Source organism: Setaria viridis, chromosome 5, assembly GCF_005286985.2.
Source record: "Setaria viridis chromosome 5, Setaria_viridis_v4.0, whole genome shotgun sequence".
Classification (NCBI taxonomy): domain Eukaryota; kingdom Viridiplantae; phylum Streptophyta; class Magnoliopsida; order Poales; family Poaceae; genus Setaria; species Setaria viridis.
This window is the reverse complement of record NC_048267.2, coordinates 12,327,954-12,388,901: the sequence shown is the minus strand read 5'-3', so window position 1 is coordinate 12,388,901 and position 60,948 is coordinate 12,327,954. Positions and strand designations below refer to the sequence as shown.

General features: G+C 46.8%; 9 protein-coding genes, 2 non-coding genes and 1 pseudogene across 16 annotated transcripts; 6 read left to right on the top strand and 6 right to left on the bottom strand.

Annotated features, from left to right (window-relative positions):
• The first annotated feature begins 5,152 nt into the window (after nucleotides 1-5,152).
• On the top strand, nucleotides 5,153-9,460 carry LOC117857739 (shaggy-related protein kinase GSK1). The gene is made up of 12 exons (XM_034740571.2): nucleotides 5,153-5,446; nucleotides 5,585-5,668; nucleotides 6,258-6,317; nucleotides 6,407-6,679; nucleotides 6,768-6,842; nucleotides 6,927-6,983; nucleotides 7,543-7,683; nucleotides 7,788-7,838; nucleotides 7,915-8,010; nucleotides 8,200-8,283; nucleotides 8,771-8,872; nucleotides 8,978-9,460. The coding sequence occupies exons 1-12, from the start codon at nucleotides 5,342-5,344 to the stop codon at nucleotides 9,068-9,070; spliced, it is 1,221 nt and encodes a 406-aa protein (XP_034596462.1). The 5' UTR covers nucleotides 5,153-5,341; the 3' UTR covers nucleotides 9,071-9,460.
• Nucleotides 9,461-9,659: 199 nt separating this feature from the next.
• On the bottom strand, nucleotides 9,660-10,761 carry LOC117857740 (enoyl-CoA delta isomerase 2, peroxisomal). The gene has a single exon (XM_034740573.2). The coding sequence runs from the start codon at nucleotides 10,511-10,513 to the stop codon at nucleotides 9,779-9,781; it is 735 nt and encodes a 244-aa protein (XP_034596464.1). The 5' UTR covers nucleotides 10,514-10,761; the 3' UTR covers nucleotides 9,660-9,778.
• A 2,843-nt stretch (nucleotides 10,762-13,604) lies between these two features.
• LOC117857071 (uncharacterized) lies at nucleotides 13,605-16,512 on the top strand. Of its 3 annotated transcripts, none has more exons than XM_034739550.2 (3): nucleotides 13,605-13,986; nucleotides 14,438-14,662; nucleotides 14,957-15,248. In XM_034739550.2, the coding sequence occupies exons 1-3, from the start codon at nucleotides 13,733-13,735 to the stop codon at nucleotides 15,057-15,059; spliced, it is 582 nt and encodes a 193-aa protein (XP_034595441.1). In that variant the 5' UTR covers nucleotides 13,605-13,732; the 3' UTR covers nucleotides 15,060-15,248. The 3 variants fall into 3 exon arrangements, with proteins under 3 accessions (XP_034595441.1, XP_034595442.1, XP_034595443.1); XM_034739551.2 differs by having other exon boundaries at nucleotides 13,607-13,986; nucleotides 15,001-15,248; XM_034739552.2 differs by lacking the exon at nucleotides 14,957-15,248 and adding an exon at nucleotides 16,050-16,512 and having other exon boundaries at nucleotides 13,608-13,986.
• Nucleotides 16,513-16,876: 364 nt separating this feature from the next.
• Nucleotides 16,877-17,980, bottom strand: LOC117857070 (enoyl-CoA delta isomerase 2, peroxisomal). Its single transcript, XM_034739549.1, has one exon. It carries the CDS (start codon nucleotides 17,822-17,824, stop codon nucleotides 17,114-17,116), a length of 711 nt encoding a protein of 236 aa, XP_034595440.1. The 5' UTR covers nucleotides 17,825-17,980; the 3' UTR covers nucleotides 16,877-17,113.
• Nucleotides 17,981-18,119: 139 nt separating this feature from the next.
• On the bottom strand, nucleotides 18,120-20,557 carry LOC117857072 (large ribosomal subunit protein uL5). Its single transcript, XM_034739554.2, has 5 exons — nucleotides 20,398-20,557; nucleotides 20,167-20,274; nucleotides 19,721-19,763; nucleotides 19,443-19,638; nucleotides 18,120-18,526 (listed from the first exon to the last, which is right to left on the bottom strand). The coding sequence occupies exons 1-5, from the start codon at nucleotides 20,398-20,400 to the stop codon at nucleotides 18,331-18,333; spliced, it is 546 nt and encodes a 181-aa protein (XP_034595445.1). The 5' UTR covers nucleotides 20,401-20,557; the 3' UTR covers nucleotides 18,120-18,330.
• Nucleotides 20,558-20,635: 78 nt separating this feature from the next.
• Nucleotides 20,636-20,708, bottom strand: TRNAE-CUC (transfer RNA glutamic acid (anticodon CUC)). The gene has a single exon. It is a non-coding gene; the product is annotated as a tRNA-Glu (tRNA).
• A 680-nt stretch (nucleotides 20,709-21,388) lies between these two features.
• On the bottom strand, nucleotides 21,389-22,649 carry LOC117856229 (uncharacterized). The gene is made up of 3 exons (XM_034738637.2): nucleotides 22,569-22,649; nucleotides 21,950-22,229; nucleotides 21,389-21,714 (listed from the first exon to the last, which is right to left on the bottom strand). Exons 1-3 carry the CDS (start codon nucleotides 22,647-22,649, stop codon nucleotides 21,539-21,541), a joined length of 537 nt encoding a protein of 178 aa, XP_034594528.1. The 3' UTR covers nucleotides 21,389-21,538.
• LOC117858632 (uncharacterized) lies at nucleotides 22,577-27,242 on the bottom strand. Of its 4 annotated transcripts, none has more exons than XM_034741742.2 (11): nucleotides 27,051-27,240; nucleotides 26,092-26,188; nucleotides 25,946-26,007; nucleotides 25,772-25,828; nucleotides 25,556-25,612; nucleotides 24,881-24,937; nucleotides 24,701-24,743; nucleotides 24,458-24,535; nucleotides 23,833-24,163; nucleotides 23,617-23,764; nucleotides 22,577-22,860 (listed from the first exon to the last, which is right to left on the bottom strand). In XM_034741742.2, exons 1-11 carry the CDS (start codon nucleotides 27,201-27,203, stop codon nucleotides 22,735-22,737), a joined length of 1,209 nt encoding a protein of 402 aa, XP_034597633.1. In that variant the 5' UTR covers nucleotides 27,204-27,240; the 3' UTR covers nucleotides 22,577-22,734. The 4 variants fall into 4 exon arrangements, 2 of the variants coding, with proteins under 2 accessions (XP_034597633.1, XP_034597635.1); XR_004641008.2 differs by having other exon boundaries at nucleotides 22,823-22,860; nucleotides 23,617-23,739; nucleotides 27,051-27,242; XR_004641007.2 differs by lacking the exon at nucleotides 22,577-22,860 and adding an exon at nucleotides 23,070-23,515 and having other exon boundaries at nucleotides 23,617-23,739.
• Nucleotides 27,243-27,831: 589 nt separating this feature from the next.
• Nucleotides 27,832-31,037, top strand: LOC140222790 (uncharacterized). The gene is made up of 5 exons (XM_072293924.1): nucleotides 27,832-27,848; nucleotides 27,923-28,841; nucleotides 28,935-30,484; nucleotides 30,555-30,797; nucleotides 30,875-31,037. The coding sequence occupies exons 1-5, from the start codon at nucleotides 27,832-27,834 to the stop codon at nucleotides 31,035-31,037; spliced, it is 2,892 nt and encodes a 963-aa protein (XP_072150025.1).
• A 21,567-nt stretch (nucleotides 31,038-52,604) lies between these two features.
• Nucleotides 52,605-52,677, top strand: TRNAE-CUC (transfer RNA glutamic acid (anticodon CUC)). Its single transcript has one exon. It is a non-coding gene; the product is annotated as a tRNA-Glu (tRNA).
• Nucleotides 52,678-53,126: 449 nt separating this feature from the next.
• LOC117855398 (uncharacterized) lies at nucleotides 53,127-55,217 on the top strand (annotated as a pseudogene).
• Nucleotides 55,202-56,339, top strand: LOC117855399 (fructose-bisphosphate aldolase, chloroplastic). Its single transcript, XM_072294259.1, has 2 exons — nucleotides 55,202-55,401; nucleotides 55,513-56,339. The coding sequence occupies exons 1-2, from the start codon at nucleotides 55,291-55,293 to the stop codon at nucleotides 55,756-55,758; spliced, it is 357 nt and encodes a 118-aa protein (XP_072150360.1). The 5' UTR covers nucleotides 55,202-55,290; the 3' UTR covers nucleotides 55,759-56,339.
• The last annotated feature ends 4,609 nt before the right edge of the window (nucleotides 56,340-60,948 follow it).

Genomic DNA, 60,948 nt, shown 5'->3' with positions numbered 1-60,948 from the left:
CGGCCTTGTCTCCTACCCGCGCCCCACGCCGGCGTCCTCCTTGCCCACCTCGACGGCGTCACGCTCCCCCACTCGGCGGCCTCGTCCCCCACCCGCGCCCCACGCCGGAGTCCTCCTCCCCACCTCGACGGCGTCGCGCTCTTCCACCCCGGCGCCCTCGTCCCCCGCCCCGGCGGCGCCCCTCCCCCCACTTCGACATCCTTAACCCACCGGGAGCGCCCAACACCCTCGGATCCAGTGGCCCTCTCCCCGACCCCGGTGAGATCCGAGCAAGCCCCTGACCCTCCCCTACCCTGGCCAGCGGTAGCCTCCTCAGATCCGACGGCATCTCCTCTACTTCGGCCGACAACGGGCAGGCTGGTTGTCGTGGATCTGAGTGTTGCAATAGTTATTTTTAGATGTTGCAACGGTGGCTTTTAATGTTTCATCTGTTTTGCAACAATCTGACTTACCAGCAATCGGGTGCTGCGACAACTTGTTCATGATGTTGCATATAGTTGTTTTCTTTGTTTCGGTCTCTTCTTCTTTACGTTGTTGCAATGCTGCAAGAGATGCTTTTTTTATTGCAATGTGTCTGTTTTGAATGTTGCACGAAGCGGTTTGTGATGTTTCATGCACGTAAAGGTGTTGCAATTTATTGTTGTTGCAAGTGTTGAGTTTTGATGTTTCGATAGTTATTTTTTAATATTGCGACGGAGCGGCCGATAAAAAAATCGGACCTCCGGCACTAGCACTTTCCAAATTACTATAGCAACTTTGACCACTCGTACACATGGTCAGAATAGTTACCGCACATTGTCAGTGACAACTACTAAACGGAAACGAAGGTCACAGCACTATATAATTTTGTTTGGGCTTAAAGAAAGCTCGTAGTATCATCTGCCTTTACATGATCGACGTTGTACACATCTTTTGTTCCGGTAATGAAATAGAAAGTTGTCGCGAATGAGATCCTGAGATACCTGCCTGAATTTGCAACATTTCACTTATGGGATGAGATTCCTCCATTTCCCAACAGGGACGGACGGCGCTCCAGCTCCCCTATCCTCTGCATCCTATACTGAAACATTTCTTCCCCTCTACGGCTGGGCTCTACCCAATTGCGTGCTAGCAGCCGGCATCCTGGTCACGGATTGGACGGCAAGCCCGATCCGGTCGACACATCGACGCCGACGCCAGGGCAAGGGCAGGCCCCTGTTCCGGTCAATGCGGGATGTGACACCATCTGTCCTGCATCTGCGTCTCCACGGCAATCATGGCCCACCACATGATCCCACCATCCCTGTTCCGCTGATAATGGCGTCCAGCTGACCAGTGACCAGCTTGCTTGCGAGTTGCGAGAGAGAGAGAGATGAACGAACCCTTACTTATGTTCTGTTCCCGATCATTTCCTATTTGGAGAAAGAATACCACCAGCGGCAGGAGGAATAAGGGCCGGGCAATCATTCGAGCGCACGGAAAACCGCAACGCAGGCGGCGCCACGGCACGGCAGCAGGAATAAATCGGGAGGAGAACGTGGTTGTTTATGTGACGCGAAATTTGTCCCCAGGTCGGCAAATATTTTTAGTTAGCCGGAAAACTTGGTTGGAATGGGGAAGCAGTTGCTCCAGTCAGAATTGCCCTTTGTTGGTAGTCAGCCATTGGAATCTTGATAATGGCCTCTAAAATTCCTTTTCTTTTCCGAAGCAAAAGCCTAAAATACTAATATCTTGATACTGCTAATGGCACGGCAAGAGAACAATTGGGGCTAGTCAATGCAGGGCACCCAAAATTCTACGTCTAGTCCTGTCTTCTCTCCTCCTCTATACTGGACTTCTGATGCCGGCAGCAGCTCGGCCGGCGCGGAGCTACAGGGGGGGTGGATGGCAATGGGCCAATGGCTGAATGGCGTGGCATTATAGGTCTATGGCAGGATGAGTCAAGGTCGGCAAGCGAGGAGGCTGCTCCCAGTCAGGCGTCGCTGTGAGCATTCACATCACCGAGTAGCCTTTGCTTGCATCTCGCGACTTGCAAGTACTCCCCTCCCAGTCACACTGTCACAGCAGCGGTTTCAGTTTCAGGCCTGTTTGGAACCGAGGAAAAACGCAGGAATTTTGGAGGTTTTCGTTCTAGAGAAAAGGAAAGCTACGAACGCGTTTGGAATGGAGGAAACGTGCCTTCAGCAGAGAACCAGCAGCAGTGTGGCACAAGGTAAAAGAATACGGCCGCTACGCGCGTCGCTCTGCACGGCACTGTACCGGACGCAGAGCAGAGGGAGACCATGCCCAACTGCCCTGCCCATGCATGTTTGAACGCGGTTGCAGCGCACTCAAGCCTACTCGGCGCCCGGTCATGGCGGTAGCCCGTAGCTGCGGCGAGCTGCCACTGGCACTGCGGCTACGACCGTACGACGGAGGAGGGATTGGACTGGAGGGTGACCGACGTGAGGACGCGAGATGAGTGACCATGACCGGTGTGCATCGCCGGAGGAGCAGGAAAGATGCGGCTCGATCGGCTCCGGGTCTTCCGAAAGGTCCAAGTTTTCGGCACGAGGCCGGCGCTTTTCATCGAAAGGTGCAACGACCTAGTAGCTCGTTTTAGCCACATGGAGGCTGGAGCTCTGGTGTAAACTTATAGCTGCAGGGCTCTAGGTTGGAATGGAGACGAGAAAATCCGATGAACATGTGACGCGAGTGCTACTACCTGCATTATGGATTACAGGGTCGCTTACTCGCCTGTGAGGAAGAGAGATTACTGGCCGGTAGCTGAAAGCCTGGAGCCTGAAACCTTGCAGTTGCAGATCTTTCTAGGCTCCAACAACCAAGTAGTACCTCGCAGCGTCCCGACGAGGAACAAATGGCAATTAACTAGGCCAGCAAAGATCGCTCGAAAGAAAAACCAGCTTTGACCGCATAATTGGGGGTAGGATTTGACTGCCAGCAGGGACGGGCAGTAGCGTCCAACCCCAACCCCGATCTCCAACCCCAGACCAGGCGCCCAGGCTCTCCCATCACCACCAGCTTTGACCACACACAACACAATCCAGATCGATCAAGTACAGTGGCAGGCAGTAACCGGGGAGAGACGCAACGCTACAACGAGCTCGCGATCGCCATGTGCGTGTGTGATCAGTGATCTGGAGAGCTCTGGACCAGTTCCCTTCGCTCGCTCTAGGCTCGTAACCAAACCGCACCACCGCCCTGTGATCTTAGCTGGACGCTGGTCCATCCCATTGCCGCCGCGTAGAAAACTACCCCTCCTCGGCTCGAGCTCGTGGTCCTCTTCCTCGCTTCATCCATCCAGGGCGTTGGATCGGGCCGGGTCAAGGCGTGCGTTGTCCTCCATGCGATGCGCTGCGCCACACCGCACCAACTGCAGCAGCATCGGTCACAGGAGGAGGAAGGGTAGCAGGGGGAGTAACGGTCGGTGGCGCTACAGCGAGGACGCATGTGACGTGAGAGGCGTCTCCGAGGCCCAATTATTAGGCGCGCTAATAATAATCGGATCGGGCCCCCGCCCCGGCTAAACAATGTCCCGGTGGGGCCGCGCTGCCTGCCGGGGGGCACGGCACCATCATGGTCGCCGGAGGCCCAGGGGCAGTCTCGGCACTCCCTCCCTCCCCCTCGGGCTTTCGTTCACTTTGACCGCCACCGTGTCACGCCTCGCGCGCTGTCAGGTTGGGTAGCTGCGGTTTCTCGCTTTCCCCCTCGGATCGCTGCCGGACGCCTGGGTCAGGTCAGGGTGGTGGTTGCTCCGCCGGTTCCTGGTCCGGGCTCGGCTCGTTCAACGGAAGAGGCGTTTGGTGTTTGCTTGTGGTGGAAGTGGTGGCAGTGATGGTGCCGGCCGTACGCTACGAGAGCAGGTGGCGTGTGAGGTTCCCGGGTGACACACTGGCGCAAGCTTTTGGAACGAACGAGACTGCCGTTTACCTTTCATGCATATATCGAGGGGCAGCCACTGTTTCGTCGTGGGATCTGTTTGTTCATTGGAAAAATCGTTCTCAAAGATTTGGCTGTGGAATTTTGGAGCGTGTTGAGATCGATTTTCTCCGTCTGCTTTTCAGTGGTGATATGTTTTCTTTCAGCGTGGTTGCTAGTAATAGGAGAATGCATACAAAGGAAAGGAAAGAAGTTTCGGGCCAACAGTAATTTTGGTCGCCATCGCAAAGAAGTTTCGGGCGAAACAGTAATTTTTATCACTGAGCAACACTCCTTAGCCAGGGTCTCACTTACTGTAAAAGATATTATGTAGGAGGAGGGAGAACTAAAAGCCAGCTAAAATAAGGTCATGTTTTTTTAGCAGCCAATAAATAGCAATGAGAAGTAACCAGCCAGCCAGGCACCACATCCTCATTGCTGACAGCAAAAAATAGAGGAATACGTACTGTAAAAGGGAGGGGAGAATTTAAAGGTAGCCAAAATTTGTTCACGCTCCTATAGTAGTCGGTAAATAGGAATGATTATTAGCCGGTCTTCCCACCCTCATTTTTGGCACACAAGCAATGCTCTCCTTAGCTAGAGTCTTATTTACTGTAAAAATACTATATAAAGTGAGAAAAATTTAAAAGCCACCCAAAACATTGTCATATTTTATAGCAGGAAGTAAATAGTAATGAGCAGTAACCAGTCTTCCCAATTTTATTTGACAGCAAAAAAGAAGAAGAAGAATATTTACTGTCAAAAGGGAGGAGAGAATTTAAAGGCAGCTAATTTTAGCAGGAAGCAAATAGCAATGATCAGTTGCCGCTCTTCCCAGTTCCCACCCTCATTTTTCGGCAGACAAACAATGCACTTGGCTAGGTCCTAATTTACTGTAAAATATCTGTGGAAAAAGAGAGAGAATCTAAGATCCAGCCAAAATCTGCTGATGCTGCTAGGGTACTCAGTAATTGCAATTGATTACTGCCACTACCCCCAACCCGCATTTTAGGCAAGCAAGCAATGCACTCCTATTCCATGGTCTCAAAATTTAGCAGGAGAAACTGTAAAAAAACAAAAGAGAGAAAAAAAATAGCTGCAGAAACGGCTCACTAACTGCCTGCTAAAAATACTGCCCACTCCCAACTACTAAAACGAGTCAGCACGCTTATCGCTAAGCAGCAGGCAAGCGGCTGTCCCGAGCTGTCCAAAGCAAAGCAAAGCAAAGGCAAGCGGCGGCAGTCCTCGCAGCCCGACCGGTCAAAAGCACTGCTGGTTGCTGCTCCACACCACCCTCCCCTCCCATTCCCCAACCCCCAACCCAAGCGAACTACCCCGCAGCCGCAGCCGCAGCCGCAGCCGCAAGCAAGCTGCAGTTCTGCCCCCCATAGGCCTCGGACGCGGCGTGTGAGCGCGTCGACCTCGCCTCCCACTCCCCGGACCCATGGAGGCGCCGCCGGGGCCGGAGCCCATGGCGCTGGACGCGCCCCCTGCCGCTGGTGACGCCACGGCGGCCGCGGCGGCGGTTGCCCCCGCCGGCGACGAGAAGGTGAGCGGGTGGCCCAGATCTGGGGCTGGGGTCGGATCTGCGATGGGGGTCGCGTCAGGGTGCTGCTCGATCTGCTGGCTTTGTGGGCGGTTTGGCTAATGGTGCTTGCTCTTTTTTTTTTTGGCTTTCGTGATGCAGAAGAAGGAAGGCGAAGGGGGGGACAAGATGCCGGGCCACATCATCTCCACCACCATCGGGGGGAAGAACGGCGAACCGAAGAGGGTGAGCTGCGATTCTCTGTCTTGTCTCTCTGTCTGTCCGTTGCGCGGATGTGTGGATGAATGTTGCTGCTGCTAGTGCGCGGAGGGGTGGTTTCGTTGCTTGTTTGGTACCCGCATCGCGGTCGGAATCCGTCGTGGTCTCTTGGTTTGCGCTGGGTTTCTTGTTATGTTTAGCTGCTAGTACTGCCTTTTCTCTGCCGAAATTTGGTACACTAGTGCTGGTTCGTTGAGAAATTGTACTGTTTCTGCTAATTTGGAGGCTCTGAGCTGTGCAGATATTTCTGTCTTTCCTTGATTAGTCTACGATTTAGTGTTTGCGGCTGAATTATGTGGCAGATTGCTTTGTTTCGTGCTTAGTCGCTTGATTATCGGTGGCTTATCTGCATTTCCAAAGCTTGTTCTCCTTTAGGTCTGCTAGTTTTGTGCTTAGTTTTGTTGTCTGCAGAATAGAAATGCTCTACTTTTAGCTTAGTTAGATACACACGAGAATCTGAATGCCTGCCTGCTCAGCTAACCTGATGGCTCTGTCTACTTTTGTTGGCCTCATCTTGTCCTCGGTTACTCATGTGTTGTTTCGGCCTTAACTGCAGACCATAAGTTACATGGCAGAGCGCGTCGTGGGTACAGGTTCATTTGGGATTGTCTTCCAGGTATGCTGTCTTGATATCGGGGACTTCTGTTCTTATAGGTGCTGTATGTTAGTTGATGCAATATATATTGAATTGGTTTTGACATGTAGGCTAAGTGTCTTGAGACTGGGGAGACCTTTGCCATCAAGAAGGTGTTGCAAGATAGACGTTACAAGAATCGGGAGCTGCAACTGATGCGCGCCATGGAACACCCCAATGTCGTCTGTCTGAAGCACTGCTTCTTCTCGACGACGCCCAGGGATGAGCTATTTCTGAACCTCGTCATGGAATATGTTCCGGAGACGCTGTATCGTGTCCTGAAGCACTACAGCAATGCGAACCAGAGAATGCCTCTTATCTACGTCAAGCTCTACATGTATCAGGTTGGTGAACCACCATGCTTAAACTTGTTCAGCTGCTTTTATGTGATTTCCCGCTTTGCTAAGGAGTTTTCTCTTATTATGTTTACAGCTTTTTAGAGGGCTAGCCTATATTCATACCGTGCCAGGAGTCTGCCACAGGGACGTAAAGCCACAAAATGTGCTGGTATGTGTTACTTGAACAAGATTATGTTCTTTCTGAGATTTGGTAATTGGTTATGAATTGGTCTCTTCTTGCTTGCCTATCCAGGTTGACCCTCTCACTCACCAAGTCAAACTGTGTGACTTTGGAAGCGCTAAAGTCCTGGTATGTTAATTTCCTCCCTTGAGTACCTGTAGTTGGACCCAGTACTTGTATGCATTGTTGAAATATGCTTATGTCAGGCAACGCTTACTATTGGGCAGCAGTTTATGTGAAAATGCACATTTATCTTCAATGTGTTGCTTTTACCTTTTATGGTCGCTCTGTGATAGCAGTAGTAGTTAGTATCAAATCGCATGTTGAGGGTGGCTTGAATATTGAAAGTATACACATGGATACATTTCCTAGTTAACTATTGTTATTACGCAGACTCCATTTTCATTAATGACCTAATGTATAAATGCTGCTGCCTTTCAAGCTTACTGAATTGGTTTGATCATGTACTGTTACCTGCTATGAGGTTTTTAGTTATCACAATTGCCGGTGGTAGTCCATAATCATGTTAGTTCTCTTACATATTTCTGTAAAAAAGTCTATATCTTGAACTTGTCTGATTGATTCCTAAATATGGACTTTAACTGTGGACTCTCTTGGCACGTCTGTTATTTTCACATACTATAATTTGGACTCGCCAATTAACTAGTTCCTCTTGTTCCTTTGTCAGATTCCTGGTGAACCAAATATATCTTACATATGCTCTCGTTATTATCGTGCTCCTGAGCTCATATTTGGAGCAACTGAGTATTCAACTTCGATAGACATATGGTCAGCTGGGTGTGTTCTCGCGGAGTTACTTCTTGGTCAGGTTGGTTGCCTTCATCTGATGATTAATCTCTATGTTTATGTACTTCGACTAAGAAAAAATATCTACGATGTGATTCTGACCGATTCGTGTTGTGGTTTTAACAGCCACTGTTTCCAGGAGAGAGTGCGGTTGACCAACTAGTGGAGATAATCAAGGTATTTCATAATGCTCCACCGGACACATTCTTTTATTTTGTTATGTGTTTCTTATGCCCATGTGAATTTTTTGTAGGTTCTTGGTACTCCAACCCGTGAGGAAATAAGATGTATGAACCCCAACTATACTGAGTTCAGGTTTCCTCAGATAAAGGCTCATCCTTGGCACAAGGTATTCATATGTTCAATCTATTGTACATCATGTCATTTTACATATAGTGTATTGTAATTGCAGTCCAGAGTTCCACATTTCTTTGAAGGGCACTTAAATTGGTTCTATATCATATCTGCACTTTGAATTCAAACTGCACCAGTGTGTCAGTGACTAATTAATTTTCTTACTTCCATTTTTATCCTCCAGATTTTCCACAAGAGAATGCCTCCGGAAGCTATAGACCTTGCTTCTCGTCTCCTCCAGTACTCACCAAGTCTTCGCTGCTCCGCTGTGAGTATTTTTTTTACTTCGTTTATTTATTGTTATTTTTGAAGCTGTTGGTTTGAGGGTAATAGAAAATTAGAATGAGGCATGTGGCTAAGGTTGTTGGTTGCTTATGGTCTATTTTACATGGTTGTGCTTATTGGAAAGGTTGAATTGTTGTTAATTATTGATAGTCTTGTAGAGCATGACCCATTAAAAGAGGTTAAATCCATGTGGAAGTATGTCCTCTTAAACCATAGCTTCTGGTCCTGGATAGATATGATAATTATGACACCTGGTGGTCCAGGATGCTAGAACCAAGAGTTGATGAGTGTTAGCTGATGAAGAGTGGGTGCAACTTTATGGTCACATGTGCTTGTTAAGTGTACTAGTTAGTGCCCCACCTAAAAAAGGCAGCACTAGCGCTTATGCTGTAGCTGGAACACAACATCATCTTTAGATTTGCATTCTGTTGATTATAAATGTACTTATGCACTTCATGGATTCTATGCAGCTTGATGCATGTGCGCACCCCTTCTTTGATGAGCTACGGGCACCGAATGCACGCCTGCCAAATGGCCGTCCATTCCCTCCACTCTTCAACTTCAAGCATGAAGTAAGTATACGAAACATGTTGTACGGTCCTGTTAAGGCCCCAACGAATGCACCTTAGCTCTTGCTGTACTGTTGTGCTCATCGGTTCCCCGTTTCCGCTATGCAGCTAGCAAACGCCTCTCCAGAACTCGTCAATAGGCTCATACCAGAGCATATCAGACGGCAACATGGCGTCAACTTTGGGCATGCTGGAAGCTAGGAGGGCAGGCGCTGCGATGTTCAACTTTTTGGTCTTGGTTCCCCATGTGCTGGGCTGATGCAAGCGCAGGCGACATTGCACCATCTGGAGAGATCGACCCAGCAGTGCCTGATGAGAGAAGTAAAACTATGTAAATTATCTGACCGTGAAGACTAACGCCAGTGTTAAAGGCAGTAACTGGCGCATGTTGGTCCAGTGGTTAAGGTAAGAATGTAGGTGGTGGTGACTGGTTAATGCCTAGGGCTGTTTTTGGTTATTATGTTCGTCAGTACTTCTCAGCAGAGTAGCTGCTCCTGTTTTGTTCATCCGCCATGATGTAAATGATCATCGCCCCAATTGCCATGACTGTTCTCTCGTTAATGCTTAGGCTCCTGATCGTTTTCTAGTTCAGATGCGTGTGTGATGCAGCTCTTGAGGCCGGAAAGTGGGAACGACTCCTACTGAAATGGAATTGCTTCTGGTGAATCTTCTTTGAATTTTTGCGTTCCAAACATCCAAATACAAATGCATCTGTCGATCGTTCTATTGGCGAGAACTCTAAGTAGTCTGATGAGTGGCTTCGCAGATGCTCATTTTGATCCATTGCAAGGATACAAATGCAGTGGAATTGGAATGGCATTCCACTAATTATTCCCCCAAATCATAGTTTGTTTTTGATTTTACATGGAGTCATCGATCGAAATTGGAAAGCAAACAAACACCTGCAGCTTACAGACGCGCCCGCTCCGGCGCCGCGCCGCCGTAATCCTTCACCGTGCTCCACAGCGCCGGCCAGGTGGCCTTCCGCATCTCGGCCACGGCCTCCCCGTCCCAGCCCCTCGCCGCAAGGTCCTCAGCCACGGCGACGGCCGCGGCAACTACGTCCTCCACGCCGCCGTCCACGGCCGCGTCAACGATGCCGCGCCGCGAAGCCTCCGCAGCCGTCATCTTCTCCCCCTTCATGACCAGATCCCTCCTGGCGGCAGCGTCGGGGACCTTCTGCCGGATCAGCTCGCCGACGAAGTCCGCGATCTTGATCCCCGCGTCGACCTCGCTCATGTAGAGGAACCCGCGGGACGCCCGCATGACAACGGCGTCGTGCGCCAGCGCGAGCGCGCAGCCGGAGCCCGCGGCGTGGCCCGTGACGGCGGCGACGGTGGGCATGGGGAGCGCGAGGACGTCGGCGACGAGGGCGCGGAACGCCGCGCGCATGGCGGAGAGGCGGTCGGCCGGGGCCGGCCCGGCGCGCGCCCAGGCCAGGTCGTAGCCGTTGCAGAAGAACTTGCCCTCGGCGGCCAGGACGAGCGCGCCGGCGCCGCCGCCCGGGGAGGCGCGGACGGCGGCGACTGCGGAGCGGATGGCGGAGAAGAGGGCCGGGCCCAGGCGGTGCTCCCCCGCTCCGGTGAGGGTGATGACGTGCACCCGGCCGCGCCTCTCCACGGCGCACAGGTTTCCGGTGGCCATGCCTTGTCTTATTTTTTTTTCGTGAGAGTAACGTGAAACCAAACTGCATAAGAGAGACTGACCAGCTGATCCGTTGAGCTACCACATTACAGCTTCTAATGACATGCGTCGGATTGAGCTAGGGTGCTCAGTGATAGATTTGTAGGTGGGGGAGTAAGACTAAGAACTTGAATTGTAACACACAGACATAATGTTTAGACAGGTTCGGGTCTTTGGAAAGTAATACCCTACGTCCTGAGTTCTGTTGGATTGTATTGATGTTAATCCTAGTTGGTTATTACAAGGAAATCAATTTGAGTCGGTTTACCACAAACATCTCAACATCTCAAGATAGATATCTAGGCAGATTCTGTTCGCCCGACCTCCAAACTTATACTCATGTATCTTTATGCCTTGACCTGCACGACATGGTCGGACGGGCTCAACTATCAGACCGGCTAGTATCCTGATCGGTAGGGATCTATAGGTAGCCTTGTCTTTCAAAGGACAAATCTGCAGACGAAACTCTTGCCTCCAACTTTATGTGTTGGATGATCGAAGCCACCAGAGAGACAGGCTATTATCACCTTATTATATTGGAGATTTGAAGCAAAATGGACTGCAGGGCTGAGAGCAATTGCCTCCACCAGTTCTGTTTCAGTCACCCTGCTAATGCTCGTCTTGTAAGCAGCTAGGAAGATACCATTGTGGTCCTTGATCGCTAATCCGATCCCCATTTGATTTGGTTGCGCAAACAAAGCAGCATCAAAAATTATTCACCTTCACTCATCCTTCATTCTGTGGAGCCCATCGTTTGTAATGATGTAGCAGAAACCATTTCAACATATGCTTTTTTTTTTTGTCCGCGATGTAGTGACGATGCACTTGATAATCACCATTTTTCTGGCCTCCCGAATTGCCTCTTCTGTAGAGAATTTTTGCACGCAACTTGTTAAGCCACATTCTTTTTTCAGCTCCCCCCTTAAGGAAAACTGATCCTAGCATGAGTCATGGTGATTTTGATGGTTGTATCTTGTATGACATTTTTTTTGAAAGAAGACAGGAGCACTACCAATTCATTTAAGAAGGTAGAGAGTTCTTGTATGACATCATATCCAATAGAACTAACATTTTTTGCTGGTAGACAACTGGTCAAGGTGAGCGGTCACATGGAAGAATGAGTGTGACAGGATGGGAATAAAAGAATCAACAAAAGACTGAAAGACACATGCAGGGGTAGTACTATCGTTTGATATGTGTTCATTATTGATATTTCGTAATCTAATCACTGGAAAGTGCATTTGGTTCCAAACTTTTGTTCTTAGACACTACAACCATATTTTTTTAATGTTGCTCATGTTGCTTTTGGATGTTGGAATATTCTTTCGGAATTTTTTGCTGCAAAATAAAATATGTAGCAGTAATATTTCATGATTGTTTCATGTATGTACAGTTGAAGTTTTTTCAATGCCTTTGAGCCCATTGATTTGTTCGGTGTCATTCCTATTTGCTGATTCATTAAGAAATGAGATATGTTTTTCATTTATTTCATCTGATTTGTTTCTAAATTCCTAAATTTTGGATCCAGTTTGGTGCAAACTTTTTAAATGGCTCATCAAAATGATGTGCCGCATTATGATCCTTATTTCATGATGCGTAGGCCAATAATTGAGGGACGAACATGAAACTGGATGGTTTTTAGTAAAAAAAAAATACGTTTAATGTGATCACCAATCGCACCAAGTAGACGAGTCGCAACATGCATGACCTGTTGAACAGTAGGTTAGTAAGGCCAATCTCGATGGGTACATCAACAATTTTGTTGATTTAGCAAAATTATTATGAGGAGAGAGAAGAGGATGGTTTCATCCTAGAAAATCCATTGAGCTTAGCTACATACCAAGTCCTGTGAAACACAACGGAACATGCACTTAGGATGCTAGAGTTTCATCAAAAGGTATATTTGATCATATAACTATATAAGAATTAAATGTTACAGTATATTTAGGAAACAGTGTGACGAAAACCGGGAGAGATTGTTTTGTTTTATTGTAAAGCTGAGATATCATGAGTGCGTCTATGGGTAGGTTGCTAATAAAAAAGGAGGTAGACTAATTAGCTGTGGGAGGAGGTTGCTTAGGTTATGTTTAGTATTAATCCAATTTTCTTTGGTTGGTCATTACACTCTTGTTCAATATCCTTTCAATTTCATTCGCACCACTCTTTAAGATCAGGTCTACAAAATAAGACATACTCCCTCCAGACGGTAATATATGACGTTTCCGACATGAGTTTTGAACTAGAAGCAAGCTAATTGGCTGGTCTTAAGCGCCATCTATTGAGGACTGGAGCTTGTACATTGCATATATTAATTAATAATATTTTGCCAAAATTATTGGTGTATATGTATACAACCATGTTCATATACTTTGCATATGCCCTTGTATTGCACTCGGAAATGATAGCACATACATAGAAGTAGTTCTGTAATCGTCAAGAGAACAAGAAAAGTAGAATGGTTAGCAGCGGGAGCGAGAGGTCTAGCGGCCCTTCTTTTGTAAACACAACACTCCGGGCACCTATCTGCTCTTTTTTCCTTTCCCCCTTTTCCCCTCTTTTTACCCGGTTCGCCGGCTGTAACCCTCCTCTATCAATAAAATAGGCACACTCTCGTGCCCTTTTCCTTTCAAAAAAAAAGCCCTTTTCATTTCAAAAAAAAAGAAAAGTAGAATGGAGGATGGGAAAGAAATACTTCCAGGATGCAAGGAGATTGCACGAGAGCAGTGCGCACATAACAATTGTTTTTATGCTTACAAATTTACAATGGTGGGATCTCACTTAACACAAATGGTTACGAAGAGTAAACTAAAAATAATAATTAGGCCACTCGGCTCATGAATTTATCTCTGTGAAGAGGAACGAAAGGAAAAACAAAGTCCGTAGAGGTAAGAAGAAAAGGCCAAAAGGGACAAAACCCCTCCCCAAAATCAACCTATAAATTGTTTTAGAAATGAAGAGGAAGCTAAAAAAACAAAAGGCCATCCAAAGAAGCAAGATTACCATGCGTATTATCCCCCGCCACAGAGTGCTCAAGGCCACGTGGCTACTATCCCATCCAATCTTTTTCTCCCTCCTCTCCTCCATTTCCTCCCTCTCGGCCTCTCCCAACTCGTTTCTCTGACACACAGCTCGGAGCTCGCTACTGCCACGCCTGGGAAGGAGCTTGCGGCAGACTAGGCAATGGCAGCAGCCTCCGTGTGGCTGCTGCAGCTCCCTCCCCCGGCTCTCCACAACTCCCTCTCCCACCCAAGCAACCAACCTTCCTCTGCATGTCCTCCACTGCACAAGAAGCCAAGAGGAGATCTTCTCTGCTGCGCTTCATCGGGCGCCTCGTCTTCTGTGGTGGCCAAGGAGCAAGAGGAAGCAGTCGCTGCTCCTTCAGAAGAAGGATATGAGCCTGCACTCCTTAGCTACAAGGACGACCCCAACTTCAGGTATCTTCTTCAGTTCTTTCATTTCTCGAGCTCTCCAGCGTCTTCCGTTTCCTGCGCACTGCAGCATGATGCAAAGAATACAGTTATAAATCTTTTAGTTTCCATTCTAGTGTCTATCGTTTAGGACATTTGGACTCTGAATGCAGTAGCCCGAGTTCAAATCTCTGTGGAACCTATTTTTGCTCATGTCCTATTTATTTTGTTCAGTACTGTCTCTGATGTTTTCTGTCCATACTGTTTATATAGGTTGGCATCTGAAATTCATTTTAGCATTCTCTGTTTACAAAGCAGTAACAAGTTTTGTTTGATGTTTTCATGCCAATTTAAAGCTTTCTATTCCAGTTCCGAGCCAAGAAGAGAAAGATCCTCATACAACCGTACTTTGTCTCAAAAGATGCTTGATTTCGATGAGGAATCAGGGATGATCTTGTGATGTTATATGCATACACAGGGGCTGTAGGGGCTGCGGCAGGGAAGAGCTTGAGAGGGGCTGCAATGGTGAGGGGCGGATCCAAGGGGGCATAGCCGCCGTCCCGGGCTTCGGCTGGTGGCCGATCAAGGCCTACCGCCCGTGCCCCGGCTTCGTCGCGTCAGGCGGCCGCTACCGGCGCCAGGGCCAAAGCATGGATGACGTTGCATCCGGCAGGGGAAAGAAAGTCTCTCCAGCCAAGAAGAAGTAACCAACATGCTAAAATAAATGCTCAGTCCTTGATTATAATATGCTCAACAATTCATGCCTGAGTGTATACACCCTGACAGCATGACATCATGGCCTAGTTGCTTCAAGAAACATGAGCAATCAACCTCATAATATAGTCAATGATGACCAAATATTCTACGTACAAATTAATTTTCAGATTCAGATAGCAGCTGAAAATTTCAAAATATAAGGACAAATCATATTTAAGATTTGATTGTCCATCAGTTGGGCTTTTATCCTTCATAACAAAAAAAATATGATTATTGTTAGGTATCTGAGAGAGAGTGTTGTACTAAGAAGAACACAAATTGCAGAAGAGAAGGCGCTGCACCTGAGTGACCATGAAGTGTGCCCCCAAGAAGTACCACAGTAGTGTGCCCCCAAGAAGTACCACAGTATCCGAGTGGCCCACTATAAGCTCCTCAATAATATTACAAAATAAGTGGAGCAGGATCCCTCTTATCATTAATTTACCTCTCTTATCATTAATTCTTGTGACTTAAAAAGTACCCGTGCATATCAGCAGCGATGTGCTCCAATATCCTACGCATATGGTTCCCAATTGTGGATTGCCCTCCTGGTGATGCAGCAGTGGGCAGTGAAGCTTCTTGCTGAGGCTGAAGCGGCAACCCTTCTAGCAGGTGGCGGTGAGTGTTGTTGATGAAGACGACATCAGCTAGCGCTGCCTCTGGTTGAGGACTATTGGTGGGCATGAGAGCGAATCCACACTGGTGGGTGGTGACATACATCACTATGACCATACGAGATTCGTTGCACGTCATGGGGGAGCTCCTCCACCACTATGCTATGCATGTGACTCCTCCCCGCTGGGATTAGCTTCAGGTTCCAGCAAAGGGTGATGACGATGCAACGCGCCGCCACTGCGGGGAGTCCCAGCGCCACCGCCGGGAAAGCCGCCAGTCCGCCCTTGTCGGAAGCCACAGCACCCCCATCCCCCACGTGCGGTGGTGTAGCTGCGTCGGGACCATCCCTCTGGCCCAGCACCGGCCATGCCCGCGCCGGCTGCGCTGCTCCACCAGGCGCTTGACTGCTGCTCCGTCCCCACCCTCGCGCTCAGTGGCCATTACGAAAAAGTTAAGGGACTTTTTTGCAAATCATCAACAAACTACGACAGTTTAACTTATAGGACGGTGGATTGATTACAGAAAAGTTGAGGGATTTTTTTACAAAATAACCATGATGGTTAACCGTACTTAATAATATACTATATACCACTAAGTAGTAGTATTGTGTACCGTAAAAGAGCTCCGAACAAACATATCGCTAACTTAGGGAGTGGCGATAACTTTGTGCCTGCAAAACACTGATGGCTGTTTATCTGACTTGAACTTTCAACTTGCAGTGACAAATAAGAAATCCATCCCAAGGAAGTACCGCAGTGTTGACAATGGAAGTATGTGACTGAGGAGATTTGGCTATCTGCATCAACTCTGATAATGTTTCGAAATAGAACCCAAGATGCAATCTTGGAAAGTTCACCTAGGAATTTGGAAGTTCCAAGTATTCAGAAACAACAATTTTGGTCCACATTGACAAGACGCATTAGTTCGGACTGGTTGTAGAGTGTATTCTCCTGGGCTCCTGGAAATCACAGCTTCACTTGATTCCAATTGTTATAGCAAGACGGCACTGAACATCTATCTGACTGTGCCCTAATACCGTTGGAGCTGTAATATTGTCTTCAAATGGAATAGCTTCTTTACCTTGTGATTTGTGATTGTCTCAAGCATTTTTGCTGAACCGCGACAATGGATGATTGTGATCTAGAAAATTATTATAAAACCATGCTTCTTTTGGTCTATGAATATCCAGGATCCGATCAATTTCATCCATTGCAAATTTGCATTCATCGCATCTAATATAGTGTATGATATACTCTCACTATCGGCTGCCAGTGTTCACGCTAAGCAAGGAGTCTGTGTCACTGTCAGATTAGTCACCCCAACAAGATATGAAATGTACACTCCGAAGTAGGATGTCCTGTTTCAAGGCCATTGCTAGAGTTGCTCTAAGCTTGCTTACGGCAGGTCACCAGCTTACCATTTCCCCACCCAAATTCATCGCAAAATCTTCCAACCTCTTCTCATCCATCACGCAACACAAGCTCCTCTCAATCAATCGGCCATCCGCACTAGGCGCTCAAGAACAAACTCCATGGTCCGTGCCGGCTGTTCAAGAATCCAAATGATGCTTGGCGATTCAGTTATCGATGCTACACACAGCAAGAGCTCTTGTTGGCATGAACACTCTTAATCGGAAGCATCACTAGAGCAGTTCAATTTGATCATCTCCTTCCTAAGCATAGGCAGCAAGCAGGATACATCCATCTAGATTTATTCACCTAGCTACATGTTCTAGTTGTACACTAGTACAACCAGCGCAGCCGCCGACCGTACCAGCGCGCGCCTAGAGCCGCGGCCGCGCCGGCCCGGCGCCGTGGTCCTTGACCTTGCTCCACACCTTGGGCCACGCGGCCTTCCTGATCTCGGCAAGGACCTCCCCGTCCCAACCCCTCGCAGCGAGCCGCTCGGCCTCCGCGACGGCGGCGGCCACCACGTCCTCCACCCCACCGTCCACTGCCGCGTCCACGATGCCCCGGCGCGCGGCCTCGGCCGCCGTCATCTTGTCCCCGCGCAGCAGCAGGTCCCTCCTCGCCGCGGCGTCGGGGACCTTCTCCCGGAGCAGCTCCGCGAAGAAATCGACGATCTTGATCCCGGCGTCGACCTCGCTCATGTAGAGGAACCCGCGGGCCCCGCGCATGACGACGGCGTCGTGCGCGAGGGCCAGCGCGCACCCGGCCGCCGCGGCGTGGCCGGTGACGGCGGCGACCGTGGGCACGGGCAGCGCGAGGAGGTCGGCGACCAGCGCGCGGAAGCCGCCGTCCATGGTGGCGTGGAGGTGGCGCGGCGCCGCGCGCGCCCACGCCTGGTCGAAGCCGTTGGAGAAGTACTTGCCCTCGGCGGCTAGGACGAGCGCGCCGGCGCCCGCGGAGGAGGCGACGGCGGAGCGGAGGGCGGCGAGGAGGGCCGGGTTGAGGCGGTGGTCGCCGGCGCCGGTGATGGTGACGAGGTGCACGCGGCCGCGCCTCTCGACGGTGCACAGGTCCTTGCTCTCCATTTGGGGACCCGGCAGGCCGGCCGCCGTGAGCGCGAGAGGATGGTGCTATCTACTCCTTGTATAGCTTTCAGGAGTTATCTTTGATGATTCAACTCTCTTTGGTTAAATAATGGGCAGAGTTTGAGACGAGTAGCCTAATGACGCATCTGGCGGCTAACTTTCCACAATAGACGGTCAGAGGACGGGCGATATAAATTAGAGGATGCGTTTAATTTCAGGTTTAATTTCGCACAATTGCTGTAGCAAACGGTTATAGTCAGGATTATTCGAGAACAAAACAAAACAAAACGCTATATCACAGAATAAGCCAGACATCTACTATTGCTGCCAATGTGGGTAAAACACAAGCGAGAATCCAGATGAAAGTACATGGCACCCAAAAAAGGATCCAGCTCAGTACATGCAAAACTGACATGGATTTTTGGTTAATTCTAGTACAAACCCAACCACCAGATAGACTTAATGAACTCGAGATTTGACGAGGAGCTAAGCTCTTCTTGTGATGCTTAGGAGTTGGCCTGGGCCTTGTTGAGGATCACACCCTCGTACTTGACCTGGAACCACTTCATGGCGTCCTCCTTGGTGACCCTGTGCTGGATACCAACACGAGACTTGCACCTGCGGCGGCGGGCAACGCGGTACCCAGCCCGCTCAAGGACGACGTAGAAGTCCATGCCGTAGATACCAGTAGATGGGTCATACCTGAGATAATGCAATAAAGAGAACGGCTATTAATCATCAACAAAATGCAGCACTTCACTAAGCAGGAACTAGGCAGACAGGAACTATCCCCAGCAAATGCACAATAAGTACTCTGAAATTTTAAATCTCTAAGGGAGGAGAAACTAGCCACAAACACACAATGCCCACATATGCAGACAGTAAAGGCAACAACAGTATAGCGTTATGCAAACTGAAATCAAGTGGGGATGGAATTATATGCACAGTTTAAATCAAGGTGGTACTCCAGGTCCAGGATACAAATAACTTGTCAATAATAACAACACAGTAAATATGTCTGTTGCACCACAGTACTACAAATTTGACCATAGGCCTGGACAAGCATGCTAACCATGCAATAAATCAGAGATAAAAATCACAGATGCACCCAAAGAATGGCATTTTGACTTGCTCAGGACAATCCTGGTACAAGATCACAATAGACTAAAACTTAATGCAATATTATACACGGGTGTGGCAGTTTCTGAAAAAGCATACAATTGAACTCAAGTGAACAGAATATAAGAAATAGTGTTTTGCATTAATGGCTACTCCTACATAGAAAAAATTTGGATGTCATCAATTCAACATGACTTGCAAAAATATCTTGGATACTGTATTAGATAACAAAACATCATATTCTTAGCATAAAAGGAAATTCCATGGTGTGCGATCCAGTCACATTAGTACATCAGCAAATAGATCAGGCTACAGCGGATTCTCAAACCGTGTTAAGTTGTCATAGTGAGTAGCGACCCACATGCTGCACACATGAATCTAAAATTACATTTCATTCCTCTACTTACTACAAGCAACAAAACCATGAAAAAGCATCCATTCACTGAGACAGCACACCACATTCAAATTACTAGAGAGCAGAAATATTATATAATCTTACTTGATGCCAAGATCAATGTGCTCCTGGATACCAAACCCAAAGCAGCCAGTCTCACTGAAGTTCCTCCTCAGCAGCTCATACTCCTTGACCTTCAAGCCACTCTCCAGCAGCTGCATCGCCTTCTCTCCCCTAACTGTCACATAGCACGCAATCTTCTCATTACGCCTGATGCCGAATGACCTCACAGTGTACCTCGCTGCAATATCACAACACCATCAGTATAAGCTCCGTCAACCCAAACTAAACACATACTTGTCTGCCAGGTTAAAGAAAAATACCCTTGGAGAACACCGGTGACTGCCCACTCAGCTGCTCGAGCACCTGATAAACAATAACTGGAGGTTAGAGAAGAGCAAATGGTGAAGATTGTCCAAAGGCAACAATAGGTAGTGCCTGTGCATAGAGACATCAAAGCAATTGACGCCATTGACCAATCTCTAACTGAAACTATGAGAACATCTAACTACAACTGATGTGACAAGCAATCTTATCCCTAATCAATTGGACAACACAATTACAGTGATATAATACGAGATTAAATTTGACAGCTTGAGTGGAGGATAACCTACAGAACAAATTAATGATGCAAGAAAATAAAATGGAGCACGACTAGATGCGATTCAGACATACCACACTATGTGACACAAGCCCAAAAGGCCAAAACAAGCAAATGAATCAGAGCGCAGAAACTAGGGTGAACCATTGTAGGGGAATGGGCAAATACCTTGGCCGCGCGGGTGAGGCGATCACCGCTCTCGCCGACGGAGATGTTGAGCACGAGCTTCTGGACCTTGATCTCCCGCATCGGGTTCGCCTGCTTCTTCTCCGACGCCTGCAATCGCAGAAATCAAAACCAAAACCAACCCACATCGCGCGAGAGAGCCGAACGATTCAATGTGGGAAAAAACAGAAGGGGACGGCGCTAGGAGCAGCGCATCTCCGAGAGAGGGCTCACCATGGGAAGATCCGGGAGGCGACGGCGGCGGGGGTGAGATGGTTCTGCAGTGCTGTGCGGGGCGACGGCGGCGGAGGTAAGATGGTTCTGCGGCTAGGGCGGACGAGGAAGCTTTATATAAGTAGACAAAAGAAACCCTAAATCCTCTTATGCCTTCCAATTACGTAATTGGCCCCGAGTAAGTAGTGAGTGGAGGGGTGTTTTCGTAATTTTGTGCAACGAACCAGCAAAAAAAAATTTCCGTTGCCGGGACTCGAACCCGGGTCTCTCGGGTGAGAGCCGAGTATCCTAACCAGCTAGACTACAACGGAATTGTGACATTCTTTTACAAGCATATTTCTTGTACGTATTATTTTGTTGAATTTGACAAGTTAATAGGTTATTGATATTTATTTTGAAAATTTAGATTGTTTCTCATCTCTACGATTTAATATTTTTGAGGAGGATATATGCAAACTGATGCTAACTGCATGGTCCTGGATCACTGATATACATCGGAGCGGTGAAACTTTCAGGTTGGAAAAGCCAGGCTTGTTTATTGGTGTCAGCTGCACCAATGATCTTTTGCAAAGTCAGTAGAAAATCAGTGTTATGCATTGTTTAACTATGGAGCTAACACCGGTGCTTAATGGAGATGATACCAGTGGCTCTGTTCGCCAGCTCCGCGGCCCGCCGGTATGGCGAAGGTTTTTTTCATGTATCGGTTTCTTTATTTCCTATGTTTGATCCCTGTAGCAATTTCCTTCTTGGCTTCTGCTCAAGCTGGGGTTTAATGGACTCCTCTCTTAAAAGGGAAGCCAAAAAGGTTTCAGCATAAAAATTATCCCAATTCGCTGACTGCAACAATACAAATGCAAATCTGGAACTAACCATGCATCTCTCTGTCGGATGTTCGCATAAATGTTGTTGTTACCAATAAACTAACTCTATTAGATGATTTTCAGAGAACAAGTACGGCTTCAGTAGTCAGTACCACTAGCCTGCGGGGTCGTATCATAAATTTCTTTTTGGAAAAATCTCATCATACATTTTCTTAGAACATGTGTACTCTCACCATACATATGAAGAGAGAACGTCAATCTAATCATTACAGTTCCAGTAGCCCCCCATAACATCTGCTTACTCTTGATCATGGACAAGTTTACATGACAACCCCTTTCAAACGATCAATCAGCTCACCCTTCTTTAACTTGGAGTAGCCCCTCATCCTTCTCGCCCTCGCCAGTTCCCTCAGATCAGCCACCTTCATGTCCTCCAGATTTACCATCCTTCTCTGTTCCTCTGAAAAATCATCGGCGCCACCATCTCCATCCATGCCTTTTGTAAAATTTTACATCACGACATGGTAAGCAGATGTGATATCTAGAGCGCGAAAACAAACAGTTTGTGCTTCGATTCATGATTCATATGCTTGCAGCTGGATTAATGAGCTCTAGCGAGTCACAGTTCAAAGTGAATTACACATCACAGATGCCCATTTCAGAGTGCAAATCCAGCATCGTTTCTGCATAGCATGGAAAAGATTGAGACCTGAATGCTATCTACAACATACCATATGACTGCTTCCTCTTGTCAACCTCTTCGAACGGGTCAGGCGGCGGCTTCCTCGTCCTCCTGGAAGCTTTAGGCGAGCTCTCGGCAATGGAGGTCTGAATGTCTCTGAAGAAAGCAATGAGTTCCTCCTTGCTATGCTTTCTGACAGCGTCTGGCAACACAGCCCCATTGAGCTCTGATCTGATGACGCTGACGAGAGCGCAAGGTGGGCGCAGAAAACCTTGCCGCGGAGCTGTACAGAAGATCAACCCATCTGCAAGTTCCACAAAGTTCAGTGGCTGCACGAGATACAGTATTGCAGTCTCAGTGTCACTAATCGTTACATTGTGATGTGCTGTTAATAATTGCAGTTTTTGTGTTAGGTGTTGATGCAAGCAAGTTGTTTTTGCAGATTTTTTTTTGTTTAGTTTGTCAACGAGCTCGATAAGAGATGCTGCAGGGTCAAAATTCCATCGTCAAGAAAGCTCCAAGAAGACCAACGATTGGAAGAATTCGGAGACATACAAATTGCCAAGTAAAATGCTTCTTTCATTCACCTTTGTGAAGCGCAAACGGTGCTGCAGAGGTGGTCTTTCGCAAAGGGTTTGGAGAGACTTGATGATGCGGCAAGAGCATGCCTCCCATTTCTTCTTCTTTCTCCACCAAAGAAGAGCAGAACTGTCTTCCAAAGTTCCAATAGAGACCTGCTTTCTATCCATTTCCTCACCACATGCTGATGAGAGGGGGAAATTCGCAGAAACGCCCTCCACAAGAGATATAATTCCTGAGGCAAAGACTGAAACGTCAATATGGATGCCCCTTTGTTGCAACTAGTAATGTGAGGGGGCAAAGGGGGAAATGGACGACATAACCCAGAAAGCTATCCATTACAAGCGACCAAGCCAAACTGCAGTCACTCACAACATTTCGCTGCAAAAAAAAAAAAAACTATATCAATAGTTTGCAGGCACGAAGGCACTCAAAGCAGTCGAAGGCAAGGCGTGCAACAGAATCATTCTGAGACAGTCGAATTGGTTCGATGATTATACTGCTGAAAAAATCAGCCATTTAACTGTCAGATGTTCGTGGCATATATGGTGTTCCGGAACCATCAGTTGCAATCTATAGGAGCAAAAAGATAAACACATCTCAACATATTTAATAAAAATCATGCCCGCCAACACAGCACAACGGTTTTCCTCAAAAACCATATATTCGTTTCACAATATAACATTGATATACATTCAAACTCTAGCTAGAAGCCCGAAAAAATATCACATCGAAGTAAGAAAATAATAAATAGTTTAGCGGCTCCATTCCATCCTACAACTGATATTGCAAATTGCTAAAGCTATCCACTCAGAGAACTATCTGCTGCAGGCTTGGCATCATGATATGTCTCTGGACACTGGAGTCAGGACCAACTCAAGACAGACGGGCAACATTCACTACCTCAGAAAATTGTCCAAATAGCTGACGGCCCACATTAATCTATCTACCGAAAATTGTATACTTTGACCACCTTGGATGTGTCGCACACAATCAGATTATCTGAATCAGTTGGAGTAGTACACAACCAATTTACCTGCAACAAATTTATTGGGCCTAAGAACTCATTTTTTTAAATTGCAACAAATATATTTTGTTTTTGAACCGTGCATATAAAATTGAAGATCCAGTTCTGACCTTTTTCTTCACATCAATATCCAACACCAATTCAGCATTGCTGTTTGTTTCAGAAGAAAATCCTTTGGACCAATCCCATATCTTTACCGATGCATCATTGCCGCCGGAAACAAGGAACTTCCCCTTCTCACCGAATGCAGAAAATGTACTGTTAAGCAGCTGATTAGTTAAAAAAGAGATATGTAAGTGATACATCAACAGAATGGAGGGACTTACACACAAGAAACAGCTGCAGTATGGCCACCCATCGTGTAATCAAGATGGATCCTTTTCACTTGACTTTGATTACTGCTTCCATCTCCAACTTCAGTTCTTTTTGAACTCATTGTTGAAGTTGCTGCCCAAGGAGGTCCTTTTGATTTTGCAGGGGCCAGTTCATACTCGAGATTAACTACATCAACAGCACCATCCCCCCTTGCAACAGCACAAACTTTGTACAGCCCTCCCAAAATGCCCTCTTCAGAAACTGCTAGCGAATGAACAAAAGCAGGGTTGAAACATTGCCCTGCACTGCCAGAAGAACTGCCATTTTGCAATTCAGGTGATCCTGAAAGTCAACAATAGATTATTGTGTTGATTGATCCGAATTGGAAAGTATTTTGAAGTGAAAAAAAAACGTATGCAGCTTTCTAATAGATCAACATTTTGTTGCTGTGTAAAGCAATTTGAATCCACTTTCTAACAAAAAATATAAGGGCTCAATTTACCATGCTTAAAGCAAATATATGAGATCCTTTGGAAACTGTTAGAATTTTTTATTACAAAAGACACAGATAGAACTTGGAGCAGCTTAAGTAATGCAAGCCATTCACATGCATTTAATAGAAACTAAAGGATGTACCGTAATCAATAGAAAATAGTGTTCGCCCTTTGGAGAAATCCCATGCAGCGAGCTTCGAGTCAAGGCCACCAGTGATTGCTGCCGAATGAAATCTATCTATTAGTGAGTATGAAACACTGAAGAAATTCAGCATTAACCAATCCAAGAATTTTTCTAGTATTTGCTCCCTAATAAGTTAACAAAAAAAAGGAGCAACAAGACTACAAGATTAAGCCAAAAAGAAACAGAAATTGTAGCACTAACCTGTCCAAGGTCTCCAAGGAATGAATTGTACACTGCTGCAAATCTGTACAGAAATCACTAAGGAACAACTGATATACAGTTTGCATGAAGATGAAAACACAGGACAGTTTAAATATAAAATGGCACTGCCTATTCAAATCAAAATTATTAAAAGCTTCCAGTTGCACTAAATAAGGATACACTTGTGTGGGCTTCCCTCAATCTTTTATACAAGCATTTCTGAATGGTATTGACAATCTGCAAAATGAAACCAGAATATCAAGAATAACATCATTAAACAGGAGTACAGGACTAATCCTGCTGATCAATGCGCTGCGCATATCTTTCTTCTAACTTGAGGTCCATTCGTTCTACTGTACTTAAGTTCTCAAACTATCAATTCACTTCTGATTTAAAAAATGAAATATAATGATCCTCCTTGTTTTCAAAACAAAAGCTCAAAAAGATAAGCCAGGAAATTTGTCCATAATGACAAAAGTTCTTAAATCAAATAGATAAGCCAGCAAAGTTGCCCATAATGACAAAGGGTCTTACATAAATCTTATTTGATATTCTAACTTGGATAGCTTGTGCCTAACTATGGGTCAATTGTTTGTGTCATTTCCGAAGTAGAACATTCCAAAAGAACTGCCATATAATATTTTTTATCACTTAACTGGAAAAACAGTGCACCATAGAATTTGTTTTACTGATCCTGTAAAAGAAATTCTTTCACCAATTTCACGTGACAATGTCAAAATAGCCAACACCAAAATGTGGTGCACATGGTATTTCATAGTATTTATTAAAAAGTGATAGAAACATCTGCAGTACTCTTCTACATTTATGTGCATACACTTGCAACATACTCAATACCTTAACATCCCCACTGTCATCTGCAGCAGCAAGAAAACCTTTAGAGCTGACAGCAATCTGCATCAAAAGTGGAAGTATCATATTCTGAATCTTTACCCAACTCAACGTTATCACAACACCATGAACTGAACTGTACAAGAAAGTTCAGACAGTGACAACAGCAATTCATGTTAAATAAAGGATATTTTATAGTAGCGTTGTAGAATAGCATTCTACCTGATTGATTTCATCTCTATTGTAGTTATACGTCTCTAATGGCTTTGGTTGAGGTCCCTACAAGAAAACCACTGTAATCATGTTACTGACAAGAAACCAAGGTACTCGCGACATAATAGTAAGTTAGATCGTACACTTTCAAACTAAGAATAAATATTTGGATGCTGAACTTACCATACGAACATCAAAGGACAATATTTCATTTCCAGCAGAGGCATACACAAAGTCTTCATTTCCTACAAGAACAAATTTTTTAAGTATAGATGTTTGCATACCCAAGTATTCGATTCAGGGATGAGCGATTTGGAGGGCTTACTGACTTGGTTTAAAGCAGATGGAAGAAACTGGCTTATTTGCTGCCTCAATGGTCAAAATCACATCTTTGGTGCGCAGATCAAACCAGCAAAGACATCCATCCTAAGGTGATAGAAGTCATGACAACATGAGAAAAAAACCAAGGTCCGAGAAATAAGAGGTACCAAATAGTACAAAATCATATGCTTAAAATATTGCAAATTTGCAATAGACTCACCACCAGTGAGGAATTCTTGAAGCAAAAAAGGCCTACACAAGGAAAGCATCTAACAGCCTATGAACACAATACCACAATTTCCCAAAATAGTGATCAAGTCATTATCTATGCTTGGTTTTCTCTTCAATGCCTACAAGGACTTTCTACCACATGAGGAAATTCTTGTCCCTTCCTATTAGTACTTTCTAAATAGCGTGAAACTTTTGACGATGCGACAGTTGAATAGCCAAAAACACATGGTCATGGAGACGATCGCAATGGTCATTGAGCGCTAAAAATTTATCCGTGCTGCCAACCACAAAGGGTATTGCCATTCGGTGAATTGGTAGAATACTAGAATGCAAGGAGGAACCGAGGAACCCACAGGTCACAACACGCAGTTAAGTTGCTCCAGCAACGCCAAGCTCGACTTGCCCGTTAGTAAAGCAAAAGCGTCACATACTGGCGCACGGTTTCCCCCCACGCAGTTTGACGGTGACCGAAAATTTAGCTCAACCGCTCCCTTCTAAAGATCATGAAGCGCCACACTGAAGCTCAAAGGAGCACCCAGCAGCCAGTGCTCATGAGGTGTTCGACTCGTGTCCTCAGCGGAAGACAGCATGCCCTATTGCCCTGCGACTATTGGCAGTTCGAGGAAGCCCGTGGACCAGGGCGCTCGGACAAACTCGAAATTCCCGAACGGGACGCCGATTCTACGGCACAATCTTCTCGGAGGAGTAGAAGGCCAGCGTGAGTAGAAACGCGTACCTCGCCGGCGGACGCGACTACGCCCGGGCGGGCGGACGACGCGACGCAGCAGGTGACGGCGCCCTTCTTGTGCCCCCGCAGCCGCCGGGGCTTCCGCTCCTCCGCTGACGCCGGCGCAGGGACCGCCGCCGCCGCCGATTCAGTCTCCGACATGGCGGCGCGTGGCTGGTGAAGTCACGGAGCCTTTTTCCGCTGTCCCCAGCCAGTAGCCCAAACCCCCCGGAAGGAGCGTGGGCCGTGCTTTCGGAAATTGGACGGTCCAGATCCCTTCGTTTTCGGTCCAGTTTCCAAGCGGGTTTAGCCGGGCCGGCCCAATGGGGCTTCCCGTCGGCGAGCTCTCGAGATTTCGCGGGATATTTAAGTATTTGCCACCGTTGCAAATAGCACTCCTTCATTTGCCACTTTACGGGAGCTTCTACTGTTTTGCCATCGCGAACGAAACGAATCAACTGATTTTCCATTTTTGCTGACGTGGCACGCCACGTCCCCGCGACAGCGTGTGTTAGGGGTGCCAAAAGACCGGGATGCCCTCGTCTTTCTCCTCCGTTACCCCCCGGCTAACAGACCCGACGCCATCCCCTTCCCCATCTCCACTTCTCCCCTTCTCCCCCCAGGCCTCCCTCCTTCCTGCCTCCCCGACGAAAAACCCTAGGTCTAGAGCGGCAGCGGCGGCGGCGGCGACGACTGAGGCGGCGGAGGCGGTGGCGGCCATCCATCTCCCCTTCCCCATCTACCCCGTTCCCCATCTCCTGTTGTTCCTCCCTGCGCCAACGGGTCAACAATGGAGCCTCCTCCCTGGTAAGCCGCAAACCATCCCCTCTTAAAGTGTTTGCCTCAGAGGAGTTGGATGTTTATTTTCATTATTATACCAGGATTGATCCTGGAAATGCATTTAGAATAGTGGTTAAGGTTGAAAAGTATAAGGCATGTGCGGAGTCTGGTATTGTAGAAATTGATGAACAAGAACATGTGCTGTGGTTTGATGGATGCAGTGGGTATAATCTGGATAGTTTTATTGTTGATATGGCTAGCAAAATATACTGGGGATCTAGTCAGACAATTGCAGTGTGGTTTGTGGATGTTGATAGTGAAGCTGAGTGGAAGGTTAGAAAAAATGAGCATTTTGAGTCAATGATTAAGCACAGATGGAATGTTGGAGTAGCAAATGTTAGGGTAGAAGTTGTGGACAGATGGAATGAAGGGTACCAGAATGTTAACAGTTGTGCAGGGTCAGTAGGCAATTCTGGAGTAGGGACTTCTGGAGTAACAAATGAAGGTGCAAGTGAATATTGTACATCTCCAGCACAACATGAGCAAGCCCAACTAGAAATTGTTGATTGGAGTACACTGACTATACTGCCAGAGACTCAACAAGATGGTGAAGCTTATGTTTTGGCTGATGAGGACAGGGTTTATGAGGCAATGGGCTTCAAAGCAGCAGATGAGGCAGCAGCTCAGACAGCAGCACAAGCAGCAGCAGAAGATGACCCTGCTATCCCTGACATTCCTCCTGATGTACAAGCAGAGATGCATGAGGCTGGAATTAATGTTGATGACAATGAACCTTCAGAGCCAATACTTGAGTGGGATAGAGACAACCCAGACATGAGGGTGGGCACAATCTACCCTAACATGGTAGATTTCAGATTGGCAGTGAGGCAGCATACTATAGTCAATGAGTTTGAGCTGGGAGCTGAGAAGTCAGACAAAGAAAGATTCAGGGGGCATTGCTTGGCTAAAGGGTGTCCATGGGTGATTAGAGCTAGAACAAAAGCTGATGGTTCTGTCAGGGTACATTTACTAACTTACATGTGTTGTAATGTTTGACTAACTTAGCCTTACTATTTGTTTGATCTTGAGCTAACAAATCTTTATGTCCTGCAGGTCCAAATAAACAATGAGCTTCATAAGTGTGCTTCAAGAAGCAGAGTGCTGGGTAGAATGGCCAATCAAGCATGGGTGGCTGAGAGGGCCATACCTTTGCTCAAGAGGAAGCCTGGAATGGGTGCTGCAGATGTGAAGGAAGCATTGGAGGACAAGTACAAGATTAAGATCAACTACCAGACAGTTTGGTATGGTAGGCAGAGAGCAGCTGACAAATTATTTGGTAAGTGGGATGATTCATTTGATTGGTTGTATAGGTTTAAGGCAGAAGTGGAGTTGAGGCAGCCTGGTAGTGTAGTTGAGATAGATACTGTCAAAGTTGGAGAGAAGCACCATTTCAACAGATTTTTTTGTGCTTTTAGAGGTAGTATAGATGGCTTCTTGTATGGGTGCAGACCTTACATTAGTATAGACTCCACAGCTTTGAATGGGCAGTGGAATGGACATATGCCTGCAGCCTTAGCTTTAGATGGTCATAATTGGATGTTCCCTTTGGCCTTTGGGTTTTTTGATTCAGAGACCAAGGACAATTGGATTTGGTTCATGGAGCAGTTAGGCAAGGCCATTGGGGTACTTCCAAGAATGGCTATTTGTACTGATGCTTGCAAGGGCCTAGAATCTGCTGTCAAGCATGTTTTTCCATGGGCTGAACAGAGGGAATGTTTTAGGCACTTGATGAAAAATATGAAGAAGAAGTTCACAGGAAATGTATATGCTGAAAACATGTGGCCTGCTGCAAGAGCTTACTCAGCTGGAAAGCACAATTATTTTATGAGTAAAGTCTTGGAAGCTAGCCCTGAGGTAGGAAAATGGTTAGAAGAGCACCATAATCTGTTGTGGGCCAGATCCAAGTTCTCTACAGACATCAAATGTGACTACATCCTGAACAATTTGGCTGAATGTTGGAATGCATGGATCAAAGAATTCAAGGACCTGCCACTACACTGTCTGGTAGATGCTATCAGAGAGAAAGGTGTGGTCATGTTTGAAAGGAGGAGGAGGATTGGAAGAGCTTTAAATGGAGTTATTCTCCCTGCTGTGATTCATCAACTTAATGCTGCCTCAAAGGGGATAGGACACTTAAAGGTCACCAAAGGACTGCCACATCAAGCTGAGGTGACTGAGATATACAAGGATGAGGAAGTAAGAAGACATGTGGTCTATCTAAATGAACAGAGCTGTACATGTAGAGAATGGCAGGTTACTGGTAAGCCTTGCCCCCATGCATTGGCTGTTATAACCACTGTGAGGCAGCCAGATTATGAAAAGTTTGTGGACATGGCATATTCTGTGCAAAGATTTAGACAAGCATATGATGCTGGGTGGCCTAACATCACAGATAGGAGTCAATGGCCTGAAGTTGCAAAGGACTTCAAACTATTGCCACCTATAGGGAAGAAGAGAGGCATTGGTAGGCAGAGGAAGAACATAATTCCCTCTTGCTTAGAGAGGTCAGGTAAGCCTACTAGGCAATCCATATGTGCAGCCTGTGGTGAAAAGGGTCACAGGAAGGGCAGTAGGCACTGTGGGCTCACTGGGACCAAGAAAAGGTATGTACTAAGCCAATCATTTGTTTGTGCTCTAATATTGCCATGACTAACTACTAATCTTATTTTACAGGAAGAGGACCAAGAAAGCAGCAGTGAAGCCAGGAAGGAAGAAGGCCAACCATGACAACCATGAAGAAGCTGATGCACCAGACCTTGTTCCACCACAACGGACACCAAGGACAAGAGCTGCAGCAGCTAGGGAAGAGGCTGAAGCAATTGCAGCAGCATCAACAAGGAAAGCAGCTAGGGAAGAAGCTGAAGCTGCAGCTCAGGCACAACAACATCTGCAAGCATCAGCATCCGGTACTAAGAGGTTGGTATTGCATCTACACAACAACATTTTCAATAATATGTGTACTGCAGCAGCTAAGAGCCTCTTACATTGCACAGGAGACTTGCTTTGGAGGCACCACCAGACCCACCTGCTGAAGAAGGTGCTGATTTTGAACCTGTACCATTAGAAGTGGTGGCACCAGCAGCACCAAAAGTTGCCAAGAAGATGACCCCAAGGAAGGTGCTGGCGACCAAAGTGAAGAAGACGCCAAAGAAATGAGTCCAACAATGTCTGTGTGTCACTTTTGTTTGTTAGGCCATGAACAATGTCTGTGTCTTTGGCCATGAACAATGTCTGTCATGTTTGGCCATGAATTATGCTTTTCTGTTGGCCATGAACAATGTCTGTGTCTTTGGCCATGAACAATGTCTGTCATGTTTGGCCATGAATTATGCTTTTCTGTTGGCCATGAACAATGTCTGTGTCTTTGGCCATGAACAATGTCTCTCATGTTTGGCCATGAATTATGCTTTTCTGTTGGCCATGAACTATGCTCTTGTGTTGGCCATGAACTATCTGTAACCCTATCAACAATGTCTATTTGGCTGTCAAGTATATCTGTTTGACATGAACTATATTGCTCGGCCATTGCTCATGGACAAATTCTGTTGGCAATGAAGATGTATCTGTCTGCCATGACCTATTTGGTTGTCAACTGTATTTGTTTGCCATGAACAATGTCTGTTGGCCATGAATGAAATTCAGGAATGAACACAGTGATCCAAAAACAAAAGTGATTTTTCATTGATTACACCAAGACACAATACAAAATGAGTCCAACAACAACAACAACACAAATGTTTTTACTACTTCAACATGTTCCCAACAACAACACCCATAAATCCTACAAGCAACACAGTCAACAGCAACAAGGCATTCATCATTTTATCCAGCTTGGCCTCCATGGCTTCCTTCTCAAATTTCAAACTTGCAACTGCCCTCTCTGCACGCCCCATGGACTCAACTTCTTGGTCATCAACTTGGTCATCAACTTCCCCCCAATTAAGCACTTCAATCACCTCGGCATCAACCAAATCTTTGAAATAAAACCTTTGCCACTTGTAGTACTCACATTTATCTGCAATCTGAACATCAAGTCAAGAAAATGAGTCTACCATCAAATGCAAATGCCAAAACTAAAAAACCGAAATCAAACTCACCCATCTATCATTCCTTGGACATTTTATGTATATCCTACCGTAGTTCACCGAATCTTGCTGTGCGCGCCGCTCAACTACCCGTGCCCTACGGCACAAAGGGCACTGGATCAAAGGTAAGTGTGTCGACCGGCCCCTAACCTTCCCGGTTAACCTTAATCCTAGCCCTTGATCATACTCATCTGTCTTGTTTTGCCGCGCCTGAGTGCTCAGCCTTCCGCCCGGTCCCGACCCCTGAGACCCGACCCCTCCCCGCTTCGCTCCAATCCCGACCCCGGTAAACCCAGCCCACCGTCAGACCCTTCTAAGTCTTTCCCAAACGCCGTTCTATCCGACCAGTGGACCCTTGAGATCTTTTTCCCCAGATCTTCCGCGACAGGCGCACTTGAGTTGCATGTCCGCTTCAGAGTCTCCCCGCCGCGTGGCTCATCTTCTCCGACGCCCGCCGCTCAGTTTTGTCTCTGGCTCGCGACCGAATGGATTCTCGCGCCCCCTTCCCCAATGGCAGCGGAAGCCCCTCTGCAACCTTTCTGCAGCGCCTCGCCTCCCGCGCCCATCATCACACCGCCAGATCCCGGCCGCAGAGCCCGATGTCGCCCGTCTTTTCCGTCACTTTGATCTCAGTCGCGCCGCCTGGTCTCCGCTACATGACGATTCCTCCATCGCCAACCCCGACCACGGCAGCGACAGCTCCTTTTCCCCGCCCTGCCAGAAGCCGCCCGACAATCTATTGCTCCGCGCTCGCCCGCGCGCCCACGGCTGCATGTCTTTTCACCTGTGCGCCCTCGATTCTAGCGCCGTTAAGCCGGTCGCTTCTATCAAATCTTCCGCACGGCGACGCCCGCCTCCGCCAAATCTCAACCACCGGCACACCCGCTCCTGCGCCACCCTGACGACAGAACCCACTGACCGCTGGCGTCATCCCCGAGTCCTGCACCACCGCCCTCGTCGCTCAATCGCCGCCCCAGAAGAGCACTCCATTGCTTCTCCCCAGCCTTCGCGCCGCTCCCCTTCTCTCTCCCGCGCCGCTTCCCTTCCCCGTTCCAGCAGCTATAAAAGGGAATGCACAAACCCGCCGGAATTCCCTCCGCCATTGTTGCCTTCAGCCATTCTCTTGCCCCCTGCTCGAGCTCCTAGCACCACACGCTAAGCTTGAGGAACTCTCCCCTCAGTTTCCCTCCGTTTTCCCCAAGCCACCCAGCCGCTGCTCCTCCGTGCTGCGTAAAAGCTCACTTGTGAATCCACAAGGAGCACCGCCGCCGCCGGAGTACTGCCGGTCTTAGCCGTTGTTCAAAGCCTTAGTTCCTCCGCCCAAGTCTACCTCTTCCCGACCCCAAGCTTCCTTGTAGAAAGAAGGTAAGCTGCCGACCCCAGTCCGCTTCGCCCGACCCCTCTTATCCGCCCGACCCCGATTCCGTCTCGCCCGACCCTATCTGTTTCCGCCGACCCTTATCCGCCTCGCCCGAGGGCTCGGCTGTGATCCTTTCTTTGACCCGAGGATGTATGTGTAAAACTTAGGAACCCTTCAGTGCTTGCGTCTGAGGATCCCTAGTCTACCACCTCCTCTGGTTCAAAGATCAGATCACAAGCTCCTTTCCAACCCTCACATCTTGATCTCCACCAGCTCCCTTGAACCTCCCCACCCTCCTGCTCTTTGTCGCGAGTTTCTGGGCTCAAGCGAGCAAGTGTTGCTGTTGAAATAACCGTCTATGCTAACTCTTGCATTGCATTCGTGTAGAGCTGCACCTCGCCGACGGCTTCTACGAGCTACTCCCGGCACCAGAAGACGACGGTGTAGCTGAGCTCCTGCCCTCTGAAGCCGAAGCCACCCCAGAAGTCGAGCAGTTCTCTTCCTCCTTGCTCGAAGGCAAGCCCCGGTTGCATGAAAACCCTGGGTGTTTTACCAAACTTGCGCATGCCTTCTGTAACATGCTTGTGCATTTACGTATAGGAGTTGTTTGGAACCATAGATGCATGACTTAGCTCCCCATGTTTGAACACTAGCTGTTGGACCGAGTAGTTGCCTTGCTTAATTAAGAGACCGTAAAAGCCGAGTGATTCCCGGTCACTCGCGAGTTGTAGGAGTTGGATGTCTACCCTTCTGTTACAACTATAAGGACGATGGACGGGGCAGAGTTTTGGTAACTCTTTGGTGGACGGATGGTTGCCCCGTCTATCTATGAAAACTTGCTAAGGCCCGATAGTGGTGGTGTTCGTGATCAAGTGTTTGAAAGTACTAGCCTCATACTTAGTATGGGATGAGGAAGCCTAGTACCGGATTGAACCTAGACGTGAGCGGTCGCCCCATTGTTCTTGGAACGGTGTTCCCCTGCTGGATATTGCACGTGGTGGCATGCGTGGTCACAGAACGGCAGAGGCCGGGTCTGTGGAACCTTGCACCAAAGAAAATGGGCCCGACACGGGTTAGGGGATTGATGGGGAAGGCCGACACAGGAAGCGACCTCCGGGTGCGCGGATGTCGTGAGGCTAGGTTCACCATGCATGGTTAAAGAAATCGAACCGATTCGTCTGCCTCTCACAGTTTGAGATTGCTTGATCGCTATGTCACCCTGAGTAAATGAGGAATCTGATGATGACATGGTTTGTTGATATATACATACCTTGCTTGGGTTCTATGATTGCTTAGAATAGGAAGCAAAACCTAGACTGGTTAAAGAACTTAGAATCGGAGCTAAAACTTGAAAATAGCGTTCACTTAGTGCTTTTGGCAAACAAACCCCTCAGCCAAAAAGCCCTGCATGTCTAGAAGCGTGGAGTAGTTTTACTCCTATCGATTAAGTCTTGTTGAGCTTAGTAGCTCAGCCTTGTTGTGGCTCCTGTTTTTCAGGTGAAGTTGCTGCCCCCGACCCTTCCCTTGCTGGCTCTTGGCCGCCCCAGCTCCCTCCGGGTTGGACGGTCGAGTGGGATCCCTCCTCGGACGGCGAGGAGAGGGATCAGTGATGTCCCGGCTAGCCTCACTAGGACATCCGACCCCGACGATTGCTTCCGCTAGTGTTTTATCTTCGGTTGTTTTCCGAAATCTTGTAAAACTCTGATGTTCTTTTCGCAACTAAATCCAGTGGTTAATTTGTTAACATGGGTGGACTTGTTGTACTCTCTGGAACCGCTCACCTTCGTGTGAGTCTGCTAAATCGGTGCTGTTCAAGTGGTTAAATCAGAGGAAAATCCGACGGCACTTCGTGTTTACTCGACTTAGGCATGAGCGTCGCATATCAGGCGGCTAAATCATGTTTAACCCAGTAGATCCGAAGTGGATCCGCCACAGTAAGCCCGTCTCCTCACCGACAAGAGCATCTACAACTGGCCTCCTCACACTTGATGACGCTCCAACCTGCGACATGGCTTGCGCGTGGCGGATGGGGGAAGAAGGAACGACTAGCGGGGGGGGGGGGGGGGGCGCTAGTGACCCGCTGCGCAGGGAAGGAAGGGGGGAGATGGGGAAGAGGGGAGATGGGGAACGGGGGAGATGGGGAAGGGGAGATGGATGGCCTCAGTCGTCGCCGCCGCCGCCGCTCTAGACCTAGGTTTTTCGTCGGGGAGGCAGGAAGGAGGGAGGCCTGGGGGGAGAAGGGGAGAAGTGGAGACGGGGAAGGGGACGATGGCGTCGGGTCTGTTAGCCGGGGAGGTAACGGAGGAGAAAGACGAGGGCATCCCGGTCTTTTGGCACCCCTAACACACGCTGTCGCGGGGACGTGGCGTGCCACGTCAGCAAAAATGGCAAATCAGTTGCTTCGTTTCGTTCGCGATGGCAAAACAGTAGAAGCTCCCGTAAAAGTGGCAAATGAAGGAGTGCCATTTGCAACGGTGGTAAATACTTAAATATCCCAGGTTTCGCGGTCCTAGCTTGACCAAGGGCGACACCGGGGCCGGTTACACGCTCGTCGGACTCTCTCCAGCAAAGCCTTGGAATCCCCCACGATGGTCACCAATTACACGAGGGTTGAGATGACCTCTGATTGCCTGGATGTCGTAAACAACTTCGAGGAGAACAACATAACATTATGAACATAAGGCATGATGCTGACTTGCTGAGTGCTGATACATGAAACGGCAACGAAGCAAGCTCATAGTCGCAAAAGGCCGCTGTCTCGCTTACTTCTGTAGCACTGAGAAATTGTGACCCTCGAAGAAAACATTCAGATACACACTTTATTATTAGACCTTGGTTGGCTCAAGTGATAACAGGCATAATAATACCACAGAAGTTTCACTTGACAACGACAGTGGCACTACAAACAACCATAAATATTGCAAACGACCACAGAAGATGACTCTGATGGCTTATGTTTAAGAAGTCACCTAGACACATATTACTCCACAAAGGGAGATAAATAGGACCAACCAGGAAACCACAAAAGTGCAGCCTGGCTGCTTGATGATCCGGTCTCCGTCTTCATCGTAAGCGTAGAAGATCCGTTGTTGACTTTGTTGAAGTCCAAAAGTGGCAGCAATGCCGACCAGGCTGGACCAGCTGGTCAGACCGATCTCTATGGGCGGTCTGACCGGTCTGATCGCTGTAGCCAGTCTGGCACGGTGGTCCCGACCGGTCGCCCCAAGTCCAAGATGAATTTTGGAGTCCTGGTCGAATTAGAGTTAAAATGGGACTTCATCTCCCACCCTATAAATATAAAGGGCCTGGCCGATTGAGGGCAACCAACCCAGTTGACAAACACTTTTATCTACTTTTTATCTTCAAACCCTAGCTTTTCCAACCCCCTACTTTCCTCCTTCGTCTCAACGGCGGTTGAGGACGTTCTGAGTGGCCTGCCGATCTCAGAGAAACCCTAAGTTCACCATCTCCGACGGGTCCCTCCTGAGGTGGCGGACGTAGGTTTTTGTGGCGCCCCTATGCTGGACCAGCCTGACCGGCCTGCCTGACCGATTTGACCGGCCGGGAGCAGGAGCTTCGACGAGGCGATCATCTGATCTGCGCGCGAGCTAGCGCACTCATGTGTTAGCCAGAATAGGCGCCAACACATTTTTAGCGACTCCGCTGGGGAAGAAAGATATGATTTTACAACCGTTTTGGAAAACCCTAGCAAGATGGGATCTACTACGGAGATTGACAAGGACAACATCATTGCGGCTTTTGTAGAGGATCTCAGCGAGGAGGAGGAGCGGAATATCGCGGTGCTCTAGGAATACGTCAAGATGCAATATCTAGTGGGCGTCAAGAAAGATCGCAAGGGCAAGGCGACAAGAGCCCAAAATTTTGAGATGCCTGCGATCAAGATGAAAAATAACATGATCGAGGAAGTGCGCAATGTAAGTAATTCCCCCGATCAATCTGCTATCAATGAGGAGTTCCTAAGAGCTCTTAAAGTTCAAAATCAGATTTCTACTTCTTTGACGGCTCGTTTAGATCAACTTGTAGAAGGTAGATATGTTGAATTTAATAAAAATGATTCTTCTCAAGTTGATTCGCGTGGGGGTGTCGAGGATAGATCTCCAGTACCCGTAAGGAAGGAAGAAGACGGACTCATACTAGGATTCCACCGTAATCCTACTATGACTCATACCATTAGTCCTACTAGGACTTCTGCTTGTAACCGACTAGTAATAGCAGCTCAGAACCACCACCAGTAACCAACAACTAGGCTACTCAACACCAAGCGCGGGGTGCAATATACAACACCCCAAATAGGACGTAGGGTATTAAGCTAGATTAAGCTACTCTAACGGTCCGAACATGTATAAATCTATGTCTTGTATCCTTACTTTTACCTTCGAGTTCCAGATCCGGCGATTCCCCACCAACAAATCTACTACCTCGGGTACCCCGTCGATAGTTTGCCGGGTATAAAACACTGACATCTAGCGCGCCAGGTAGGGGTGATCGTCGAGATCATCGGGCGAGCTTGAAAGACCATGTCATCAAAATCAATCCGCTGGTGTCGTGTGGTTGCTGAATTTTACCATTTGATTCGGCAATTCGCCGTGTGTCAAATCCGAAGCAGAGTCGAAGATGCTTCATCACACGTCGAGTCCCAATTGGTTCAGAATTGATCAAAAGTGCAAGTCATTATTGCGCCACGTCCCGCATCCTGGAAGTACTCGCCATCGTGCCCTACTCATCTGGGAGGACTACAACACTGGATAAACTAGGGGCTGTTTGTTTCTTTAGCACCTCCTAAAATTTCTGTCACATCGAATGTTTAGATACTAATTAGAAGTATTAAATATAGGCTAATTACAAAACCAATTGCACAGATGAAGACTAATTTGCGGGATGAATCTATTAAGCCTAATTAGTTCATGATTTGACAATGTGATGCTACAGTAAACATGTGCTAATGATGGATTAATTATGCTTAATAGATTCATCTCATGAATTAGTCTCCATCTATATAATTAGTTTTATAATTAGCTCATGTTTAGTCCTCCTAGTTAGTCTCCGAATATTCGATGTGATATAAATTTTAGTCACGACTGAAGATCAAACACCCTCTAATTATTGCCGTCAGGCGGAAGGAGTCCAGCGGCAAGTCGCAAGAAAAAAAAACTATCTTGTTCCACGAAGATCAAGTCCAACGAAAATCGAGAAGAAAAAAGAAGTCATGCAGACATTGAGATGGAGCAAAGGATCGAGCTTCTGCCCATGCTTATGCGGCTGGAGATCAAATTCAGTAGAAGACTACTACACGCACACGAAGGCTACCAGGAAGGTTCAAGACCTTCGCTTGACATACACAGAAGGTGTACACGAGCATTACTACACCAACATCTAGTCGCATCGACTCGCCGCCGACTACGTCAACTTCGCGAGGGTGCTCGGCGACCCACCGACGACTATTTCGACTACTCGTCTCGACTAGAAAACTAATCGGGGTAGACTTCACACCATCGACTACTTCAACCAATCGTCTCGACTAGAAAACAAGGCGAGGACGACTACTCGTCTCGACTAGAAAACTAGTTGAAGGCGGATTCCACGTGACCTACAACTAGTCGGAATCGACTCCGACTAGTCAGCTTCATCAACAATCGTCGCGGCTTCATCAACGACTGCCACGGCTTTGTCGACAATTGTCCACGAATCAAGCTAAGTCCCTTTTTTAAAATATTTTTCTTTAGCTTGTTCCAGCATGATTGACAAATGCGTACAACACGCGCTCTATTCGACGGAGGGCAGCAAACTCTTGCGCACAACATGCGCTCTACTCGCCAGAGGGCAGCAAACTCTTGCATGCAATCGCGCTCTCTTTTTGTCGCAACGACGACTACTAATTTTTGTCTTCTCTTGAGGTCACTAATCTTCTCGAGCAGAACATGCTTTAATTCATGAAAGCCTCGGATCATCTGCCATGCCTAAATGCTAGCACACATACACGAGACAGAGATCTCAGCTGTGCAAATAGCAATGCCCATACGCGTACAAGAGACAAAGATCTCGCCACGCAGTGGCTACGGTTAAACAGAGACCTAGAGCCTAAACGCAACAGGCTAACTACTCGGGCTACTCCTGAAAACTCTAAGTATGGCATGCCGTTGAACTTCTATGCAGGACAGGCGCCGACCCGAGTCCAACCGCTAAAGCCCAATACGGCTGAAGCGGTCAGGCCCATGCAGGCTAGCTGCTTGATGATCCCGTCTCGTAAGCGTAGAAGATCCCTTGTTGACTTCAACATAATGACAGCTGGTGTCCCAAAACGAACACTGCATACACAAATATACCCGTGTCCTTCTCTTCTAGACTGGCATTTTTTGCACGGTCACTAGACCTGACGGGGGGAGCTACACAAATTATACATACACAGGTACTAAAAAAGTTATACAAATTATACTAACACAGCCACTGAACTTTGTGGAACTTGCAGATGGGTTGATCTTCTGTACGGCTCCGCGGCAAGGTTTTCTGCGCCCACCTTGCGCTCTCGTCAGCGTCATCAGATCAGAGCTCAATGGGGCTGTGTTGCCAGACGCTGTCAGAAAGCATAGCAAGGAGGAACTCATTGCTTTCTTCAGAGACATGCAGACCTCCATTACCGAGAGCTCGCCTAAAGCTTCCAGGAGGACGAGGAAGCCGCCGCCTGACCCGTTCGAAGAGGTTGACAAGAGGAAGCAGTCATATGGTATGTTGTATATAGCATTCAGGTCTCAATCTTTTCCATGCTATGCAGAAACGATGCTGGATTTGCACTCTGAAATGGGCATCTGTGATGTGTAATTCACTTTGAACTGTGACTCCCTAGAGCTCATTAATCCAGCTGCAAGCATATGAATCATGAATCGAAGCACAAACTGTTTGTTTTCGCGCTCTAGATATCACATCTGCTTACCATGTCGTGACGTAAAATTTTACAAAAGGCATGGATGGAGATGGTGGCGCCGATGATTTTTCAGAGGAACAGAGAAGGATGGTAAATCTGGAGGACATGAAGGTGGCTGATCTGAGGGAACTGGCGAGGGCGAGAAGGATGAGGGGCTACTCCAAGTTAAAGAAGGGTGAGCTGATTGATCGTTTGAAAGGGGTTGTCATGTAAACTTGTCCATGATCAAGAGTAAGCAGATGTTATGGGGGGCTACTGGAACTGTAATGATTAGATTGACGTTCTCTCTTCATATGTATGGTGAGAGCACACATGTTCTAAGAAAATGTATGATGAGATTTTTCCAAAAAGAAATTTATGATACGACCCCGCAGGCTAGTGGTACTGACTACTGAAGCCGTACTTGTTCTCTGAAAATCATCTAATAGAGTTAGTTTATTGGTAACAACAACATTTATGCGAACATCCGACATAGAGATGCATGGTTAGCATATCTCCCAAAAATACATCCGGGATAAACCAACCGGGACAAAAGGGGAGTCTTTAGTCCCGGGTCTTTCAACCGGGAGTAAAGGTCACCCTTTAGTCCCGGTTGGTGTCACCAACCGGGACTAAAGGGCCCGCCACGCAAGGCGTGGGACAGGCTCTTTACTCCCAGTTGGTAAAAGCAACCGGGAGTAAAGGGTGCTCCCAACCGGGAGTAAAGGGTTACCCTTTAATCCCGGTTGGATTTCCCAACCGGGACTAAATGGCGCCCTGCATGGCACCTTGCGTGGCTCCTGAAATTTTCATGCATCACGTACGTAGTACCGCGGCCCTTTTGTGTAATACCAGCCATTTTTAGTCATCAAAGTAACTCTGAAGAAATAGAAGCAATTTATGAAGAAAAGGGGAAGAAATCGGCTAAAAATCAAATTCGGGCCAAATTTGACCGAAATTTGAATTTTGAATTTGAAATTCAGGAAAATTTGGCAAAAATATGGAATGGAAGTATCAAAGTGATTAGAACTTGAGGATCAAGAATTTGGAATAAGAACTGGTCCTAAATACCTCAAGAAAATCAAAGAAAGAAAGTGAAAACCAAGGTTACTGTTCCCCGTCCGACAATAGCAACTTCAGAATAACAGCACAGAGTCCATTTTCAAAATTGATTTCTGTTGAATTTTTCAAATAAGTGGATCAATACAACTATACCATATTAAAGTATGGACTTTGGACAAATAGATTTGGGTGTTGTTGATCAGGAACAGTAAGGGGAACAAATTCAAATCAAAGCTCAAAGTTAGCACTTTGTCACGGTAGGCAGCATTGCTGAAATTGACTAAGTCTGAAACAACAGTATGTAGTCAAGTTTGGAGCCAATTTCAGAAAAATCTAGTGTAAAGGATATAGGTGTTTTTGGGCAAAATGGAATCCTTGGATGCTATAGAACACAATTGGGAAGAAGTTGGACTGCAAGGAAAGGATTTGGATAACTGAAATCATTTACAAAGTTGAGTAAATGAAACTGCCGAATGACTGACGAACTGAATAGAAGAACAGAAGAGTTCAGTTGCTTGCCAGAGAAAAATTTAAATTTGGAAACATTTGGATGCTTATCTCGGGCAAAGGTTTAAATATGAATTGTAAAGCTCAAGATTATCTACAACTTTGGTTAAGCAACTTGTGGACCGTCGGATGCGATTTTGACCGTGGTGGAGCTCTGAAGTTTCTGATATCAGAAAACAAGAAAAGGGGGGATGACAGAAGCCGCGCCCGACGTGTCGTCGCCGGTGCGTCTGCCGCTGTCCAGCTCAAGATAGCTAGGCCACCTCCTCACCACGCAAGCCTACGGGTAGACCACGGTGGCAACCATGCGCGCGGTGAAAGTCTTGAATAACTACCGCTCCCGCGCCGCCCTTTTTACCGCCGCTCCTTTTCACCGCCGCCGCTCTTTCTATCCAAGCCGCCGCCGCCGGGTAAAATTCTCCCACCACACCGCAGCTCCCGTCGATTCCTCTCGCCCACTCCTCCATAGATACCCCAGCTACACCCCAGTCGAGTCGTTGTCCAACATCCTTGCCGGAATACCCTGCACCGCCGTCGTTTCCGTCCGCCGTCGCCGCACCTCCTGGTCACGGTGAGCACCTCCTTGCTCTTGTTCTCTTTCTTCTTGGGTAGTCGTAGGTGGGTCCTTGGGATGCTAGGAAGCCGTAGAGGGAGTCGTCGGGGTAAGCTAAGCCATTGTCGTGCTTAGCCACGACCGGCCGTAAGCGCCGCCGCCCGCCGCCGTGGAGGAAGCAGCTCCGACCGTCTCCCGGGAAGCTGTCGCCGTGCACGGGTGCGCTAGGGCATGGGGATGCTTCCCCGGCCTAGCCCTGTCGCCGGTGGGGCACCGGCCGGCGAGCCGCGCCGCCCCCTATCGCGCCGGTTTTTGGCGGGAGGAGGAAGAAGGCGCTGGAGCAACGGGCCCGCGCGTCAGGGAGAAGAAGAGAAGGGGAGGCAGGCCAAGCGCGAACATCGGATGGGCCGCGGTCTTGGAGGCCCAGGTGTGGGCGCGGTTGGCCGGTGGGAGAAAAGGCCGGAGGCCCAGGAGAAAAGCAGGCTGGGCTCGCAAGAAAGAGAAAAAGGAGAGGCAGGCCGTGGGCCGGTGTCGGTCCGGGAAAGGAGGAAGAAAAAGAAGAAGCGGCCCAGGGAGCCCATCTGAGGAGAGGGTAGGCCGGCGGGTAGGATGAATAGGAGAAGGGGTGGGTCCGCGCCACGGGCCCAGCGTAAGAGAGAGGGGGTAGAGTAGGGTTGCGTGAGAAAAGTTGCCGGGGGTGTTTTTCAGGAAAAATTAGATTTGCTTTATAGAATAATTAGTTTAAATCCGAATCTCACCATTTAAATCACAGAAATTTCTAGGAGTGTCCAAAATTAGTGAGACCAATTTTGTTAGGCTTGTTTTATTTTCCTTTATGCATTAAAATTTTTATACCCTAGAAAAATAATAAAAATTTGGGTATTTATTTAATGCCTTTCTTTTAAAGGTATTTAAATAAATACTTAATCTTTATTAAATGCATAAAATATGGAATAACATTTTCATAATTACAAATTAGTATTAATACATAGGAAATTAGGCTTTAAAGCTAGAAAATAATTATAACATTTTCTAAAAATAAAAGAAAAGGCACTAAGTAAGGTTAATTAAGGAAACAAAAATAGTGGGCTTAATCTGTTCGGGTTTTTGTGTGTTGGCTTGCAACTTTATCATGATAAATTGTATAGTCCTTGTTGGCTTGCAACTCTATCATGAAGGAAAGTTGTATAGTCTTTTATTCAAAAATTTGCATTCCTAACCCCTGCATATGTTATGTTATAGACACCGAAGCACCAGAAGGAGATTTCTCGGAATATTCAGAAGGATCTCCAGAATTTGAGGAAGTCTTTGAATTGGTCCCCTGCGAGGCAAATCCTTCGGACAGTGCTAACTTGTTTAGTGAACAAGGCAAGCCCCGGTGCATTATACCTATTATTTTGGAGTCAATATTTCATGTGTCCATTATCGGTTATTTGCTAAATGTATGCACTAAGTCTAGGAGTTGCTTGAAACCCATTCTTGTGCATGATTATACCTTGTTTTAAGGACATCTTTGCCACTTGTTCAAACCCTTAGTAGATAACCCAAGTCTATAATGGCTTAGTTGCTTAAATACTTGCTTTACCAAACCTTAAGGCAAATTTTGAGTCATGCATGTTAATTATGGAAAGATGACTTGGAAATTAAGAAGTGGACAGAAGCTAAGGATGTAGTTCTGTCTGCTAGATTAATCTGGTTAAGGCCCGATTTGTTGTCTTAACCTTTGATCAAGTGAAAGACATCTGATCACTTACTGGGTATGGGACCAGTAAAGCCCAGTAGGTTAGTAAACCCTCTGATCGGGAATACTTCGTACCCGCGCTTGACGTGCTGGAGATTGGCAGGGGCGTAGCCTGAAACTCACATGGTGATCGGGCCAGACGTGGGGTCCCATGTGGGGGTGCGTCCCTGAGTCCGGGTAGTCTTATTCCCAATCGTTGGTTTTGCTAATCGAAAAGTCGTTACGTACGACCTGGACAGTCGTATTTAGCTGGTGATCAGGGTACTCTCCTGCAGGATGTAATATGATCCGGATCGCCGCAATTCTCGGTTATGAATGCACTTGATCACTGTTGAGCATCGTAGCATAAATTCATGAATGCCATATCTTTCTAATAATGTTTGGTGTATGACTTTATACCTTGTTGTTGCAAATAATCTTTCATCATCACCTAGAATGGTTAGGTAAAGACTTAACTCAAATAAAAGATAAAGCTAAGGTCTCACTTTTAGTAATCTTTTTGGCAAAAATGTATCAGCCAAGTACACCGAAAAAGCTATCATGTACTTCCAAGAGAAACTATTATATTGGTTAGTCGGGTAAGCCTTGCTGAGTACCTCGTACTTAGGGTTATCCCTTGTGGCTATTTTCAGAAGCACCGCAGGAGTCCACCGAGGAGGAAGCCCCAAAACTCTAGGGTATTGTTATGAGTCTCACAATACCCTTAGAAGAAGTTCTATAATGCTCATCTCCACCCGAACCGTTTATGTTTTAAATCCTAGAACTCTGTTTAACACTGCACGGTTAAGTTTGCTTCAAACTATGTCTGGTATTAACTCGTACCTCGTGTATGTATGTAAAAAAATGTAATATTTGTTGATGCTATCCCATCGCGGATACAATCCTGATGTATGGCTATGAGACACGACGTGGATCTTCGAGGAGTCCTAGGGACACTCGACGGACGACCGGACTTATACTGTTTTAAGTGCATTTCGGATAATTGCTGCGCCGGCAGCGATTAGGCGCATTTAAACCAGTATAAGTTGGACGGTTCAACCACATTTTGTTAACCTTTAGTAGTTGAGATTTTTTTTAGAATGAAATCAACTAGTATTTAAACGAATGAAATTTGTAATTATACAATTAATATATATATACACAATTCATATACACAATTCAACTAGTATAAATCGATCATAATTAGTGTATATTATATATACAAATAAATCAAACTATATATCTACAATCTTCCCGTCGAGGTGTTGCTGCTCGGAGCATCTAATTGTCGTCCATCGTAATAAAATTCTCCTTTTGGATTTACCACCTCGTCCATTAGGAATCTAATGAGACCTTCACATATTGCCGCTACTCTTTCTTCCTTCAAGAGTTCTTGTTGAATATTTAACATCTATAATTTGGAAATTTGTGAATGTTACACGAACAAATAAATATAAGGAGCTAGAAAATAATTAACTAGTAATAGTTTTATTTTACGTACTTTAATGTTGTGCGGCGTCATCTTTAGTCCCTTGGGTCCCATAAAACTGTGCATGTGCTCACAGATGTAGTAGCCACATAGATTATTCTCGGGTTCCTGTCTTAAGCACTTCAGTGCAGAAAAAAATAAGTTATGAAATATTCGTATTATACAATGTAATAAATGTGCAGACTTCATACGTACCAGGAAGTCTATGTTCCATGTAAGTTTTTCTTTGAATGGACCTTTGTGTGTCCTTATGAATTGTTTCCATGCAGTACGGATTAGAATAATGAATGATATAGTGTAACAGGGATAAAATTTAGGAAACAAACTTTTGCATAGAGATAAAGGACCAGAATTATTACAAGCCTAGCATGTCTCGTATATCTTGGTACTCCACCGGATATTTCCTCAACGAATCGAAGACAGTGACGTGGCTTCTTTCAGGCTCAATTATAATAAGGATCCAGTGGAAGCTGCGTACGTAAAATGTTCATGCATATTAGAGCTAACTAACATGTAGAGATAAGGAAAAAGACAACGAAAGTAGACGGTATACACACACTTACTTGAATGTTTGTTTGTCTAGAAAATTGTATACTTCCACCAAGGTTTTTTCCGGCTCTAATTGTATCTGTTTTTGGTTAACTACAGATGGATCCATAAAGCCTATATGTAGGTACGCCTCGTGTTGGCACGTTTGAATTAGCATCTTACATAAAATGGAAGACGAAGTTAGTACGGTGACGCACGCCAAAATTTACATGTAGAGATAAACGGACACTTACAGAACCCAAGCGCTGATCAGAGAGACGTCCAGAGCATCATGATGGTACACTTCGTATATATCCTTGAAGTCTAGCCACAACACTTTCTCGCCTTCGCCGTAAAAATCTATCAGTTTTATCTTCAGGCCGAACATCTCCCTCGAGTCGACGGATTCCATCATGTACCATTGATGGAATGCATACATCTTTGTTGATAGCTTCTGTACCAACGAAGGCCTTACAAGAGGTTTGCCTAGCTCATAAGGCCATCTCGGCTCGGGGGCGGTGCAGTTGGCGTCTCAACTTGCCTTAAGCATTCATCAAGTCCCAGATCTGTTTCTTGCATGAATTTCAATACTTCTGCTTGTTGATCCAAGGGCATTGCTGCTACCCTTTGAGCATCTTTTTTTGATAAATGGCTGAGGTCGAGGACAGCACCACTGGAAGATGACTTCCCTTTCCTTTTGTCCTTTTCATCAGCCTTTACTAAAGCCTGTTCATAGTTTGGTAAGAGTGGTATCCTTTTCTTGGCTCCTTCTTCCATCCTGATAAAAAAGTTTAAAACTCTTCGATTTACGTCCACCTGGCGGGACCGGAAACCTACCCTTTTATCCCGGGTGCCGACACCAACCGGGATAAAAGGGCCCCCCCTTTTATCCCCTGTAACCGGGATAAAAGGGTATGTCCCAGCGGGAATCGAAAACTACCCTTTTATCCCGGTTGCAGTTGTCAACCGGGATAAAAGGGGGGCCTTTTGTCCCGGTTTCAATTGGCACCCGGGATAAAAGGTCTTTTTCCAACACTTTCATCGCCCGCCTATTTTTTGGAAAAGGATTTTATTTATGTTTTCACTGCATTTCAGGATGCAAAAACAAAAAACTTCACATATTTTCTACATGCAAAAATATATTTAATTAGTGAGTATATTGACAATAAGTGTGATTTAGTCATTAATTCTATACCAGTTTGAGTTCCCATATCTCCTGTATGAAACCATAATACGACTCCTTGCTATTATTTCTATCTATGGCATCTATGCGGACACCACTATTCTGGTTCGTGCTTTTCTAGTCCTGCGCTCTCGTGTAAAATGTATAACCATTTATCTTATAGTCTTGGAATTTCACGATTGTGCTAGCAGGTCCCTTGGCTAACCAAGCCAGCTGTGGGTGAATCTCAGAGTTACCCATAAGTTGTTGGCATAACCAGGAGGGAAAAGTTTCCATGTGATGACGGGTAAGCGAAGCATCGGATTTGGTCGGGTTTTTGGAAACTACCATCTGTCTGTGCTGCTCGATATACAGATACACAAAGGATGACTGTTGTAGAACAGTGTAGTGTGCCTTGTCGAACAAATCAGTATTATTGCTGAAACTTGATTTCCTTCCAAGGGTGCCCATTCCTCGGAGCCTCCCCTTGTGGCGTGAAGTTGGAACCCCAATCAAGTCCATTGAATCAATAAAATCAACACAAAACTCGATCACCTCCTCTGTTCCATATCCCTTGGCGATGCTTCTTTCTGGACGGGCACGATTAAGAACATAGTTTTTTAGAACTGCCATGAACCTCTCGAAAGGCCACATATTGTGCAGGTATACAGGTCCGAGAATACCAATCTCTTTTACTAGGTAAACTAGTAAGTGCGTCATAATATTGAAAAAAGATGGTGGAAATAACAACTCAAAACTGATAAGACATTGCACCACATCGTTCTGTAGCTTTGAAAGCTTGGATGGATCGATTGCCTTCTACGAAATCGCATTGAGAAACGCGCATAGCTTTACGAGCGGCAACTGGACATTTTCTGGTAGAACACCCCTCAGTGCAACCGGAAGCAACTGGGTCATCAACATGTGGCAGTCATGGGCCTTGAGATTTGTAAACTTTTTTTGTTTCATATTTATTATTCCTTTTATATTCGAGGAGTACCCAGACGGGACCTTCATACTATTCAAGCATTCAAGCATGCTATCCTTCTCTTCCTTGCTGAGAGTATAGCTGGCATGATGTAAGTAGTGTTGTCCATTATCTCTCTTTTCCGGATGTAGGTCATCTTGTTGGCCCATAGCTTTCAGGTCCTGTCATGCTTCCAATGTATCTTTCGAGGTCCCATAAACACCCATGAAGCCTAGCACGTTCACGCAAAGATTCTTCGTCAGGTGCATCACGTCTATTGCGTTGCGAACCTCTAGGATTTCCCAATAAGGTAGCTCCCAAAATATTGACTTTTTTCTTCCACATGGGTGCATGTCCGTTATTGTCGTTCGGAACAGGTTGGCTACCAAGACCCTTTCCAAAGACTACATTTAAATCCTTCATCATCTCGAAGACACGCTTTCCACTACGGTGTGCAGATTTTTTACGATGGTCTGGCACCCCTTTGAAATGCATCCCGCTCTTTCTCAGCTGGTGGTGAGCAGGGAGAAATTGACGATGACCCATATAGACGACCTTCTTACAGTGCTTCAAATACATGCTGTCTGTGTCGTCTAAACAGTGGGTGTATGCCCGATATCCCTTATTTGTCTGTCCTGAAAGGTTACTCAGTGCAGGCCAATCATTGATGGTAACGAACAACAATGCTCGTAGATTAAAGATCTCTTATCTATTCTCATCCCACACACATACACCTTCTTCCTTCCAGAGCTTTAAAAGGTCATCAACCAACGGTCTTAGGTACACGTCAATATCGTTGCCGGGTTGTTTTGGGCCTTGGATAAAAGCTGGCATCATAATGAACTTCCGCTTCATGCACAGCCAAGAAGGAAGGTTGAACATACATAGGGTCACAGGCCAAGTACTATGGCCAATACTCAACTCACCGAATGGATTGAATCCATCAGTACTTAAACCAAACCTTATGTTCCTTGCTTCACTTTCAAAGTCCGGGAATGCTCTATCAATTGATCTCCACTGGGCCCCATCTGCGGGGTGTCTCAGCATCTCATCTTCCTTACGTTCTTCTTTGTGCATTCGCCTTGTTTCTGAACAAGCGCTTCAAGCGTGGTATTATAGGGAAATACCACATCACCTTCGTGGGAACTCTCTTCTTGGGAGACGGTCCCTCGACATCACCAGGATCATCTCGCCTGATCTTATACCGCAGCGCTTCGCAAACGGGACAAGCATCCAATTTATCGTATTCATCACCACGATAGAGGATACAGTCATTAGGGCATGCGTGTATCTTCTGAACATCCAATCCGAGAGGGCAAATAATATATTTAGCTTCATATGTTGTGGACGGTAATTCATTATTCTCGAGAAGAATCTTGTTGACAATGTCCAACATCCCCTGAAATGCCTTATCGGACACATCATTTTTTGCCTTCCATTGCACAAATTCTAGTGTCGTACCTAGTTTTTTATGGCCCTGCTGGCAACCTGGGTACAATAATTTTTGGTGATCATCTATCATGCGCTGCAACTTTGCTGCTTCCTTCTCAGTTTCGCAATCTCTGTGTGCATCTCGTATCACCTGACCAAGGTCATTAGTAGGGTCATTTTCTGCAAACTCATCTTCATCAGCCTCGCCCATTGTAGTATCTGCAAAAGTTTGGCCTGCAACCCAGTCCGGAATGGTGTCATCTTCCTCCTCCTTTTCGCCATCTTCCATTACAACCCCTCCTTCACTGTGCTTGGTCCAAATCAAATAGTTAGGCATGAAACCGTATTTAAACAAGTGGCTGTGAATAATCCCCCAGGAATCCTTTAAATACTCCTTCTTGTTATTGCATTGGAAGCATGGACAACATACGAACCCATTCTCTAGCTTGTTCGCTTTGGCCACTTCGAGAAAATAATGCAAGCCATCAATAAACACCTTGCTCCGCCTATCTGCATTATACATCCATTGCCGGTTCATCTACATCGTATTACGCATGAAAATGGATTACACTTGATAATGGATTACGCGTGAAAATTGATTAAAGATCCAAACAACATGATACAATACAACAACATGAAGATCCAAATACACATATTTAAATTAAAGATCCAAACAACATGATACAATACAACAAGCCATCCACTAGTTATTATCTAAGAGGACTTTAAGCATCCTTGGGCGATGAAGATTAAGGTTACGCTGACCCAGCCTCATCCTTAGGTTTATTTGTGCCGCCTGAAACAGTAGTACTAAGTGGACGTGAAACACCCGGGACTGAGGGTGGAGCATAACGACCACCAAAAGGAGGTTCCTGACCCGCGGCAACAGCTTCTTCATAACGTTGCTACAAATAACGAAGCATTGCTTTTTCCAGCGCGCTCATTTTCTTCGGCTTATGCTGAGGGCCAACTATGATTTTCCCCTTGCCGAAAGAGGAACCACGATCGCCCCCACCATCGCCACTTCCTCCAGTAGCAGAAGGCATCTATGTACAAAAATTATTACCTTAACACTGCATAAGTTGTTGAACTTGAAGACTGTGATCATCTCGCGAGCATGTCCTCAACTGGGCGGCACCGCACTTCGTCATGAAAGAGGTTCGATTGTACAGAAAAGGGGACACGGTCACGAGGTCCGTATCCACTCTTTCTTGTAGAATCGAACCTCCTTCTTGATATACGTTGCTGCTCGGCGGAGAATATCCTCGCAGAGATGACCACGGTATGCAAGTTCAACAAGTATGGATTTGAAAAACCATATTAAATTTGATAACTTCAACAAGTAGTAGAAGTCATCTACGTACAAAAATTCTTTCCTTAGCACTGCAGAAGTTGTTGAACTTGAAGACCGTGATCATCTCGCGAGCATATTCTCAACTGGGCGGCACCGCACTTCGTCATGAAAGAGGTTCGATGCTACAGAAAAGGGGACATGGTCACGATGTCCGTATTCACTCTTTCTCGTAGAATCGAACCTCCTTCTTGACATACGTTGCTGCTCGGCGGAGAACATCCTCGCAGAGATGAACACGGTATGCAAGTTCAACAATTATGGATTTGAAATACCTTATTGAATTTGATAAGATAAACCGTCTGGACAAGGTAGCATCATTCTTAAACCACTGCAAGAATACATACTATATATGACACATATATCTCCCTCACATTCTAGCTCAAAATACCTCTCCATTTTCTACTTCATCACATTCTAGCAATTAATCTTTCCATCTCCAAAGCATAAATCAAAGCATAACACGAGAATGAAGTAGCAAACCTTCACAACGCTTGTGTTGGCTGAGTGAAATTCCCACAAAAATGAGGAAAAAAAACTTCGGGCAGCACCTCCCTTGCTTCGGCACCACCGGAGAGTAGGTGAAGCTCAGCTCTCTGTCTATGCACTGGACTGGCTCGGGCTGGAGGAGGAAGAAAGGCCTCTGTCTTGGTATATAATGGGGATGAGTTTTTATCCCAGTTAAAAACTCCAACCGAGACAAAAAGGAACACTTTTTGTCCCGGTTGAAAGTTTAGTCCCGGTTGGAAGCTGCAACCGGGACTAAACTTTTTGTCCCGGTTGGAGCCTCCAACCGGGACAAAAGGGTGCCGCCACCGACGCTCCGGAACTAGCCGTTGCAACCGGAACTAAAGGGGGACCTTTAGTCCCGGTTGCAATTACCAACTGGGACTAACTCTCCCCTCCATTTTTGCCTACCGTGGTGCACCCCCTTTTGTCCCAGGCCAACTTTAAATCGGGACAAAAGGGGGCGCATCGAAAGCCAGTTCCGGGCCAACTTTAAATTGGGACAAAAGGGGACGCATCGAAAGTCAATTCTCTACTAGTGTTAGTTCCAGATTTGCATTTGTATTGTTGCAATCAGCGAATTGGGATAATTTTTATGTTGAAACCTTTTTGGCTTCCCTTTTAAGAGAGGAGTCCATTAAACCCCAGCTTGAGCAGAAGCCAAGAAGGAAATTGCTACAGGGATCAAACACAGGAAATAAAGAAACCGATACATGAAAAAAACCTTCGCCATACCGGCGGGCCGCGGAGCTGGCGAACAGAGCCACTGGTATCATCTCCATTAAGCACCGGTGTTAGCTCCATAGCTAAACAATGCATAACACTGATTTTCTACTGACTGTGCAAAAGATCATTGGTGCAGCTGACACCAACAAACAAGCCTGGCTTTTCCAACCTGAAACTTTCACCGCTCTGATGTATATCAGTGATCCAGGACCATGCAGTTAGCATCAGTTCGCATATTAAATCGTAGAGATGAGAAACAATCTAAATTTTCAAAATAAATATCAATAACCTATTAACCTGTCAAATTCAACCAAATAATACGTACAAAAAATATTCTTGTACTAGATTTTCACAATTCCGTTGTAGTCTAGCTGGTTAGGATACTCGGCTCTCACCCGAGAGACCCGGGTTCGAGTCCCGGCAACGGAAATTTTTTTGCCGGTTCGTTGCACAAAATTACGAAAACACCCCTCCACTCACTACATTACTCGGGGCCAATTACGTAGTTGTACAGGCATAAGAGGATTTAGGATTTCTTTTGTGTACAATACTTTTTTAAGTGAAAAAAGAGAAAAAATGAACTCCAACAACAGTCTACCTAAACTTTCCCTAATTTTTTAGCAACGCTAAAAAACAGCCTACCACCACGTATATTTTAGCGTTGGCATTCCTTCCCCAATCTTGATTCCCGCACGCTCGCGCGTCCCTTCCGATGGGCCTAATACGATGACGTGGCCTATTTTAAAATATTGGGGACTATTTATTAGCGATTTGTTGTGGATTGATATGTTTTTGGGGAATTTTTTTTAAGAACCCTTGATATATAATTTTGGGAAGAATTTTTTGAAGTATTCTTGTAGTTGCTATAAAACTTCCTCGTCCACCCTAGCCACATAACCATCTCACCTCCGCCGCCGTCGCCTCCCGGATCTTCCCATGGTGAGCCGTCTCTCGGAGATGCGCTGCTCCTAGCGCCGTCCCCTTCTGTTTTTTCCCACATTGAATCGTTCGGCTCTCTCGCGCGATGTGGGTTGGTTTGGGTTTTGATTCTGAGATTGCAGGCGTCGGAGAAGAAGCAGGCGAACCCGATGCGGGAGATCAAGGTCCAGAAGCTCGTGCTCAACATCTCCGTCGGCTTGAGCGGTGATCGCCTCACCCGCGCGGCCAAGGTATTTGCCCATTCCCCTAAAATGGTTCACCCTAGTTTCTGCGCTCTGATTCATTTGCTTGTTTTGGCCTTTTGGGCTTGTGTCACATAGTGTGGTATGTCTGAATCGCATCTAGTCGTGCTCCATTTTATTTTCTTGCATCATTAATTTGTTCTGTAGGTTATCCTCCACTCAAGCTGTCAAATTTAATCTCGTATTATATCACTGTAATTGTGTTGTCCAATTGATTAGGGATAAGATTGCTTGTCACATCAGTTGTAGTTAGATGTTCTCATAGTTTCAGTTAGAGATTGGTCAATGGCGTCAATTGCTTTGATGTCTCTATGCACAGGCACTACCTATTGTTGCCTTTGGACAATCTTCACCATTTGCTCTTCTCTAACCTCCAGTTATTGTTTATCAGGTGCTCGAGCAACTGAGTGGGCAGTCACCGGTGTTCTCCAAGGGTAATTTTCTTTAACCTGGCAGACAAGTATGTGTTTAGTTTGGGTTGACGGAGCTCATACTGATGGTGTTGTGATATTGCAGCGAGGTACACTGTGAGGTCATTCGGCCTTCGCCTCCGCCCTCCTCTCCCTCCCCTTTCCGCACCTTCTCACCCACCCGCGCGCCCGCCTCCTCCTCGCCGCCTCGGAGCTCGCCCGCGTGGCGGCAGCGGGGTTCGTGCCCCTCCTCGGCTCCCTCCTCCGCCGCCATCCGTTCCCCGGCGACGCTCGCTTGCTCGAGCTTTTCACCGAGCACGCCTCCTTCCTCGCCGACGAGGAGCCCCAGCTCCTAGCCTCCGCCGTCCTCGCCTTCCTCCGCCTCCTCGCCAGGAACCGCCTCGCTCCGGTCCTGAGCAGCGGTGAGTGCAAGGATTGTGAAGAGTGCAAGAGCGCCAAGACCCTTGAAGAATGCAGGGGAAGGCTGGTGTCTTTCTGCGTCTCCATGCTGCGGGATCACTTCCAAGTGTGTGCATTGATCGGAAGGGACCTTGTGAGGTCGCTCCATGAGCTGGCGCTCGTGCCGGAGTTTCAGCCACTTTGGAGAGACCATATTCCGCACTGTGTCGGTGATGTCTGCCGGATCAGCACACCTGGTTGGTGCATGGCTATGGCCATCACGCCGGAGATGGAGACACAGCTCTTGTTCATGATGAACAATGTGAAGTGGGGGGATCAGAAGAGGTACCAGCTCTGGTTTGCGATGAAGCACCTGATGGTGCCCGGAGGGGAGGAGAGGATCCCTGACATTGTGCGGTTCATATGCTGCGGGTACCACCCAACAAATGAGGTCATTCAGTCTGGTGTTATTGTCCGTTGGGCGGTCATAGGCTGGCTGCTGACGGGTTGCAGCAAAGGCTATGTGGTGGCGAATGCGAAGCTGGCACTGTTCTATGACTGGTTGTTTTTTGAGGAGGGAATCAGGGAAGGGGTAGTGTCATGAATATCGAGCCTGCAATGCTCTTGATGGTGAACTTGGTGTCTCAGTATACGGATATTACAAACATGCTGCTTGAGTTCTTGTTTCTTCTAATTGAGAACTATGATGTGAGGAGGAAGGAAGCAATTGCTCATTGTGTGAGGAGTGCGTTTGGGGTGCTGGTAAAGAAACGGGTGATCCCATCGTTGGAGCCATTGACATGTTGTGAGAAGTTATCACCATTGCTGAGGCAGAAGCTTGTGGCGTTTTTAAGTAGCTCTAATCCTGGAGCAGCTGAAGATTCCTGTGGGAAATCAACTGATGTAGTTTCTAAGGAAACAGAGTTGAAGAAGAGTGTTTGCTCAAGCTAGACCTATGAATCAATGGTTTCCCACAGAAGGTGTGGGCCGAGACCTTCTACTACCTGGCTGAGAACAATGTGATATTCGAGGGCATCCTCCTCAAGCCCAGCATGGTCACCCCTGGTGCTGAGTGCAAGGACAGAGCCACCCCTGAGCAAGTTGCCGACTACACCCTCAAGCTCCTCCGCAGAAGGATCCCTCCTGCCGTCCCTGGCATCATGGTCTGTAACGTTTTTTCCTCTCTTGCTGCATATACATATACTTGCCAAGAAATTCAGATGGTGTTCTGACGACTGAAATTGTTTTCCTGTTGCACCCAAACAAAAATGCAGTTCCTGTCTGGTGGGCAGTCTGAGGTTGAGGCGACCCAGAACCTGAACGCCATGAACCAGAGCCCCAACCCGTGGCATGTGTCCTCCAACGCCAGGGCTCTTCAGAACACCTGCCTCAAGACATGGGGCGGCCAGCCAGAGAACTTGAAGGCGGCTCAGGATGCCCGACTTTTTTTTAAGCTCTTTTTACGAAAGATTCTCACAAATACACCCCTGGCGGAACCAATTCCAAAAATGGACCCTTAGCTTGGTAGGTTTGAACTCAGGTCTTCAGGATAAGAAGCTCACATCCTAAACAGTTGAGCTAGAGCGTAGTTTGTTGCACACTCCTTGGAATAATTATACTTGTTTCTCGTTCGAAACGCTAGGAGGCAAAATTGCTCGGCGCCATCCATGATGGCGCCAAGCTTGGTGCCAAGATCCACGGCGCCAAGGCTTGGCTGGCGCCAAGGCTTGGCGCCATCCATGCTTGGCGCCAAGATCCACGGCGCCAAGCCCCCGCCACGTCGGATTCCACATCAGCAGCTGCGCATGGACCTTGGTGCCAGGATGGCTGGCGCCGAGACGTGTAAGCTTGGCGTCAGCATGGATGGCGCCAAGCTAAGGCTCCATTTTTTGAATTGGTTCCACCAGGGGCGTATTTGTGAGAATCTTTCATAAAAAGGGCTAAAAAACAAAAAAGTCGGTTAGGATGCTCTGCTGCTCCGCGCCAAGGCCAACTCCCTGGCGCAGCTCGGCAAGTACACCTCTGACGGCGAGGCCGCCGAGGCTAGGGAGGGAATGTTTGTCAAGAACTACGTCTACTGAGGCTGTTTGGCAACACACTCATAAACTTTAGTACCTATCACATCGGATATTTTAATATTAATTAGAAGTATTAAATATAGTCTAATTACAAAATTAATTGCACAGATAGAGTCTAATTCGCGAGACGAATCTATTAAGTCTAATTAGTCCATGATCTGACAATATGGTGCTACAGTAACTATTTGCTAATGATGGATTAATTAGGCTTAATAGATTCGTCTCGTGAATTAGTATAAGAGTTCTATAGTTAGTTTTATAATTAGCTCATATTTTATTCTCTTAATTAGCGTCCGAACATCCGATACGATTCCCTTAATACCTCGTATCAAACACTCCTGAGACGATACCCGCTGCTAGTAGCCTAGTACCTACCTCGAGGGCACACTGTAGGCAGTGTGCCATTACAGGTTCAGATGGGACAAAGAGTACACTGCGATTTTACTATCCTCGGTATGCTGGTACTGCAGGTTCGCATTCACATGGTTACTACCTTACGTGGCCTGGCTTGACCCAAGTAAGAGCAGTGCAAATTCCCAATTTCCAGAAAACAGAAGGACCTCCAAAGGTCTTCAATGTAATTTTAATTTCTTTCAGAGGTCCCTTTGCAAGTGGCTGGATGTAAAAGTACTTTTATAATAATCCAACCCATTGTGCTTCTTAAAGTAAAAAGAAAAAAGAAAACAGACATTGTGAAGGATTTTTCTACCCCAGCTACTGGACTTATTGGGCGCTGTCGGCGACGAGGTCCGCGACGCCTTGGTCGGGTGCACAGCCGTGAGGGAAGCACGAGCACGATGATCGCCGGGATGGGCGCGCGGTTGTCGGAGAAGCTCATGTCAGCATACGCCGGCAGGGCGGCCGAGCTCTTTGAGCGGCTGTCGGGGAAGCTCATGTCGGCGTACGCCGGCAAGGCGGCGGCCGAGCTCTGGGAGCGGCTGGCAAAGTTCTGGGCGGGGTTCCTGCTGCACCTGTGGCTGTTGCTGTCCCATGCTGGGTTCCTCGGCAGAACACGCCATGGCGAGCAGCTGCTTGACCCGGTCGACCTCAACAACGCCTAATCAGTCTTGTGACGAGAATTATATAGCAAGTACTACAAGAAACAACATGAGGGGAAGTACCAGGAACGAAAATGACTTCCTGCGTTGTGTACGGAGGAAGAAGGGGAGCCGGGGCGGCCTGGGCTGAATGTTTGAGATGGGCTAGTTTAGGTCGAGTAGGAGAAAGAGAAGAAAAAAGAAGGAAGGAATTGGGTTGAAGAGGTCAGGCTTGGCCCAAGTGCACTGTATCGGGAGAAGGATTTTTCTAGCGTGGCTACTGTATCCCGAAGCTTATATATAAATACTACAAATTAATAGGGCACACAAAGGATTTATAGAACAAGTTTGTGAATATCTTGGAAAGCCAATTCCGTGTATATTTTTTTAATTCGATGTGCACAAGGAAATGCACCGCATACTTCAGTGTAATAAACTTATGATTTTTCATGCTTGATTTTTATGTGTAAAAAAATCCATAAACTTTCCAAATTTTACGATAGATTTAAAAGCATCGAGTGAAAATAGAAACATATACGTAATTAATGGCCGGGCTACTATCTCAGCGCATCCAAAGGATGCTAGCGTTGGATTTCTCATGCTCAACCGCATCAGACAAGACAGTTGCTGGTACTCTTTTCACAGCTTTAGATGATGGATTTTTGGATCCAAGGCACTAGATCTTACGATGATTCGAACATTTTTTTACGGTAGTCTGTAATGTTCATTTTGGTCTATTGGAGATCGAAGCTACTTGGGCACACGCTGCACCGTCGTGGCGTCGTCGGGAGGAAGAAGAAGAAGCATTCCACTCGCATCTCGCGATTCGATCAGGCGTGGGGGCCCGGATGCCAGGGAATGGGAGCAGCGGCCTCCGCGCTTGTCGTCTACTTTTACGGCGCGCGCGCGCGTGGGGGCCCACAGTCTGACCCTCGTTGAGCCCGTGCTCCATTCCAATATCGTGTGGGCCTGAGCCGTGCGTGGGGCCCCAGTCAGGTCCGGTAGCATTTTATACTTTTACAGTTGGTAGTTGGAGACGGTAGTTGGTTTTTTAGATCCGGGGGCCGGGTAGAGTCCCGCCTGTCAGTGACGCGTCAAACACGGGTGGTAAATAAGCTAAAAGTAAATATCAGTATACTCCCTCCGGACTCGGAAAGCAGGTCGTTCTGGGCTCTAGACCCGTTTTCACAAAGCAAGTCGTCGCACGCTCGGAGGGGAAGAGTCGGACGCGTTTGCCCCTGCGCTTCGGCTTCCGTCCGCATTAATCTCGCGTTACGGCTCTCGCGCACTAACTTCCACGTCTCCCTCGCGCCGCTCGCGCTGCCCTTCCACGCCGCGCCTGCCCTCGCACCGCTCGCGCTGCCCTTCCGCGCCGCGCCCGCCCTTGCACCGCTCGCACGCCGCGCCGTGCCTGCCCTCGCACCCGCACTCATCCTTGCGCCGTGCCTGCCCTCGCGCCCGCACTCATCCTCGCGCCCGCGCCCGTCCTCGTGCCGCGCCGCGCCCGCAGTCGCGCCCGCGCCCGTCCTCGTGCCGCGTCGCGCCCGCACTCGTCCTCGCGCCCGCGCCCATCCACTCCATGGAGTCCGGCTTCATGGAGGTCGCTCGTGCCATGGAGGAGGCACCGAACTCGGTCGAGGTGGCGCCGGACTCGGTCGAGACGGCGCCGGACTCCGACGTGGTGCCGGACTCCGTCGACGTGGTGCCGGACTCTCTGTGTGCTCGCTGCGGCACGCCGAGAACGACGACAAAGGATGCTACCAAGCTTGCCGCGAAGCTAGCAGGTGTGCACGTTGCGGTATTGTACACAGAGACTACGATCTCACAACATGGATACTTGATGGTATAGAAAAATTTGATTGTGAGCTTTACATTCCTGATGTGGAGAAGCTTCAAATGGATGGTGACACAATACTTCTTCCTGAGCACGTTATCAAGAAGTTGGACGAGATGTACAATATGAAGAAGTTGGAAGAACAGTAAGGTACATGCAAAGAAACTAATTTGCTAGTAATATTTTTGCTTCGGCTAGCATGCTACAAAGACTAACATGCTTCTTCTAATTTGCTGCAGGAAGGCTAGCAATTGCTTCAGCTAGCAAGGAAGATTCACAAGAGATTTGTAATGGCAGTCGATCTTCTTTTTCTAGTTTTTCTTTTTGCATGTGAGGAATCTTGAACCTATTGTACCCTTTAACTTTCATGGCTTCCCTCAACACACTCTGAAGTGTTACAAAAATCCTATTTGCTTTCCATGGAGAGTACTCTAAGAATGCCTACAAAACATGTGTTAAAAAATCCAATCAATGAGTATATTAGTTGTTCAAGAAAAAATGGAACAAGTGAACAACTGATCAGTTTACCTGTTGGACTACTGGAACTAGATCTTTTATTGTTTTTGCATCCTTCTTGTATTGAATAGCTTGAATAGCTCGAAAAAACCTCAAGTCTAAAATGTTAAAATCCGGAGAATTGGGCGGTTGACAAATGAGGCGAATGTCAAACCCTTCTTGCTTAGCAGCCTCACAAAAAATAGGATCATCCACTTTTAAATGGGAAGGTGCATTATCTTGTTGTATGAAAATTGTCTTGTTCACATCTTCTCTTGGCCATTTGGCTCGAATGGCAGGCAACACATTGTTTACCATGAAATCTCTAATCACCTCTCTTGTGATTGAAGTAATTGGCTTGATTACTTGTTCTCCACGAAGACGATTGTGACTTCTTCTAACAGCATGTTCATAAGTGACAAGTGGAAAACAACCTATTTTTCCATGAAAAACACATTCTCCATTTCTAAACCTTGGCCGAGCACAAACACATAAGAACATGAGCCTAGGGATGTAATTCTTATTTTTACAAGTGCGATGTGGTTCATCTTCCTCGGGTAGCAAGTAATACTTTTTAGATTTTTGAGAGACGTAGAACCATTTTTCATCAATGAACACAAAATCAAAAAAATCCTTAAATCTTGGCTCACCAAGCAAACCCTTCTCAATCATATCAACGCACCACTTCAACCTAGTCTTCTTGTTAGCATCTGTGAGGTATGGTTTGATGCTACTAGAGTGCCGCCTAAGCAAACCTTTTTTCAAGTACCTTTGTATCCTAGCTTTGCTCATACCAAGTTTACTAGCCGTCTGAACTATGATTGTTTCTCGTATGGAATGCACCCGCAACATGCTTTTAATAGGGGCAGACAAGGAAAAATACCCCTAATTAATCACTCCTTGGTAAGCACAATTATGTTCTAAACGACTTGCTTTACGAGCACGGAGGGAGTATATTTTTGAAAACAAAGTATAGTAGTCGAACATGTAGTAGCTACTGTCTACGTGAATAGCTCATTTGGTGATGGCATTTGAAACGACTTTAGTCACCTTGATAATGTGTCAGTAATTCCTGTTAAGGGCCTGCATTCTTTAAACTAATCAAAGCTGCCCAACTTTGGGGTGCCAAAATTACTGTAGTAACACTGTAGCGTTTCGTTTGTATTTGTGAATTATTGTCCAAATGTTGACTAATTAGGCTCAAAAGATTCGTCTCGTAAAGTACAATAAAAATGTGCAATTAATTTTTAATTTCGTCTATATTTA

What these genes read in the sequence shown, in the direction of transcription:
- LOC117857739 (XM_034740571.2), top strand. Translation starts at nt 5,342, where the DNA reads ATGGAGGCGCCGCCGGGGCCGGAGCCCATGGCGCTGGACGCGCCCCCT. An exon ending in TCAAGCTCTACATGTATCAG is followed by an intron (nt 6,680 to 6,767) that starts GTTGGTGAACCA and finishes TTATGTTTACAG; the next exon opens with CTTTTTAGAGGGCTAGCCTA. An exon ending in TCTTCAACTTCAAGCATGAA is followed by an intron (nt 8,873 to 8,977) that starts GTAAGTATACGA and finishes TCCGCTATGCAG; the next exon opens with CTAGCAAACGCCTCTCCAGA.
- LOC117857740 (XM_034740573.2), bottom strand. Translation starts at nt 10,513, where the DNA reads ATGGCCACCGGAAACCTGTGCGCCGTGGAGAGGCGCGGCCGGGTGCAC.
- LOC117857071 (XM_034739550.2), top strand. Translation starts at nt 13,733, where the DNA reads ATGGCAGCAGCCTCCGTGTGGCTGCTGCAGCTCCCTCCCCCGGCTCTC. An exon ending in AAGGACGACCCCAACTTCAG is followed by an intron (nt 13,987 to 14,437) that starts GTATCTTCTTCA and finishes ATGCATACACAG; the next exon opens with GGGCTGTAGGGGCTGCGGCA. An exon ending in GTCTCTCCAGCCAAGAAGAA is followed by an intron (nt 14,663 to 14,956) that starts GTAACCAACATG and finishes GATTATTGTTAG; the next exon opens with GTATCTGAGAGAGAGTGTTG.
- LOC117857070 (XM_034739549.1), bottom strand. Translation starts at nt 17,824, where the DNA reads ATGGAGAGCAAGGACCTGTGCACCGTCGAGAGGCGCGGCCGCGTGCAC.
- LOC117857072 (XM_034739554.2), bottom strand. An exon ending in GTCACCGGTGTTCTCCAAGG is followed by an intron (nt 19,639 to 19,720) that starts GTATTTTTCTTT and finishes GTGATATTGCAG; the next exon opens with CGAGGTACACTGTGAGGTCA. An exon ending in CACATTGATCTTGGCATCAA is followed by an intron (nt 18,527 to 19,442) that starts GTAAGATTATAT and finishes GCATTATCTCAG; the next exon opens with GTATGACCCATCTACTGGTA.
- LOC117856229 (XM_034738637.2), bottom strand. Translation starts at nt 22,649, where the DNA reads ATGGATAGAAAGCAGGTCTCTATTGGAACTTTGGAAGACAGTTCTGCT. An exon ending in GAAAGAAGAAGAAATGGGAG is followed by an intron (nt 22,230 to 22,568) that starts GCATGCTCTTGC and finishes TATCTCGTGCAG; the next exon opens with CCACTGAACTTTGTGGAACT. An exon ending in CAAGAGGAAGCAGTCATATG is followed by an intron (nt 21,715 to 21,949) that starts GTATGTTGTAGA and finishes ATTTTACAAAAG; the next exon opens with GCATGGATGGAGATGGTGGC.
- LOC117858632 (XM_034741742.2), bottom strand. Translation starts at nt 27,203, where the DNA reads ATGTCGGAGACTGAATCGGCGGCGGCGGCGGTCCCTGCGCCGGCGTCA. An exon ending in TAGTCGCGTCCGCCGGCGAG is followed by an intron (nt 26,189 to 27,050) that starts GTACGCGTTTCT and finishes CTATCACCTTAG; the next exon opens with GATGGATGTCTTTGCTGGTT. An exon ending in TTCCATCTGCTTTAAACCAA is followed by an intron (nt 26,008 to 26,091) that starts GTCAGTAAGCCC and finishes TTGTTCTTGTAG; the next exon opens with GAAATGAAGACTTTGTGTAT.
- LOC140222790 (XM_072293924.1), top strand. An exon ending in AAGCTGATGGTTCTGTCAGG is followed by an intron (nt 28,842 to 28,934) that starts GTACATTTACTA and finishes TATGTCCTGCAG; the next exon opens with GTCCAAATAAACAATGAGCT. An exon ending in TCAGCATCCGGTACTAAGAG is followed by an intron (nt 30,798 to 30,874) that starts GTTGGTATTGCA and finishes TACATTGCACAG; the next exon opens with GAGACTTGCTTTGGAGGCAC.
- LOC117855399 (XM_072294259.1), top strand. Translation starts at nt 55,291, where the DNA reads ATGGTCACCCCTGGTGCTGAGTGCAAGGACAGAGCCACCCCTGAGCAA. An exon ending in CTGCCGTCCCTGGCATCATG is followed by an intron (nt 55,402 to 55,512) that starts GTCTGTAACGTT and finishes ACAAAAATGCAG; the next exon opens with TTCCTGTCTGGTGGGCAGTC.